This window comes from Uloborus diversus, chromosome 9, assembly GCF_026930045.1.
Source record: "Uloborus diversus isolate 005 chromosome 9, Udiv.v.3.1, whole genome shotgun sequence".
NCBI lineage: Eukaryota > Metazoa > Arthropoda > Arachnida > Araneae > Uloboridae > Uloborus > Uloborus diversus.
Genome location: NC_072739.1, coordinates 128,690,656 through 128,762,744, shown reverse-complemented (window position 1 = coordinate 128,762,744; position 72,089 = coordinate 128,690,656). Strand labels below are relative to the sequence as shown.

The following is a 72,089-nucleotide window of genomic DNA, read 5'->3' as shown; positions in this document are numbered from 1 at the left end:
GAACACGTGCTGCCATCTGAGCCATAACGGTTCAAACAGCCTGCGATAACAAATTGTAAAAAAATTTTCAAAAATAAAAAAATGTTTCTTCAATATCTTATCTTATATATTATTCCCTTCTCATTTTAAAACTTATCAGGCTGGCTAATGAAGAAAAATAGACCTACGGTCGAAAAATCAAGTTTTCGAAAACGCCCCTTGCTGTTTCAAAACCTTGATGCTGCCTGTAGTTCTTATGCATTTTTTAAAAGCAAAGTTCTAATGCAGTTTTCCATTTTTTACGTCGCTTTCGGCAAAAAAAAAAAAAAAAAAAAAAAAAAAAGCCTGTGTGTGTGTTTACATTTTAATAAAGCTAAGAAGCACTGGATTTAGTTGTTCGGTTAAATTGATAAGTTTTTTCGGTAGAGCGTTCGGCTATAAATTATCTGAACTTCGGGCCAGTTCGGGCTGTTTGACATAATAGCAAATTTACAGTAATATTACACATTACATGTACTCATAACATACAACAGATAACGCACGTTATAAAATAAATGCAGTGGGAATGGTATTTGGTGTTTCGTCTCCTATATGCAGGCTACAGTTATCATTCAGATAAGTTGACTGCTAATCGAAGGGTGTTCTTCCCTTTTTTTTAAGCTTTGACTCCGTCCAGACCACTGAGCATTATGTAAGCATAAAAAAGTATTAGATATACCTTAAGGGAATCTGTTTTTGTGCAGAAAAACATTTTCATTGTATGCTGAAATGTAGATTTTTCTAATAGCAGTGTTCAAACTCTTGTACAAATGAAAAAATACTACGCCAAATTAAAACTACGAGTTTCAACCAGTAAATCTTCAATTATTTATTCGAATACGATATAAAACACTAAAATTATTATCAACTTCATTAGTAAGAAGTAATTTTCTACTCCTCTGCTTTTGGCTGAAAAAATAAATAAATGAAAACATTTTGTCTACGTTCGAAAAATTACACTTAAAAAACGGACTCAGTTCAACTGGTTTTGGTTTTGAATTTTAAGTGTTCCATTAAAAGAAAAACAAGTGCGGGCTTTTAAGCCGTACTGGTTAAAGAAGCCTGCTATGGAAGTTGTTGAATATTCAAAAATAAAAACACTTATTTTTTCAACCGAATTTATTACTTCTTTAGAATGTTTGTTTCAATCGTGAGATCTTCCTCATTCTTTAATCAAAATCCATGTTTTACGAATAATTTTAAATCGTATCATGTTGGCTACTGACAAAACATAGACGCATGATCTTATCATATTTTTTTTCGGCGAAAAACTTTTTTACTGTGTTTTATTACACATTCCTTCAATGAATAGCATTCGAAAAGGAAGGCACAGTTGCTAGGTTTGTTGGAGCGTCGTACTGTTAATCAGAATGACGCCAGTTCGAATCCGTGCCACTAAACATCTCTTTAATGTTTCTTTTTTTTTCCGTCAGATGCTCACATGGGCAGGACTGTATTTGCCACAACCTGTTTTTTCACATGCAAAATTACTGATTTTTTACTTGTCACTCAGCCACACTTTTAATGATATTTATATTTGCATTGAAAATACGTACAACCAAAAGGGGAGCGATGATCAAATTATCACAACGTTGTATTTAACGAGGTTTTGTTACTGATGTCTTCAAATTACATCCCTTCTCTTGTGCGCTTACTTTTTTCCGTTTACTTTTTTCGGTTTTTTCTTCATAATATTCTTTCTTTGAAGTTTTTAAAGAGCGAAATGCCTTATGAAACGATTCGAAGTACAGTGCGGAGTTCCGCACGGGTCGACTAGTGATATTTATATTTGCATTGAAAATACGTACAACCAAAAGGGGAGCGATGATCAAATTATCACAACGTTGTATTTAACGAGGTTTTGTTACTGATGTCTTCAAATTACATCCCTTCTCTTGTGCGCTTACTTTTTTCCGTTTACTTTTTTCGGTTTTTCTTCATAATATTCTTTCTTTGAAGTTTTTAAAGAGCGAAATGCCTTATGAAACGATTCGAAGTACAATGCAGAGTTCCGCACGGGTCGACTAGTTTCATGTATTTCTGCTTTAGCCCTGGCTAATGGGCGGTAATTAACTGAATACATTTAGCTTAGTTTGAAGGCTTCAATCGGAAGACCCCTGCCTGCAATTCCACACTAATGAGTCCCATAACAAGCACGAAACTGTAGTCTCTAGATGTCATAACCGGGCTTTCGATATATGCTTGAAAAGCTTTCTATTCTTATTATAGTAGAAAAATGTGGTTTGGGTATGAAATGATGAAAATTTCGAAAGAAATCGGGATAATTCCCCCATAGAATCAATTACAGAAATGTGACACATTTAAAATTTATGAAATAAAATTGTTTGTAGAAATACTAAGTACGTTGTTCTTTACAAAGTGTTTTTCCCTTGGAGGTCAAATTCCTTTCTCCGTCGAAAAAGCTCCTTAAGATTTTCTTTGTTCTCCAATAAACTGTTCTCTGCAAAGTCTTAAAAAAGTGAATGCTCTAATTATTGAGGAGTTAATATATTTCTACTTTCCTATTTTCGTTTGAAGTGGTATTTAAATATGCGGTTAATAAATAAAGATTAATGTGATAACAAGTTTCACTTTGTTTAAATGCAAAACTATTTTTTATTGTAACTTCTTATGTTAAATAATAAAAACATGGTTTTATATTTTTTCCTTAGTTATTTCTGTGCACACTAACAAATGTCTAAAATTGCTACCCCAATAAACGCTTTACTTCACCAAATCTCCGTGCAATATTTGCTCAATTCCATGCTCTATTCCGGCCTTCTTTATAAAACGTTCCATTAAAATTTCATGCCCTGATGTATTTTTCTTCTTCGTAATTCCATATTCTACTCTCATTTATTAGCAAAAATATTCTAACATGTCTTTGAAATTTTATGCCCTCATACACTGTTCCTCCCTGAGTTCAACTCAGACAATATTTATAAAATATTCCATTAAAATTCTTCAAAATTTCATTTCCTAGTACATGCGATTTCATGTTCTTACACGTACTTTATAAAACTCTCCTGGCAAATTTCTCTGACTTTTCCTTTCCAGATTCATTTTTCATTTTGATCCTTATCTTTTTTTTTGTCAAATTTAATGCACTTCTATGCAGGGGCGCATCGGGCGTGCGGACCGATGCGCCCTCCCGCCTATGCGCCATTGCGCCCTCAAGCCTGACACCGTTTTCTTTTAGTTGTTAAATTTTCCCTAGCTTTTAATTTCTCTTTTCTTTCGTTCTTTTTTTAGCAACTATTTTTTTTTCTTTTTGCACCTTTCTTTTCCCAAGGTTGGCGTCCTCTCGAGGAACCCAGTCCACCCCTGCTTCTATGTGTACACCTTTCGTAGTTCTGGAAAGATTTTCAACTTCGCGCCACAGGAAGCTCTCCAAAATTTACCTTCTGTAGGGCGATTATTTTGTCATAACAGTTCTTATAAGGATGAAAGCTGTCATATCACCATTGGAAATAAGTTTTAAAACCAAAGGTTCTGGGAGATTACCCCCTCCCCTCCCTCTCCCCTTGACGCCCCTGGGAGTTTTTTTCTTTCATAGATGCCATTTTTAGTTTTCAATGTTAGCGCCACCATGCCTTTAAATAATATTTTACCTTTGGCCAAAAAACTTGATGAGACAAGGATCAAAATAAAAAAGGATTAATATATAAAGGACTTAAATAGTTTCTCTTAAAAAATGTTTTTCTAAAAACCCTGTATTATCCTTTACGAAATATCCTTTACAATAATTTCCTCCCAAACAAACCCAATTTTCACTTTACTCAAGCCATTTAACACAAGAAGTCATGTCCAAGAAAAGTCCTTTCTTGTGTATTTGGATGATATTTCTGCTTTGTTTTCCTCTTATTACGGACCTCCACTTCCAATTACTAAGTCCTTCCTCCTTTGGCAATGTAAATCCACCATCCTCAAACCATTGAACCGCAGAGGCCAAGGTTGAGATTAAACGGCATCGATTGCTAACTCTAACTCACTTCACCGTGAAAGAACAAAACAGGAATAGATCTTAATGTGAACAACCACTTTCTCCTTTCTTTTCTCCGCTCATTTGAGTTCTGTAGAATTCGCATTTTTTAATTTCTCTGCCACCAGCCAATGAGCGTGGTTTGGTCCTCATTCCGTCATCAGTCTGGTCAAATTGGAAAATGGGGTCTTTTGGCAGAATTCGTAAACCTCTTTCCAGATGACAGTTGTATGTGCCAGAGGGGATGGCTTCCAAGTTGTTTTGTATAATTTAGAAAAGTTTGTGGTGATCATTAATTCGAAAACCTTTTAGATAAATTTTAACAGCTTCTTGAATTGAAAAAGTTACTTGTCTGTGTACTGTGAAAGTGTTAAACTGAATATTTATTTTTTTTTCTGATGGATATAGTGAATTTTTCTTCTTAAATACAGGACACAATGACAAACGACACTCGGTCCTAAGTTCATAAGTTTTATGTTGAAGATTATTAGAATATTATAATGTGAAGCTGTGTCGTCTTCAAAGAAAAGGAAAAGAAAATTATTTGATTGCAATTTGTTCATATTTTTTGTTTCAACGGACACTTTGCAAGTAATCCAACTTTTTTGCCAACAAATGTGAAGTAAATTGAAGATTTTCTTAAAAAGCTGAACTCAAGTTAATCTCGTTACGTTGTATAGAAAATTTCTACTTCTGTTAGTAAGACACATTTATCTTAGAAGTAACAAATTCACTTGCAAGTTTTTTTTTTCTCTGCAAGTAGCAGTTTTTTCATATTTTACTGAACATGTTTTTAAATTAGGGACTTGCTGAAAGATACAATCAACAGAGAAAAGGTCACAATTTTATGGGACTTGTCACAGAATACCTCATAATGATTTTAATCGTTCTAGTCTGGATTTTGTTGGGGTCTTTGAAACCCGTTGCACCGGCAGCAGTGACAGAATCTGTCACCCTTTCTCCGAATGCGTCCACAACCGCTGCGCCAAAAACTATCAAACAAATTGAGAAGGAATTAGAAGCCATGGTTACCTATGTGTCGAAGTTGGCCCTTCCTTATTTTGTTCGTAACTCGGATCTTAAGTTATCTGGCTCCTGCATGTCGACTTTTGTAAAGATTTTCGTGGATCTCAGAAAACTGAAGCTCCCCGCGATAAAACGTGAGTACATGTTCTCAAGTTATTTAGATTTTGATGCACTTTATGTAGTAATTGTTCCAATAGGACTGGTTAAGAACATAATTATTTTGCACGAGATAATTAATCTATTATGATGTCAACCATTTTTTCCCCTCTTTTTTTTTGGGGGGGGGGGGAGTAACAAATAAGGTCTGAGAGAATAAACAAATAACTTGTTGAATGTTTCTCACGAATTAAAGTTCAAAAAAAAAAAAAAAAGAAAGAATTGTATTTAGGTCCCGAAACTATTTATTTGAAACTACAATTTTAAACACTTTTCGTTCCAAGTAGCCGGCTATTCTTGAAGTGAAAAAGTGATACACTTTTCAAGTGGGAATTTATTTAGCATATTTAGAAGCATAATGTCATGCAAATTAATTTAATTCTTGGATCAAATTTAAAAAGAATGTAACATCAACTTTTTATGATTTGTTCATTTGGATTCTGTTGTCCTTTCAAATCTTTTGGTACCCAAAACTGAAAAATTTCTCTTGAAACAACTAAAATAAACAACTTAAGAATATCGAAGCTTTTGAAGATTTCCTAACAGAAAAGCAATCATAATAATAATAACCACTATGATGGTGTGAGTAGAAAGGAGAGCTAAACAAAAAAAACCAATGGGAAAAATTCTGCAACTGTGATTTGAAACAGAAAATATCCAATTTGAATTTTGATTTCTTGAATTCAAATTGTTTCTCGCAATCAAAAATGGGGTCGTTTCCAAAATTTTATAAGCATTTTTTTCTTAAAGAACATGCTTAAAAACATAGGATCTAACTATTTTTTAAATAATTTGTTTAAGTGTAATATTTTTAAAAACTTACTTAAATTGGTGAGCTTTCATTGTTTACATTTCTTGCCGATGACATCACAAATGATGAAATGCCATTCTGTGTTGCCATTCAGAGAGCAAAATACTTAACTCACGTCTATTGGCAACGATATGGTTGATAGCAAGCATAGAGCGCAATTTTAATTCACTTCTTGATTATCATAACGTGGAAACGCGGTACAAAGATGCGCCAAAAAGCATCATTTGTGACGTCAAGATCACGCCTTGTTTGAAAAATCGGACAGTTTAAAAAAATAATTAAAAAATAACTGTTGGGAAAATGAGAAAAGAATTTTCTGGGTCCATGTTATTATTATTATTATTATTATTTATTTTTTTTTGCTTATTCTGTCAATTTCAATGACTAAAAGTACTACTTCTGACTGAATGAAACAACCCCATTGTGATAGGATCCTACTCGTTGGATTTTTTCTATAAATGTCTGCTGTCGCTATCATAATTGCGAAAAACATAATTTGAATTAAAAATACTAAAATTCAAATTGGATGTACTCAATGTGCTATTAGATATAGTCCAAAGCTCATAAACATATTCCAAAGACCATTTGAATGTATAGTATAGCAGTCATTAGATATATAGTTCAGATGCCATTGGAATAACATAAGTACGGAAGAATTCCGGTACATTTTGAACCGGAATTTAACTACGATCAAGTAAAAACAAGCAATTCGTGATTGAAAAAAAAAACCTTGCACCAGGACATTTTAATGTAATTCCGCGCTAAGTGTAAGCTGTATATTTTTAACTTTATCGGCTCACTATTTGAAAACATTTCTGAGAACAAATTAACTAGCTACTGTACATAGAAAGCAAAAAAATGTCCGACCCAAAAATCGTATCTTCTATGTTTCGTTGTAAAGAGACCTATTAAAGCAATTACATGTGCATGTTTTCAAAGGAATAATTTCTTCAATGATTAGTTTAATAAACTAGATAATTTTCTTAAGTATATTCTCAAGCACATTCATGCAATATTTTCTACAATTAATGCACATGGATTTTGAAAAGCGTGATTGAAATTGTACCGGTTCAATCATTTGAAGACATATTCTTTGGAAAAACAAATATTAAATGACCTTCCTTTTCAACTTCTTTTGCCTTAAGTTTAAGCACGCATTGTTTACTAATCACTGTTCAGAACAAAAGCAGAAAAAAAGTCTTCGTCACGCATCAGTTGTCAAACCTTTCACTAGATAACGACAAATGAGCAAAACTAAAAACTTTGTAAACAAGCAATTATTTAGCAAATAGTATTCTATTTTTAATGGCATTTATAAGTGAAGTAGAACCTCGTTTATCCGGCGCTTCTTTTTCCGGATCTCCGGATTATCCGGATCAAAATTCGAAGCCTTTAATATGTGTTCATATACATCATTTTCAACTATGGTAGCTAGAACGTAACTATAAGTACACTATAGTTGGAGCAAACCTAACCTGGCCACATTGTGAAGGCTACGCAGATGCTAATCTCATTAGGTTTGCCTCAACTAAAAATGTCAATGCTCTCCTACCCAGGGGCACCCCAAACTTAAATTTTTGGGAGGGCGGAAACTTAATTTGCGGAACGGAATTTTTGCCGAATGTGGCACCAAGTTTCGCCGAATGATTATACTTTTTCCGAATAGAACTCCAAACTTTGCTAAATGATGATACTTTTGATGAACCGGCAGCCAAAATTTGCCGAATAAGGAAATTTTTAAACGGTCACAGTTCAAGTCACTGTGGTCTCGACCCGTGAGATCACGGGGTGGTGTGGTCCCCGTGACCTCTTATCGGGAAACCCTTGCTCCTTCCAGGGAACCAAACTCACGAATAGTGTAATAGTGTAATAACTTCAAATAAGTAACAATGGAGATGTTTCCATCAGTCAAAAGCTCTACTTTTAGTCTCTGAAATTGATAGAATGAGCAAAAAAAAAAAAAAAAAAAAAAAACATGGAACGAGAAAAATTTTTTATTTTCAAAACGTTTAACTTTTAATTTTTTTAGCAGTTGGATTTTTCAAATAAGGCGTGGTCTTTACGATTTTTGGCGCGCACTCTACTCGCGCGTTGAATGCTTACGCTTGCTGTCTACCGCGTTTCCAGGTTATCATAATTCTGAAACGAATTAAATATTGCGATCTACGCTTGCTATCAACCATCTCGTTACCAGTTAGTTAAGAAGCGAATTAAATACTGTGTGTATGTGTGTGCTCTTCACTAATGGCATCAGTGAACGGCATTTCATCACTCGTGATGTCATATGCAGAAGCGTAAAAAAATGAAATTGAATCTGCGCACCGATTAAAGTAGTCGTTAAAAAATACCAAACTTTGTCAAATATTTTTAAAAAATGGTGAAATCCTATGTTTTTTAGCATGCTCTTCAGAAAAAAATACTTATAAAATTTCGACAACGACTCCATAGTACGGTGCAAATAGACCAAAAAAAGGCCTAACCTCAACATCCAAAGTAAAAGTTTCCCTTCATCTCCAAATTGTTCTATACAGCCCACATATTGTTTGGTAAAAAGTTACACCGTTTTCAGCGTCGGGTTTTGGGAGGAGGGGGGGGGGAAGAAGTTGGTAAATTAGTAGTTTTTATCAGTTTTTCCGAAATATTTAGAAAACTAGGGCGTTTAGCACGAAAAGTGCCATATACAAAATAATCTACACTGAATTTCGAACAAAATGGTCCTAAACATTATTTTATTAAGTGAATGATTGCAGAGTTACAGCAGGTGAAAAATAGAAAATTTTCGTATTTTTTTTTAGATTTTTCGGAAAAAATATTCATTATCACTCAGAAAACTAATTTTTTGTATGAGGAGTGTTTTGTAAAAGCAAATTGCGATCTATAGGACCGGTGGTATGTTTGTGATAAACCCTTGAAGGAACGACAACCTCACCACCTACTCAAGGGGCTCTACTTTTAAGGGAAAAGAAGCATTCATGTACCATGGCTATATGAATCTGCAGCATGGAGAAACAAACTTTCTCTAGACAATGCCGCAATAAAAATGAATATATTTTAAACATAGATGATTTTTTAAATTATAAAAATTCATAACAATTATGATTTATAAAAATGTCATAATTAAAAATGATATAGCTATAAGTGCAGCTTTTGAAGTTTTTTCTGTAGAAAATAGGCATATTTGCCTATATATTACAACCATATTTTATTGTTGTATATTTTTGACGTTCGTAAACTGAGTTCAATACTAATATTTAATAAAAATGTAGAACGTTGAATGCGACAGATTGTGATGTAAACTATTCACCAGTATTTAGTCCTCTTCAAGCATACCACCGTCCTCTTCTAGATCTTCGTCTATGATATTAGTGTCCCTGTTATTACTTCTTAGACCTGAGCAATTGCTGCACATACTTGAGCAGTTTAGACCACTACTTCTGCACTCGCAGCTACGGAAGCATTCGGCTTTGCAAACGCGCACTATGAGGGAAAGTAATTCCGAGGGAACTGGAGAACACATTGTTATAATTGGTCTCAGGTATTCACTAATCTTCTTCCCCCCCCCCCCACTGGAGGTAAATTCTTTTTCTCATCCAGCCGTTGTTGAACCTGGTAATAGGTTCTATAGGGTCTATATGAATGCTGCCCGGTTGCTGCTGAAGTGGGGGTAAGCCAACTTGAACAATGAATGTATGGGCTGCTTTGCAATAGCCTGCAAATAACACTGCTAGCGAAAGCTATCTAGATCTTCAGTATTATTTGCTCTAAACATCGCAAGAAAGAAATACTTCCCTGCGTCAGCCACTGCACTGGGGTCAGCTTTGGAATCATTAAAGACTTAGAAACTTCGTACGAAGAGCGTTGTTGGCTTACACTTTCCTATACGGTGAAATGTTTCTCTTCTTGTAGAAAGATGGTACATTGTCACATCCTGTGAAGGTGTATATTGCAAAGAGTACACGCTTCATATCTCCGAAGCTTCGCTGAATGTCGAAACAGTGCATACCTTCTCCTGCTGATTGCCTTTCTTTGGTACCACTATTTTCAATTTGTTTTCTGATGGTGTGTGAACATTCAACAAGAATAGTAAGTCCATGTCATCACCGATCACACAAGCTTCAACTCCATTCTTAGCTTTATCAATCGCTGTTAAAACTATTAATAAGACAGCATCACCTGATGCTTGATGAACTGTGCATCCACCTCTTTGCAAGTACATTGTCAGGAGAGAAATAAGGCTCATTTTGTTCTTAGTGTTAGCTAGAAATTCACTTTAGTTGATAGTTACATCGATTGAGTCTTCAACTTTGACTCAATGTTAGTCGTAGAATGTGATCTACGTAATTGTTCTTCATCTTTTGTGGTTCCTTGCTCGTATTCATCAAAAACAAGTTGCTGGCCTATAATGAGCAATTACGTAATTTATGTATTGCTCGCAAATCCGTCTGAAAGCAGCTGGGAAACCTCAGAAAACACAATAAAGAAGGTGATCATCATCAATGATGTAGGACACTTTTTCTAAATCTGGGGTGACCGATGGTTCATTTGAATCTGGAACCAAAACAGACACCATTGAAGATTTGCACCTCATCCTTATCAAGCCAGATTCGTCGAACAAGGATGGAGGATATGCACATAATTCAAATTAAATGCAGTTGAGCCCGCTTATTAGAATATCGGTTAAAAGAATATCCCGCTTAATATAATACATTTTCAATGTACCAAACCAATATAATGTGGTATTTTTATCCAGGTTTTCGGAGTATCCCGCTTATTAAAATATTTTCTCGTGGCAAAATGGCTATTCACTTAAGCGGGTTCGACAGTATTTCTTCCAATCTCTCATATTTTTATGCAGTGCACAACATCCGGTGTAAGAGAGTATTAGGCAGGGGCGCACGTGGACTCAATTAAAATTTTCTGAAGGCAATGTGAAATTTTCTGAAACTATGAGGAAGCTCGACCCTTCCCCCTCCCCAGTAAACTCTTCAAATATGCATACAAAAATCAATTAATCATTGATAAAAATTATTTTAAAAGTTTTTTTAATTTTTTTAAATAATTTTTCAGTTTTAAAATGTGTTGTTAACCCAAAATTTTCGAAAATTTCTGAAATTTCGGATTAAAAACACCCCCGGTATTAGGGTTCATACATACAGTGGTGTTGTTAATTGTCATAGACTTGGTAATAGAGGCTAGAGACTGAACAGCTGACTTTCTTTTCAAGTGTATCTCTGAATGTTTTGTTCTCAGTCTTTTTTTAGCTAGTAGTCTAACTTCAAGTGCTTTATCACAGTTCACGCAAATTGCAGTAAACTGGTTCCCGTTCCCAGTATTTCTACGTTTCTAGAAAGAGGTAGAAATTCTTACTTTCACGTTTTACCACTTTTGCTCTTCATCTATGGTAACAATTTTAGGAAATTCGATGAGGGTAGGCCAAACCTAGTGGGATCCCATGTAATGCCTGTTAGCTTCTTTTAGACTAGAATACGACTATACAATATTACTTTTTAATAAAATTGTTTAGTTATTTCTGTTTACGTAGTAGTTAGAATTTCATTTTCCAAAAAAATCTGAAAAATGTGAAAATTTTCTACTTTTACACCCGCCGTAACTCTGGAACCGTTCACTTAACAAAATAATGCTTAGGACCATTTTGTTCGTAATTTAGTGTAGATTATTTTGCATATTGCACTTTTTGCGCTAAACCCCATAGTTTTTTAAATATTTCCAAAAAAACTGATAAAAACTACTAATTTACCAACTTCTTCCCCCCCTCCCCCCAAACCCGACGCTGAAAACGGTGTAACTTTTTACCAAACAATATTTGGACAGTATACAACGATTTGGAGTTGACGGAAAACTTTTACTTTGGATGTTGAGGTTTATGTCTAATTGCACTGTACTACCATTGAAAGAGCATATCGAGACATTTTTTGACGCAAAAAATTATTTGCTCTCGTCCCCATCGCCAAACTTAAAGACTTAGCGAGAAATTGAAGGTACTACGCGACTTTACTGTCTGCATCTGCCTGCAAAGCGTGTGGAAAATGTCTTCCAATTCTCACCGAAACTCGCTGAATTTGATGTCTTTTCTTAAAATTTCGGCAGACTTTAAGACCTCAAATATCGATAACAGGGACAGGAGTGCAAATAATTTATGCGCCTAAAAATATGTTTTACTGTACTTTTTTATTGCTACTTATTTAGATTTTTTTCATTATTAAACTACTATGCTTATACATCGTGAGCAGTAGCGTAACTATGGGGTCTAGCACTTCTGGCGAACTAAAGAAATTGCATTCACCCAGGGAGCCCCCCCCCCCCCCCCAGAAATTGCGCCCCACATGGGAAGTTACCGAAGGTCATAGCAGTGACCTTCAAAAAATTTTTTTGGAACATTTTGATTAATTGATTCGACGAATAGGAGGCAGCATTGTAATTTGTTTACTTATTTTCTTTTTTTTTAATTGTTTTCAATGATGCCCAATGTTCCTTCTCAATAGATGTTATATATGTGTGCGTATATATATATATATATATATATATATATATATATATATATATATATATATATATATATATATATATATATATATATATATATATATATATATATATATATATATATATATATATATATATATATATATATATATATATATTTTATGTATACCCTCTATCTATTTTTCTTACGAGTCTTTTTAAAAATATTTTAAAGCCTTTTTCAAATTCTATGATCAAAAAAAAAAAAAAACTGTTGGATGAAAAACACGTCACGAATTATTACACAAAGAGGATTTCACAATTCTGCATTCATAATTTCAATAATGATGTTCCCTGATGCCAACTTATTTTTTTTTTCAAAGAAGATGGGGGGGGGGGGGAGGTGATAGGAGTCACTGGGCTCAATCTCTGTAGGGAGACGATGGGCTCAAAAAGGTTGGGAATTACTGTCTTAGATCTTTGACTTCTTTTTGATTACTTATGGCCTCTGAGTCCAAAAATAATTTGGATCCATTAAAAAAAATCATTTGTTTTTTCATTTTAAGGAAATAAACATCGTTGTTATTCATTTTTCTACTGTTACAATCCCCATACTTTTATTTATACATCTACCTTTCAAATACCTTGAAACTCAATTTTCACCCATTTCCTGTGATTGATTCTTTTGAAATTTAGAATGCGACCCCAGACCCGATGATGATGCAATGTTCTATTCTATATTCAAATTACTTAATTAACCATTAATTATGAGTTTATTCCAATTTTAATCTACATTTTTGCATAAATCTTAAGTAGGAGTTAACTTTTTTTCTTTAAAATTAATTTACTGTCTCTCACCAACCCCCGAAAATTGCTTCGCAATCTCATTTGCTCTCCGTCCCTTAGAACATAGAATTCAAGTATAGAGTTCATAATTAGAACACAATTCTACTCTCACCCAAAGACAAAAAAAAAAAAAAAAAACCTTGGCAGAAGTAAGCATAACCGTGACATTAAAAAAAAACTTTCAAGAGCACTCCTTTTCTGGGTTCCAAATGAACTTTTGTTCCAACTTGCACAGCTATAGGTGGTAAGGGGCTCCTGAGCATTGCAAAACGGCCGTTTTGTACGTTTCTAAAGTCGTTTTCAAATGTGTGGTATCTAGAAAAATATTTTGCTCTTGATCTCCGGGCTTGAATTGAGTTGAGTCTAAAGTAGACACCTTTATATTTGCTGTTCTAACTAATTGATAAATTTGGAACAATTTACGTGAAACTTCAGTTTAAGAGATTAATTACAGAAAAAACTAATTCGAAATTTAAAATAAAAAACCCCAGGGTCTCGAAGTAATTTTGAAAAAAAATTCAAGGTTGTAGGCACTATGGGGTCTCCTGGACACAGGCCCACCACAGATATTCTTTCACAATATCTTCGACCTTATTATTATTTTTTAATGTATAGAGATTACTTGTTTCTAAACGAACATCATGAATCATGTTCAACAAATGAGTCGAATGTCACGCAACAAAAGATAATTCGAGTATTTTCTCATTTGAACTGCACTTGAAAACAAATCAATTTAAACAATATAATTTGTTACTCACATTCTGTTTGAATGTTCAATTTAACGGTTTTCTTCATAATTAGAATATTATTTTCAAATCTTTCAAATTTTGAAAACATTTCAATTGATAATTTATAAAAATAAACGAACCAAATAATGGATATCGTAATTACCACAAAAATAATGTTTACCTTTTGTGTGATCTTTTTATGCATGATTTATTATTAGATCAAAAAGTACATCAATTATACCAAAACTACGAAAGACTTCTTTTACTCTCATATGTTAGTTACATATCAACCCTTTTTGCTTCACTTTTTACATCCTTTTACAAAAAAGGAAGTATTGTATTCGCGAAAAAACTTTCACTCAAAAATCGGCCTTAATTTCCATTTTGCTCACCCCCGAATGAATGTTGAGGTTTTTTTTTTTCGACCCGACCACACGTACATATGTACCTAAGAACGTATAGACGCCCGAAATATCCATTTTGATGTTTCCCGAGTTAATTACAACGAGTTTTCTCGTGACGTCTGTATGTACGTATGTATGTGCGCATGTATGTCGCATAACTTAAGAAAGGTATGTCCTAGAAAGTTGAAATTGGTACATAGACTCCTAATGGGGTCTAGTTGTGCACCTCCCCTTTTGATTGCATTCGGGTGTTTCTAAAGGGTCTTTTGCACCTTTTAGGGGGTCATTGTTAATTTCGATGGAAACTCAAGTGGTGTTATAATTTGGCGGTCATTTAGCGATATATCGTCAATCTTTTGGTCGCCAAGTTTTGTCGCTAACTTGGCGACAAATTTGACGATTTTTTTTTTAAAATCTGGTTTTAATTTGGTCATTTTGGTGATATTTAGAGAGTATACTATTGAATCACATTAAAATTACCAATAATGGGAAAATGAAATTAAATTGGAGTAAAAGGAAGTCATGTGAGGCACACATCAGCTCGTTTAATGTTCATATAATCGGCGTTCGGGTAAAAGTCATTAAGACCACAGAGAAGAAAAAAAGATTAACTATTGCAATGAATAATACTTTACTTTACAGTTCGTTATTTTATGATGTAAACTAATTGAAGGGCTCGAGGCAAGAATGATATGCCACATGGTGTGAATTTTTCAGTAGGCCAATTTCCAACTTATAAAAAATATTTGTAGAACTTTTTAAAGGTATTATACATTCTATATTCTACAATACAAAAAAAAGCGTTTTTCTCCAAATGACCTATTCTATTGTCATGTTTATTTCAATTTTAATTATCGAGAAACAAAATTTTAGATCGAAGAGTTACTCCTTGAGGCTTGTCACATTTCTGCCCCGAGCCCTTCTATTATACAACTAGTGGTACCCGCACGGCTTTGCCCGTAGAAAATGAAAAGGTCTTTTGGTTCGCCTGTATATTTACAAATAATGTATGGTGAATTTTCTCGCCAGTTGGCTTGTGCCCATGCTACGGTTCCACGTTATGATAATTTCGTAATTTACTTGTCCATCTTATGATAATTTTGTTCTTAAAATTGGAATAGAAAAAGAACCACATCGAATTTTCGAAAAATCGCTTCGAGGTGCACACCCCCATGCTACAAACTAACTTTGTGCGAAATTTCATGAAAATCGGCCGAACGGTTTAGGCGCTATACGCGTCACAGAGATCCTGACAGACAGAGATCCGGAGAGAGATCCTGACAGACAGAGAGACTTTCAGCTTTATTATTAGTAAAGATTTAAGGTTTGCTTGAATGAACTTTCAGATGTGCTGTAGTTGGAAGGAGGATAGACAGGAAGGGCACCGTCCCCCGAAATATTTAATATTTTTAATTACAAAAATAATGCAAATATAATGTAAATTATATTTCCATTTTTCTACTTTTTCTTTTGGTGAGTAATGCCCCCCGCTCACCCAAATCCCAAGTTGAGTTCTCCGAGCATTTTTTGAAGACAATTTCTTAACTTACTTTCTCCGTCATAATACCAGCGCTTCGCTTACGGTTTTGAATTGTTACCAAAAACAATGAAAAAAAAAAGAAAAATCATTTGAATTGTGACGTCTTTAATTCAAATTATGGTTTGAGGAGGAACGAGGACCCTACTTGTTGAGTATCTTGTTTTTACAAATGGACTGAAATGGAAATGGAGAAGAAATTCACATCCGTCATAAATTATGACTGATGATTTTCTAGATTAGGTAACAGAAGGTACATTAATAAAAAATGGTCATGAGGATGCGGTGATAGAGTTCTGTTTTTTTTTTTGGAAAATATGCACCCGTATACTTATTATAAAGATTAAATTTACAGTGTATATTTTTACAGTATATATATTTTTTAAATTCTGATCAATCTTAAATGAGACGAATTAGTAATCTGGAAATTTCGTACTTGGATGAAATTTTGCTTTTCAATTTCATCTATGTTGATGTTTTTCCTGAAACAACGTAATATTACACCCCCCTCCTTTTTTTAAAGTGAAATATGCTTAAGTTAAGCCTTGAATGAACGCAAACGGTTTGTAACAATGACGACGAAAATTTGTTCTCTTAGTTAAGTATTAAAACATTGAACTTGACTTATTCTCGTCGCCATGGTAATCTAAAAAATCAGAGCAAATGTTTACGCTTTGCTGTCAACTGCGTTTCCAAGTTATGATAATTTGCGCTGTGCGAAAATGGCATCGGTGAATGGCATTTTATCACTTGTGATGTCATGTGCAGAAGCGTAGAAAATGAATTTCAATCTGCTCACCAATTTAAAAAAATGTTTAAAAAATATTAAACTAAGTCAAATTATTTAAAAAACTGGTTAAATCCCATGTTTTTAAGCATGCTCATTCAGGAAAAAAAAAAAACTTTTAAAATTTCGGAAACACCCCCATTAGTATAACTGAGAGTGGATATGAGTTTCTTACTTTTAACAGAGATCAATGGCTCGATTCTTAAGCATTGGAGAAAAATGGAGTTCTAGACACAGACATATCCTACATTCTATTCAAATGAGGAAGTTTTTAAATGTTCTTAAAAAGTCACAAACGATCTAATTTTTGATTACCTACAGCTCTCAGCTGCAAATATTTTATTTTAATTCTTATTTTCAATTTTGATCATACATCTATTTATTTTACAACAATAAAAAAGAAAATGACTTAAATCAATCAGTTAATAATCAATCAATGCGTTCCATTTTGTCGCTACTGTTCTCAAAACGCATTTGAGACCATTAGATTTCCGGTAAAATTTCTGTTTTTACTTCCTTATACGAAATAAAGGAAATGGGATCGTTTCCAAAATTTTAAAAGTATTTTCTTCTGAAAGAGCATGCTTAAAAACATAGGATCTGACCATTTTTAAATAATTTGTTTAAGTTTAATGTTTAAAAAAAATTACTTAAATCGGTGCGTTTTCAGTGTTTATGTCTTCTGCTGATGACATCACAAATGATGAAATGCCATTCAGTGTTGCCATTCACAGCTCAAAATATTTAAATCGCATCTTTACTCACGTGCATTGGCAACGATATGGTGGATAGCAAGCGTAGAGCGCAATTTTAATTCGTTTATTGATTATCATAACGTGGAAACGCAGTAAAAAATGCGCCAAAGGACATCATTTGTGACGTCATGAAGACCACGACTTGTTTTCAAAATCAGATATTTTAAAAAATTAATTAAAAAATGACTGTTGGGAAAATGAAAGTATTTTCTGGGTCCATTTAAATTTTTTTTAAACTTATTCTATCAATTTCAGTGAGTAAAAGTAGTACTTTTGACTGAAGGAAACAACCCCATTGCAAAAAACGTTTTATATAATTTGAACTTCTGCAACCAGTGCCGACTTGCGCGTGGAAGAGAACCAGTACTATGTTTTAGGTTGAATCGGAAAAAAACTTTTTTTTTTTTTGGAAATTTGAAATTTCATGTTGATAAAACATTGCCCCTATATCTCCACATGTACCGCAAGAACATGTATTCAAATTAAAAAATATTTAGACATCCCGCAACTAGGCCTGAAATTTATAATTTTTACCAAAAATTGATTTTTTTCCATAAATTGTTTTAAAATGTAAGATGAATTTTATGAATTTATCAAGTTCAAAAATACAAAAAAAAAAAAAAAATAAAAAAAAATAAAAAAAAAATAAAGTAGGTATTTAGTGTTAAACTGAAGTTTTTGCTTTTATGCAATATTTAAGTCCCTCACATAGTACTCACAAATATAGAATTTTTCAAGTTCACAAGTTCAATTTTTCATTTTGAATACATTGTTTTTCTATTATTCATTTGCAAATAATGATTTAAAAATGTGTTCGTTAATATTTTTTGAGCTTGATATTTTATTTAAATTTATATGTAATCCTTCTTTGTATTCCTACTGCAATCGATGTCCTTTCGATGGGTTTTCGTGAATAGTTTTAAATTCCAAAGAGACTTTAATAATATTTTTTTTTAATTTGAAAATGTGAGTACGCACACTGACAATAATTAAATATGTTAAATACAAAATGTGACTTTTACAAATTTAAAGATTTTCAATGTTCTGAAGGAAAAAAGCAGTATTTTGTAAGAAATGATATTCGCAAATATCTACGTGTAAAATAAAATAAAGAAATAAATAAATGCTATAGGTACGACATTGATTTGCACAATTTTATAATAATAAAAATTTCATTTTTCAAAAAAGAAATTGAAAACGAAATTGAATTGAAAAATTTTTCAAAATTAATTGGTACTTCATTCAGCGAAATAAATAAAATAAATAATAATAATAAATAAAAGAAAAGAAATGCATGATGAAAAACACTTTTTGGGATGCTTTTGAAGTATTTCGGAGGCAGTTTGAACTCTAAAAACCCACCCCTTGCAGACGACCCTAAGTGTGCTACGCATGTAAATTGTTTTTAAGTTATCTTTACCATGTGGCATCAAACAAACTTTGTGAGAGAATTACTTCTAACTCCCTTTTGCATCAAATATATTGTTTTCGTAAACAATTATGAGTTATTTTTATCAATACTATTAATATAAAGCTGAAGAGTTTGATTGTTTTTTTGAACGTGCTTATCTTGGGAACTATTGGTTCGAATTGAAAAATTATTTTTGTGTTGAATAGTCCGTTTATTGAGAAAGGCTAGAGTCTATTTTTTCCAAATCAGATTGAACGAAACATTTGTAATTACAAATTAAATGTTTCATGAATTCTTTGGTACTATGAATTCCTATAATAGATGGCGGGGTAAGTTAACTTATCGAGAGGGCGCTGGCCGACAGTGTCGATAACTGCGAGGAGCCATGCCGCGCGGCTCAGACGTGCGGTCGGCAGCGTTGTTGTGGTCAGCAAATTTAATTTTTGAATGCGTTTTTTTTATATTTTTTTGATATTCAGGTACACAATTATTCAGGTTATCCTTATTTCCAAAGTTTGTTTTTGTTCTTACAGTTGAAGATTACTTATCTAAGTAAATAATTTTATTTATCGTATTTCAATTGTGATTGTTCTTTATGACGTTTTATTATAGTATTGTTTATAAGGCGAAACATTTTAGATTGCGGGGAAAAAACCCCACTTTACTTGCTAAAGGACTGGGTTACGGTAGAGTGATTGCTTGACGCCTTAAGTGATGAACTATACAGTTGAAGGATTATTTTGAGTTTTAAAACTACCGTTAATCTTTTTATGTGTTGTGGCGAATAGTTTTAGAAATTTCAAAGAGACTTTAACAGGTTTTTCGAAATCCTAAGTACGCATTTTAATTGAAGAAAAATGATAATTTCACATTAAAAGGGAGAAAGGGGGGGGGGGTGTTTTTTTATTCAACGGACTTCCTTTAAATTATTAGCACGGGCATCGGCATGCGGGTACTGCTAGTACGTAATATAAAGCCCAGATTCAAAGATATACTTCCCTAGGACAAACAGTTTTTTGGTGGCCCCCTACAGTTAAACTTACAATTTCAGGCCCTCCCATAGTAATTTAATCAATTTAGGGACACCTAAAGCTTGGGGCCATTAGGGCATTGCCTAGTTGGCCTAATCAGTAATCAGGCCCTGTGCAATATTCATAAATATAAAGGTATGTTGAGGAAATGGTAACTTGTGCTAGTCCCTAACGGTGACCTTTGATTACTTATAATTAGTTATATTAAAGATTTTTTTAGAATTTTTTTTCTCCTTCCTGCAATGGTATGCCATGTGTAACCACAATTCGACTAACTATTTAAAGTTTTTTTAAAGCAGCAAGGTTAGTTTCCCTTCTGTGACTGTAAGTCTGTTATGACGGAATTGTCCGTTTGTAACATTTTCTTTATCGTTCAAAACTTTACTTTTTACATTCTTCTATATCTAATATTTCAGAAGAAAGTATTGGACTTGTGAGAATTTTCAACTTTCGAATTTTGACGAATTCGAAACGTCATTTTGCATTACACGTATTGTCGTGTGCTGAGTCCATTTTGACCATTTTTGGAAAATGTGTGTCTGTATGCGTGTAGCCACTTTACAGCAAAAAATACTGCATCAAATCGAACGAAATTTGTTACACCTATCGTCTTCTCAGAGCAACAGCAGGATATCTTAGTGTTATTTCTGGGATTAAACGCCTAAGTGTTGCTCTGAGGCGACGCTATGTGCCTCCAAGTGAATTGGTGCCCCTTAGTTTTTGGTGAATATTCCTCCAAGGGGATGAAGGGGTGAAGCAATCGAACGTTTTTTCTATGATGCTACCTGCTGTATGTCAGGAAGTAATGGGCGGAATCCAAATAAATTTAGTCCGTATGTCGGCCCTATAGGCCGGCTGATTCAATTCTGGTGCCAATAGCTCAAAAGCAGGTTGAGCTATCAAACGTTCTTTCTCGTTACTTGTGCATATAAGAAACTTTCGTGATGGTCACAGTATATACTAGTTTTGTTTTCAATCGCTCTGCGTTAGTACTGTATGTGTTTACAAATTCAAAATATTTCTATTTTGTTTCAGTTTTGGATGCCATGGCGAAGCCACCTTATGGTTTGTTGCACGGAACCTTCAGTGTAATGGGCGATTATGACCAGTGCCTGGAAGTCAGTTCAACCAAGAAAGGTGATGTGCCCAAAAATAAAAAGGATGAGTACTACCACGGACAGTACTGTACAGTGGAGGTGGAATTTCCTCCCAAGATACTAGAGGCTATCAAGGATTACAATAACAAAAAAATAAACCTCACAGATTTCGGGAAACTTGGCAGTGTAAGTGTGTTAAATTATCATCATCATTAATAATAGATATTATATCATTCTTTATCAAAATTATTATTATTATTGTTATTACAGTAGTAATGTTTTCGGCAGAATGTCAACTTATGTATTGTTGTCAGGGTTGTATTTCAATTTTATACGATTCTCCACTTCAGTTCACTAAGTGTGAGCCAAAATATTGAAAATTCATACATTCTTAAGCGAAAATTCTAAAAAGATGCCTTTTTTCATCCATGTTAAATGTTCAAAATTTTAACCTTTTCAGGAATATTTTTCTTGAGGCTTCGAACACCTTAATTTCTTAATTTTTCAGCTCGTCTTTTAACATAAACAAGTAGTTCAAAGTGTCATGAAGAATACCTTATAACACTTATCATCAATTTCCTTTTTTTTAACGTTTAATGCTCTGTATTAATCCTAAATGTAGCCACTTTGAAAATGTGTAAATATATGAGACGAAATAATGTATTCATATTTATTCTGAAGTTTGGTCATAATATTTTCATTAGCATTAAAGTTATGGTGTATTATGTGTGTCTAAGTTATTTCTTATCACCCTGTATTATCATTAAAAGTCACTTCCCTAATATTTTGCTTATCACTATAGTTTAAGTAGTTTTCTTTTCTAGTTTATTGGAGAGTTCCCTGGCACTAATTTTGCTGGAAAGTATTTCAAATACGGCATTGGAATCTGTCTACCATCGACGTGCTCATTGCAAGATTTGAAGGAAATACTAAAACTCAGTAACGTGCTACTATATGTTTCTTTCTATCTCTGTACTATAAATAATATACAGGGTGTCCGAAAGGTCCTTGGCACATCAAAAAAATTCATAGAAAAGCAACTAATTGTGGTAGGAATGAAGGTTTGTGTCATAATACTTCACAGGTTCGAGAATTTTGTTATGACTTCATAAAAAATTAAAAAGGAAAAAAAGAAAGGAAAAAGTGTAATTATTGGTAATTGATGTGTCTTCACAGTAAGAAAAACAAACGTCCTTTGAGGTGTTTAATAATTGTATTGATAATAGAGCACAATATCTTTCATTACCAGAATTCAATGTGTGCACCGTATGGTGTTTGAACCACATCTTCACGGTAGGGGAGAATGTTGTACCTAGGAACGTTTGTACCTTGGAACACTGCTAATTTCTAAGAATCTATTTTTAGCAGCCATGTTTTTGTAATCTCTAATAGTAACCTTCACTATTAAATAGTGTTTCAGTAAAAATCAGCATCAAATGAGTAAAATTGTAGATTTTGTGAGAGAAAGAAAATTTCATGACTCAAAAAAGTAAATACTTTCTTCATTTTCATTTCATTTTCTGTCTTTATATTTGTAAATTTAATCAATTGAATTTTATTTTGTTATAAAAGAGAAGTACTTTAAATAGTTTGCTTAAGAGAAAATAATGATAGTGCATCTAGATTGACCATTATTTTGGTTTTTCTTAAACCACGTGGTGATTGTACCTTGGGGCAGCCAAATATTTTGTACCTTACAAAACGTTCCAAGGTACAACAGGTGCATGGATCATAATAATTAAGATACGTTTAGGAACATGGAACAGTGTTCTAATCTTATAGTCTTTCAAACACATTTAATGTTAGATAATATATTAATATAATGTTAGATTCACTACCATGAAAAATTTTTTTACCATTTCTACCATTTTTTTTCTGGTGCAAAATTGGTTTAAGTATATGGCTGCTTCCTGAATCATGAAGACTTTCCCATAGTACAACAGGATGTGTCTCGAGGTACAATAGGATATTGTACCTTGGGACAGCTTGGAGCTTTTACTTTAAAAATGGCTGGTAACATTTTATTTGCAAACTGTCTGAATTTTTAAAAGTATATCGCATAGAAGTATGTTGGGGTATTTTAATTTTTAGATTAGATACTTTTAGATTTTAAATTTGATTCAAATAATTGACATTAAAAATTAGAATACGAAATGTGTCTCAAGGTACAACACTCTTCCCTACTCAAGTTATATCCACTAAAGGTACGAACATAGAACTCCAGCAATAAAAGGTATTAACTGTTTAACAAAATTCTGTTTAATAAAATGATAAACGCCTGACATGACGTTTGTTTTTCTTACTGTGACGATACAGCAATTACTTATAACTATATTTTTTTCTTTTTCTTTTTCCCCTTTTTCATTTTTTACAATGCCATAAAAAATTCTTGAATCTTTGACTTATTATGGTCCAAACTGCGTATTCATTCATACGGTAATTAGTTTGCTTTTCTCTGAATTTTCAAAATATGTCAAGGATCTTTCAGACGCCCTGTTTTATGTGTGTGTGTGTTGTATGACACTGCTTACAGCTCATTTTCTAAATCTGTTTTGATATTCTTCAAATGATTTTCAGGTTTGGATCATTTCATATCAAAACATCTATAGTTCCGTACTTTAATATCTTAGGCAGGGATGCTTTAGCCATCTTAAATTGAATTGATACATTAATGTTACACTAGAGGAAGTAAATTGAATTTTATAAAAGGGTCCAAACGCAAATGATGTCACGCATTAGGGGAAGGCATCGTGAAATTGTGAGAGATTGGGACGAAGAGGAGGGAGAGAGTAACAAGAAGTGTGACGTCACGGATTTTTAAAAATAAAAAGATGCTGATGAAAAACAGTGTGACATTTCATCTTTTCCACGAAAGCAATGTGATTGACAGTTGAAAAAACTTCGATTGCAATTTACGAGTTGAACCGCACTATGTCTGCGGACTCTCGCTGGCGAGCTAAATTTACTTTATCTACCAGTTTGTTGGCACTCTCAGCTTCAATGAGATGGCATCTTCCTCCAACTTGGTCATTTATTATTCCTGACTGATGAGCAGGGGCGTGCACTCGGAAGGAGGGGTGGGGAGAAGGGACACCTGTTGACACGGGCCAGAGCCTGAAGGGGGCTCAATCTTTTTAAAGCTAGGGGTGAAGTATAGGGGTAAACAATACGGAAGGGGGCCCGAAAATGTCATTTGTGACTGGCCCTGAAGTTTCTGTGTACGCCCCTGCTGATGAGTATGTAACAAGGACGGAAAAGCGGTCTTTAGATGTGATAACCGGGCTGTCGGCATATTGCATGTAGTTCCATCTTTGACCTGGCTTAGGGGCTATAACGTTCTGCCTAAATTTTCCTAGATGTTCACCTCATTATAAAAAATCCTATAGAAGCTCAAGTATCACGTGGTTTAAAGCAGGGCTGCGGAGTCGGAGGGAAAATGACAGACTCCGGCTCTGACTTCAACTCCGGGAATTTTACAGCCTTTGACTCCGTTTCTGACTCAGACTCCTTTACCCCAAAATCAGTCCAACTCCGACTCCGATTCTGCAACACTGGAGAGGTGCAGACTCAGAGGGAAAATGACAAACTCCGGCTCTGGCTTTAACTCCGGGAATTTTAGAGCTTTTGACTCGGACTCTGACACCTTAACAACAAAATCAGCCCGACTCTGACTCCGATACCCTGATAGATTTGCAGACTCTGAGGGAAAGTGTCCGACTTCAACTCTTTGAACTTTGAAGCCTTCGAATCTCGACTCCGACTCCTTTGATTTAAAATCAATCCGACTCCGACTCCGCAGCTCTGGTTTTAAGAGAACAAAAAATCAAAGTCGTAGATAGTTCTATTTTATCGCATTGTTTCATCCTTTCCCTTTGAGACGTTTCCGTTATCTAAAATTTTATGCTATCTACAACAATAAAAAATATCTCTACAGAAAATCGAAGATGAAGATAATTTTAAGAAGACAGGAAAAAGCACTGATAGCATGAGTTAAACTAAGATTTGAAACAAAAATGTAAATAGCATAAATGACATTTAAAAATGTTTCCAAGGTCATTGTTTATAGATAGTCTGCTTTAAAGAAATGGCATTGAGTACAAGACGACGCAAAAGAATATTTACATTCAAAAGAACGATTACTAACTCATGTATGGTTTCATGTTCTTTTCAAGTAAATATTTCACTCAAACTATCAGCAATGAGTTTTAACTATCAAATAGTTTAAATAATAATAGTTCAAATAATAACAAAATAAAAATCTTGATTGTGATTTTTTTTTATTATTACGTTAACTGATAGAGCAAGAACCCATGAGTGCCAGCCCTACGTCATAGTATAAAAGCCCAACATTTTTCTGTGTAAGCACATCACGGGGGGTAAGAATAATTCGCTGTTATTTAAGCTGAATTGCGCTGGCTTTATCGCGAAACAGGTAGCAAAGGAGTGTAAAAAACTGAGTCATTCCATCTCAAGTGACCTCGCCGTCTCCACCCGACCATCTCCGATTCGATAGAATTTTTATAAAGGTGCAGACATGCCTTTGAAATTAACTTATACACATTTTCAGCTTCCAAGACCCATATCCTGAGGATCTAGGGTCAATAAAAGAGAAGGGCTCCAAAATGGCGGATCTGCTTTGTGAAACGAATTGTCATGTTTTGCACGGTTACCCCATTTTAGGCCATTTTGGAGTCCACTTTTTTTTTTCTTTTTGGGGTATTCTAGATTCTTATGATTTGTATCTTGGAACTTTGCATAGGTTAATTTCAAAGGCATATCTGCACCTCTCTAGAACGTCCTCCAAATCGGAGGCAGTTGGATGGGGACCACCAAGTCATGTGCCATTAGAATGAATGTATGATGTTTAGTTTTTGCAGCAATTTGACGCTCTTTTGCTACCTGTTTCCTACCAAAGCCAGCGCCACTCAGCTTAGCTAATAGCGAACCTTTTTTACCTGCTGTGATATGCTTCCGCAAAAAAAAAAAAAAAAAAATGAGGGAGGGGGGGGGGGCGTTATACTATGATGTAGGTCTGGCACTCGTGGGCTCTTGGATTATAACCTTTTAGGCATATCAGATTCATATCCCAAATGACATAAACTCTAAAATCACAAACGCTTTAGTTCTTTTGTAAAACTAAAGTAATTTATAGCTTAAAACAGCAGTGCCCAACCTACGGCCCGTGGGCCACATCAGGGCCGCGAAGCTGATCCGTGTGGCCCGTTGCTTTATTGTTTAATCTTACAAATCGAAAAGCATGATTAAGGACAATGTAACCAATTTGGAGCTAAATATTGAGAAATTGGTTTTTGAAAAACGGATGCAATTAATGAAAGAAGCATCAAGTAATGATAACAACAATTATTGGTTTTTCATTTTCATTCCTGTCCCATATTTTCCCATTTATTAATTTTTTTTTCAATATTTTGAAATTTCATATGTGTTCTGGCCTGCGAGAATCATTTTAGTACCAGATGAGACCCCCAAGTAAAAAAATGTTGGGTGTTTAAAAACCCTACGAGTCCCCCCCCCCCTACTTATAAAAATCACATTTAGTAGCCCCATAGTATTTTTTTTCTCTCCTCAAAACGGTTGATAAATTTAATTAACTGTTTTAATGATTAATTTAACTTAAACATCAGATGCATAAAAATACATCTGATTTTTAACAGTAAAATCTAATTTAAAAGATGAATGTTATGATATATTTTCACTTTTTCTCTCAAGCATTTCCATTCTAGAAACGGTTGCTTCTCATCATGTACAGTTATGTGTTCCACTTTAGTATTTGTAACAATGAGAACAATTAATGTGTTTATTTTATTTCTTAGCTGTTTTTTATTGCTTTATGACCGATATAAGTTGAAAGTTGTTTATAACAAGAAACTCATTGCAATGAAAACTTTCCTGGAGTTTGGGAGTTTTCATTTTATAGGATTCTCAGTATGCTTAATAAACAAAATTATTTCATTTTGTATTTTGAACGTTGATGAGTTTTCAAACAAGATATTATTTCATTTTGCAAATTTTTTATATTTTTTTACAGTACCAGTAAATTTTCTTCCGATGGATGCAAAGCGATGCGATGATGGTAGCAGAAAACCACTAAACACTGATCAAATGGTATTTTTGTAAGTATTGTTTAATGTTGATAATATAATCGATTTGCAACAAATTGACCACGCGGTTTTTATAGTTACAAACGCTTAGAGCAAGAAATTTTCTCCAAATTTATTGCTATCTTTTCATGCATTGAAAAAAAAAAAAACCCTTCTTCAGTGCACTTGCCTATCTGAAACAAATGAAAAGAGCATCATATCACCCGAGAGCATCATAGCTAAAAAACCCTGTATATTTAAAACAAGTGCAAGGAGCATCTTATCACCTGAGAGCATCATCCGAAACAAGTACAAAGATCATCTTATCACCAGAGAGCATCATCTTTATCTTTACTAATAATAAAGCTCAAAGTCTCTCTGTCAGGATGCCTGGATGTCTAGATGTCTGGATGTCTTTATCTCTTTGACGCGCATAGCGCCTAGACCGTTCGGCCGATTTTCATGAAATTTGGCACGAAGTTAGTTTGTAGCATGGGGGTGTGCACCTCGAAGCAATTTTTGGAAAATTCGATTTTGTTCTTTTTCCATTTCAATTTTAAGAACATTTTCTGAAGAAAAAATTATCATAAGATGGACGAGTAAATTACGAAATTATCATGACGTGGAATGGGAAAGCGAATGAACATAGCCTATTGGCGAGAAATTCATCATCCATTATTTGTAAATATACAGGCGAACCAAATGACCTTTTAATTTTCTACTACGGGCAAAGCCGTGCGGGTACCACTAGTATATAATAAAAGCTCATGTATATCCAAAACAAGTGCAAAGAGCATCTTATCCCCGAGGGCATCATATCCAAATGCTCTTGTATATCCGAAACAAATGCAGGCAGATGTCGTTGAAAATTTGTTCAAAATAACGTCATATTTGTCAATGTGTTTAATTTCATTAAAAGTAATCATTTAAATTTTCAGTATGCATTATTGAATAAAAGACTCGATATATTAAGCATCGTGTTGGATACTTAAGCGATTTTACTCAAAAATTTTTAATCAGTTTTAAAACGAATACCTATGCCTGTAGAACACAAAATAAGCTTTCTGAAAAGCTTCAGTTTGATTTATGTCATTGTTTGATTCAAAATACAATTTGATTTGCTTAAGTAATCTTGTTCTTTGTCTTGCATTAACCAAGTAATTTCAAAAGCAATCTAACCACGAAATTAGCTAGTTTTTCTTTTTTTCCTGTTAAAATTCAGAACATGTTTTTATAAGTATCATTGACTTCAAACAATATCAAGCATTAATTTACATGATTTCCTTGTAGGCGCCAGTACATATTTTTTTCCTCTTTACGAATTGATTCATTTATGTTCTTTTTAAATAGATCCTTAATTATTAAAGTACGTCAAAAAACAGTTTGAGAAGCTACTTATAAAATTGATTGAAACAATACTGATGACTTTTGATATAGATGTTGATCAGGGGCAGACTGGCCAGCCGGATCATCGGCCCGTTGCCCAATACGCCCTCGAGCGCCGTCTGTGCACCTTCATATATATATATATATATATATATATATATATAAATATATATGGAACAATATTTACATGTACTTATTATTGGCTAAGAATTTTATTAGAAAGTCTTTTTGGTTTTAATCATCTTGTTAAAATCCACACAAGCTAATATTAATTCTACATGCCAATGTTACGAATGTGACACAGTAATTATCCTAAGTAATCCTTCTCAGTTAACAATTTTTAGACTTTTTTGGTCACCTAATATCAAATGTATCTTTTAATGGGACGTGAAATAAACCGGCTGGGACACCGGAATTTTGTCTGAAAACCGGAACTGTCCCGGTCAAACCGGGACGTCTGGCAAACCTAACTATGAAAGGTAAAAGAGGATTAAACACCTGGTACATAAACACGGATTAAGAATTGTTTTAAAGAAAAACATCACAAATTGTGCATTTTTTAAAAATATATTTAGTTTAAAAAATGGAAGGTCGATTTTCCAAGCCTCCAAGCTAGCGTCACAACTGATTTTTTTTATTTTGTTCTTCACCACGAAACACATTTAGTGCTTGCCACGAGGTGCATTGATCGCAACGTACCTATATTTCTCCATGTTTGTCTTAATAAAAATGTTTTTGGTCCATAGGATGCTATGCATCAACGTTTTTTCTCCTATCTTGGTAGGGGACGAAAGTAAAGACATCATATTCGCCAATACGGCGGTTTTCTGCTCTACGCGAAATGAACCTAAACGTAGCAAAGAGTTTAAATCATTCAGTTTATAGCTTACATTAAACGAATATGTCAAATACAGCTAAATAAACTCATTTTAATGCATCCAAAAAAACATTTACGAATAGTATAACGTTATATCAAGTTTTCAAAAATCAGAAAAAGCGCTCTAAAACGTCAGCGTTGCGGCCTAGACTCATGAAACTTCCACAAATGAATAGTGTTTCTGACTGCAACCAGAAAAAATATCATCGGTGGCGACACGTAGCGTCAGACCAGAGAAACTTAGGGGGATGAATATAGCTACTTTGCCCTTTATCTGCCGTGCAAATTTCGTGGTAAGAATATAATTCAATTTACATGATTTATTTTCTTAGAACTTTGAGTTAAGATATGTTTTCAATTCACTTAAACCCTAATAAATTTATCAGATTAATAATTTTACATCGTAGAAATGTTGATCATATGCATATTCTCAAGGCTGCTCCCTTAAGAAAAAATTATGTAAATCAATGCAGTAAAGTCATTTTCGAGGCTTCTCGTTATTGTAGTTATTTTTTAACATAATACATTGTTCTGTAATCATTTTTTTTTTTTTTTTTTTTGAATTTCTCAAACCAGGTGAAGACATATCACTGTTGTATCGAAAACGTTTTTCTTGTGATTGTTTTCTTCGCAAATTTTCTGTAACTAATTATTTTTTCTTCAAATTTAATATTATATCGTTTTTCTAGAAGTAAAAACAGTTTGCCAATAATTTTTTTTTCGTATTTTAAAACTAATTTCAACACATGGGTCACCTTTGGAACACTATGCTCCATTGTAGGCCCACAAAAGGCAATTTTGAAATTGTATGACAAAAACAATTTATCTTAGTCAAATTTTACCTTAAAAAAATAAATTGCTCTTGATATGAGTTACAGAGAGAGAGAGAGAAAGACATTTGAATTTTGAGTTCTTGAATTCAAACTATGTTTTTCGCAATCATGAACAGCAACAGGACCTTACACGCCGTGTTTTTGTTTCTACAAATGGAATAGAACGGAAATGGAGAAGAAATTCGCACTCGTCATGTTATGACTGGTAGTTTTCTAGGTAATACAAGGCATATCCATTAAAAAAGAAATGTTAATTAGGACGCGGTAATAAAGATGTTTTGGTTATTATGGCCAATTTGCATCCGTTCACTAATTATAAAGACTATAATTACAGCGTATGGCGCTTATCATTTTTTAATGTTTGGCATTACTAATCTGAAAATTTTGTATTTAAATGAAGTTTTGCTATTAAGTTCATATGTATAAATGCTTTTCCTGAAAAAAAGGGGATTTTGCAGATCCCCTCCCCCCGTTTTTTAATGTAAAGTCTGCTTGAGTTAAGCCTTGAATGAACGCAGATGATTTGTAACCTTGACGACAACAATTAATCTCTCTAAATAAACATTCAAAAAAAAAAAAAAAAAAAAAATGAGCTGGACTAATCCTCATCATCATGGTATTTTGAAAATCTGACCAACATCAACGACAGTCAAGTGAGGATAACAAGCATTTCGTGATTGCTCAATAAGTGTAATATTCAACATAAAAAAAATTCAACCAAGTACACCTAAACAGAAAATTTTGGAAAAAATTTCAAAGGTTAACTATGTCCATCTTTGGCTCACATACCTTGTAAACTATAAGTAAAATATGAAAATAAAAGCGCAAACAGTTATAAACTCTTTTCGAAACAAGAAGTTCCGTCTAGAACTAGACGAGCCTACTTTCCCGTATACCCATACTACTTTCTAGTACCTGATCAATATTCTCAAAAATAGCTAAAATCGCAAATGTTTTCAAACATATTTTTAAAATACTTTAAGCTGATTTCTAGGAATAAAATATATTCCTCACTCATCCAAAAAAATTAAATGCTTAAAAAAAATAGCAGCAACTTTTAAACAAAGCAGCTAATACACTTTTTTACATTAAAAAAATCTTTAACAGCTTTCAAAACGAAAAAATAATATTTAAAATTAATAAACTCATTAAAATAAATACATCATATCAAAAAAAATCGTTTCTTTTTCCCCTGTTGCCAAAAACAATTTTTTAAATGAATTAATGCACTTACTAAAATAAATAAAAACAATAAAATTTCAACTTAAAGAAATAATTTTCATTGTCAAAAAAAAAATCGTCTGCGCATATCTTTATGTAGAAACATAAATGACTTCGAGTTTATTCGCCGAAAACTGAATACCTAAATTAAAACTTTAGCGTAAAAATAAAAACAAGTCAGATCAACAGTAATTATTTCACAGTCAAAACCATAGCTGTGGAGTCGGAGTCGGAGTCAGTCTCATTTTGGGGTAAAGGAGTCGGAGTCGAATATCTAAGAATCGGAGTCAGTCATTTGTCCTCCGTGTATAAATTTTCGCCAAAGCTACGAAGTCAGAGTCAAGTCGGGGAGTCGGAGTCCGATTAATTGTCGGGCATAGGAGTCGGAGTCGGAGTCAACTGCTCCTAAATTCTCGGAGTCGAAGTCTGGAGTTTGGCTATTTCCAACAAAATTTGTTTGAAAAAAATCCGCCTTCAGTACGGAATCTACATTGACTTTCAGTTTCCCCGTAGGCGCTAATGTTAAGGGATTTGAACTGTTCAAAATTGAACAGAAAATTGTTCAAATCAAAAAGATATTTTATATACAAGTTTTTCATCAAAAGCTTTTTCCTACATAATTTGTTTGAAGCAAATTCGCCTCACAGTTCGGAATTGCCTTGAATTTCCCCGCTGGCGCTAATGTTAAGTTTTTTTGAACTGTTCAAAATTGAACAAAAAATAGTTCAAATCAAAAAGTAAAATATGGGAATGAGGTGTCCCCGCCGAGATCTTTCGAACAAAAAAAAAAGTTTGTTCGAATCGGACTATTCATTCAAAAGTTATTAAGGGGGGGGGGCAGACAGACCGACAGACATTTTTCCCCATCTCAATACCCTACTTTCGAATTTTTGATTTTTCAATATTTATTTAATTATTTTATTTATGTTTGACTTTTTTTTGTTTTTTGCGATATTTTCAAGATGCATTAAGCCTTCTTTCATGCTTTTTTCTTCTTTTTCTGACTTTTACTGGGAAAGTAGGCTAAAAAGAGGAGGGGGAATATGAACTTTTGCATAAAAAATTTGGTAAGAATCGGTACTGCAAAATTGTACTATCGAATTCATCATTGTACTCTTCTTTCCAATACAGGATCGTTCTGTTGCTGATAGCATCCTTCGTTGTCCTCGGCACTGTACTGGATGCATATTTTTACATCAGAATACCTCACTATTCCGGAAGCCACAAAAGTGAGTTTCATTCATCTTTCATAAGTAACGACTTAAAGGGTTTAGTTTTCCAGTTTCACATTTAAGTATATTTGAGGAAAAAACTCCGTAGTGGTTTCCCTATCTCTCGGTGGGAAAATGTTCAAAGAGAATTATTGATTACAATACAAAAAAAAAAAAAAAAAAAAAAAAATCCTGCTGCTGAGCATTATACATAAGTGCTTAATATCAAGTAACAAAACACTGACTGTGCATAATTATGCGGAACTTGTGTGTTTCCCGTACCAAAAAATGCTTTTTTTTTTTTTTTTTTACAGCATATGTGTCACAATTCTCTCTGGGATTTGGAAGGTTTATTGAAACAAACATTGCCAACAACGTTGACTTCCCTAAATAAAAAAAATCTACAAGTTTTGTTTCACAAATGTTCGATACGTGAACCTTTCGTGATCGTGACGTAGCAAATAACAAGTACTGTCCAACCACGGATTGTATGGAATTGGCAAACGTCCAGTTAGGACTAGTCTATCTGAATGAGGGGGAAAAGTCAAAATATTTGATGCGCGTGTTCTGCTCATTTGAATATGACTCAGCTTAATTTCGAGGCTAACATACATCTGCAAAAGCTGGCATCCATTAAAAGTAATAGATGCTTCCATTTCCGCCTGTAAACCGGATGTTTGCCTTTCCATACAATCTGTGGACGGACAGTATAAAATCTAATTCGTGTTCGCTGTAAATGTCATGATCAATCGTGCCAAATACGGTTGTGATACTTTAGCGTAAATCTTGTAAAACACGTCGCATAGGAGGCACGAACACGCGATTTTTGATGCAACCACTTCAAAAAAAAAAAAAAAAAAAAAATCACATGGAGTTAGGTCCGGAGAGCGCAGTGGCTACAGTAGAATGTCGTCGTCAGAACCACGCCCAATCCATCGACCAGGAAGCTCGTTATTGATGAAATGGGTGAACTTCTGTCAGATAATGGAGGACTGCCTCATATTGTTGGAAAATGAACGCTGATTGATCGTGACATGTTACATCGAATAAACCAAGAATTACATTTTAGACTTGATATGTGCAGCATCACGAAAGGTGCACCTATCGAACATTTGGGAAGCGAAACTTGTAGAATTTCTTTTTCCAGTAAAGTCAACGTTGTTGCTGAGTTTTTAATATGTTTGTTTTAATAAGCCTTTAAAATCCCGGAGGATATTGCGACACACCCTGTATTATTTTTGATCTTCGTTTGGAACCATGCGAGTTCATAATGTTTCTAAAGCTCCTTAATGAGTTCGTGTGTATCACATTTCTGTACCTCAGAGCCAGACTGACGAAAGTTACATAATCTTTACTTTACAGGAAAGAGAGAAAATCTTTGTCTGACGCATGCATCGAATGGGACGACTCTTTTAACACTGGTACATTATTATGCGATTTTTTTTTTAATTTTTAGAATTACGTTAGCGTGGTTCGATGCGGAATAAGATTCTGCATACAATGCACTGTAACGTTTTCATCTCTTGCGTAAAGACAACAAGAGAGTGCATATAGAATCTAAGAGACGTTTAATGCATCGAATATTTACAGCTATTTTACAATACTTTTATGTTACAAGATATTTGTGAACATCGAGAGCCCATCGTCCGTGGCCCTCAGTTCTTTGCTCAGTCATGTCTCTCCCTTTGACCTATTAGTCTGTTATTGTTTACGTCAGCCTCGCGGTGGAATTTCTGTGCTATCTGGGATTTGAAATCTCGATGACAGTGGTCTGAAGAATGTTCGCTATAATGTCACAGACATCATCTCGCACCAAACTGAGAAGGTTTATTAGGGTGGTCCTTATTTATATGGGAAAAAAAAATTCGGAATTCAACAAGTGACGCCCCCTAGTTTTGTGACACTATAATAAAAAGTAATCGGTGCAAAATTTGAACTCGATCGGTCAATAATAACACGTGCCCCTAGGCCGTTGAACTTTAACACTTTTGATAATTTTCTCACAAATCTCGAGTTTTTACTTCAAACTCAGTAAATCGTTTCTCCTAGGTTTGCGAAATATATTTACAATGAGGTAGCACTAAAATTATTCTTTATAATTACTTTATATCATCTAACGATTTTACGTTGAATAAGAATGAAATAATGCTTTAGAAACTTTCCTTAATCGTACGCTTTTCTCAATGTATCTCGATACTGTGTATTTTTTTCTGATAGTCTTGGATGGTCTGTAAAATAAATTGTTTTTGTGACTCATATTCGGTAAACTAGTAGCGAAATTCTTCGATTAATTGTGGTCCTCTTTCAGTTGTATCATTCACAATTTTCAGTATTTTAACGATCTTTCTTCCCTTTAAAAAGTTTCCTTCATTTTGCCTTAAATCAGGATCAAATAAAAAAATTCTTTTAGTATTTAACTTATCAAACAATTTTATTGACTCGTAATTGACTCTATGTAGAGGAAGATCTTTACCAAGAAAGTATTCCAAATCATCTACAGTTATCTGAAATTTGTTAAACAGTCATCAGACACGTCGTCCTTACTACAAGCATTTTTTGAACTAGTGTTTTCCTATCTTCCAAGTTAATTCCTTCATCCAATCCGGAAAAAACTACTAGTTTATCCCCTAAATACCATAAGTGATTTATAAATTTTCCAATCACTGCTTCTGCTGCATGTTTGTCGTCATTTTGTGCGCTGCTGTTTTTTCAGACATATTATATTATTCAAAAGAGCCTCGATTGGGTTGCTGCAAAAAAACCATATCTTCATACAGCATTTAATTGCAAAACAACTTTGTAAAACAGCATTGAAGGGCTTTCTTTTCATGTAAGGGCAATTTAAATTGTTTCCTAAATATAAAAATTTTCAAACAAAAATTCCTTTTGCCACCTACGTAGCTCAGGGATAAGCTCCAGGTTGCCAAAAACATATCCCTGTAGAAGGAAATTCACCAGGAAATATTACTACAAGTTATGAAAATTATCTGCAATCTTTCTCAATTCCGCTTTTTACGAACAATAAATAATATGTCATCAACTTCGTCTTTTAGAATTGAAGTGGTATGTGTACTTGATTGAAATGTTATAAGTTTTGAATGATGGAGATCTTTCCACAAAATTTTCAAGAGCTTAAATAATTGAATATCTGATCTAGAACTAAGAAAGGCAAGAACTTCTTTAAGGACACACTCTGCAGTACGATTTCAAGTGCAATGATGATGGCAATCCTAATGTAATATATCACCGTTCAGTTTTTGCTCTACAAAATTGCATGCACAATGTATTGGTATTGCAAGTCGTTGTGTCAAACACTACAGCTAGAACAGTTAGTGATAAAGATCTATCATATAAGATATCATAAGCAACTGAAGAAATATCTAAGGAATTCCGTGTAGCTGTTCAATATTAGGAATTGAAGCGATCACGGTAATCCTGTCGGCGTTTCTTTTCCAGTTACATCTGGATGTAGTTTTGTATCCCAGTGAATAAATACAAAATCTAAAATTAAATTCATGAAATTTAATTTTACATCTCGAAGATTTTTTTTTTTGCTCTCTTAAGGAATGTACCACTGATCACTAGGTCATTTGGATTCAAATTTACTGCATCTATATAGGCTGTAAATAAATGAACAACATCTTTATCCATAATATGGTATGTGTCTGACAGTGATGAAAGGCTAGCAGATATCAATAGTTGGCAAGATTTTTTGCATTGAGGTAAACCAGCTGTAGAAAACAAAAGTTTAACAGTTTAGGACAGATATCCATTTCGGTTTCTAAATCTTGTGAATCGCAAAAATTTGATGATAATAAAGGACTATGTACTGAAGTAGAAGAAAATTAGTTTAAAGTATAGATTTCTACATCGTTCTGATCTGAATATTTTTTTTTTTAATTTATATTTTAGCTATGGAAACTACAGTATATTTTTATGTTAGGAGTATTTGACGATTTTTCGAAATGTATATTTTAAAAATTAAAATTGTATAAGCATTTAGGTATGTTTATAACTAAAGAACAGCGAATTAAAATATAATTGCAATTGCTTATATTTATAGCATTGAAACCTTGCGACTCTATTTGCCACACCTATTACATACACAGGAAATTTCGTAAATCAACACCCCCAAAGCCTGGAGGAGGCAATTTGTTGCTGTCAAAGATCATTCATTAATAGTCTAGGCCATTCATTAATGGCCTATAGAATCCTTTGCTTGGTTGGAACAAGCGCAGAAGAGCGGTACGCTTGACCCAAGGCCATTGGTGTACATGTACCCTCTGTAACATGTTAAATTTTACAGAATGAAGGTGAGAGAATGGTCGATCTGGAAGTAGCAGCACCTATAATTATGTTTACATAAAAATGAGAAAATCCGCAATTTTTTCTTCGAAACTCAAAAAGGGGGCCCTAGGGGCACGTGTTAATATTCACGGATTGACTTAAAATTTTGCAGGGATCATTTATTTGTATAATGGAACAAATTGAGGGGGCGTCGCGTAAAATATCTGCAACTTCAAAAATAAGAACCACCCTAAGGTTTATACAAATGTCCAGCTCCGGATAGAATTCAGCTATTTTGAAGATCATATTGCCAGCATTTTGCAGAAAAGGGAAAGCTAAAGCCGTATTTACGTGTGGTCCTAGACTTATCCAGCTTCCATTCTGATGATAGATATAAAACACAAGCGTAACGTGTTTTTCTCACGATGAGTGTGGTCTGAGAAAGAATTTCTCGATCGAACCCACACATTGAATCGAAATAGCAAACAACTGGAGGAATGGCATCGGTATCGCACTAATAAACGGAAAATCGCAATTTTCGGACTTAAGTTAGTTTGGTTCTGAGGTACAGATTTTATTTCGGCATAAATGCAGCTGTCCACCCCTCCCGATTTTCTACTACTTTTACTCACAACTACAAGAGCAGAAAATCTTCCATGCCTACAGCCTAATCAATTTAAAAAACATTACTAAGTTTTTAAAGCAATATATTGTTTGATTTATTAAAAGCATTTTGGTTTATTAGTTATTTTATCAGCTTTGTCGTTATGAGTTGCTGTAATTGGGTTGCTTCCAAAATTTTAAAAGTATTTTTTTTCTGAGAGAACATGCTTAAAAACATAGGATTTAACATTTTTTTTAAATAATTTGACAAAGATTAATATTTTTTAACAATTATTTTATTCGGTGCGCAGTTTCTATTTCATTTTTTACGCTTCTGCCCATGACATCACAAGTGCTGAACTGCCATTCACTGACCCATTAGCACAGAGCGCTATATTTCATTCACTTCTTTACTCATGCGTAGTGGCAACGATATAAGTTCCCTACGTGGGCAAGCTACCTCAGTGGCAGGCGCAAGGACCCTCGGAGAGTGATATGGTTGATAGCAAGCGTAGAGCACAACATTTAATTTGCTCCTTAATTATCATAATCTTAAAACACGGTAGGCAGCATGCAAAAGCATTCAACGCTCCAGTGGAGTAGCGCGCCAAAGTACATCACTTGAGACGTCATAAAGACCATGCCTTATTTCCAAAATATGACAGTTAAAAAAAATAATTAAAAATTAAACGATGGGAAAATGAAAGTTTTTTCTCGCTCCATGTTAATTTTGTTTGCTTATTCTATCAATTTCAGTGACTAAAAGTACACTGTAACAAATTTCGGAAACGTTTCTGGATATATCGGAAACGTTTCCGAAATAGTAGGAATCCTTCATCCAATAGCGAACTCCTCATTATTCAGAAAGCTTTTTGTTATTTCAAGAAATCTAGAAGCGGAAGTGATGACGCAACGCTTCGAAACGTATTTCATCTTTCCAACACGAGCGCCAATGAGTCGGGAAATATTTTTTTCTTATCTATGATTGCTGCAGTCAGCAACTGTTTAGTATTGGAATGCTTGTTATTTCATGTCTAGAGAGTAGCAAAATGTGTCGAAACTAATTTTAAGCCTTTGCATTTTGGACTGCCCTTGATTTTTTAGACGATGTACGCAGCTATTAAGTTAGTTAATAACCATTTGCTTCTTTACAATTTCCAGTGCTACTATAATTAGATATATATTGTGTGTTCAAGAGTGAATAGTTTCAACACGTTTATACTTAATGAAACGAAACCCTTTGGATTACTTATTCAGTTGTAATGGAGGTACTTAGATTTTCTTCCGCTCATGTTCACTTGTAAGTATTAATGAATATTTTAAAACATGTTGTTATATACATTTATATTTTTGTTGATTTGCATTTGATGAGGCTCCAATCGTAACTGTTTTTGGGTTTATCGAATTAATTTAAAGTTATCCTACATACCTATGTGCGCGGTGTACTATTTGTTGTAACCAACCGAAACTGATTAATTACGCAAAAGAAAAAAGATTTATATTTGAGAAGCAATCACAGAAAAGTTATTTCGAAATACTTGGATATACATACATTTTGGTTCAAAAAGAAAAAAAAAAATCAATTGTTTAATTCATTAAAAATATGGTAATGCAAATGTTTTCTAGTATTGTAATATGCTTCACAAAAAATGTGCCAGTATTACACATTTTTTTTTTAAATTATAATTTATTCGTTCATTTAAAAAATATTTATACCATTAGAAAATGATCTAGTTATCTATTAGTAAGCAACATAGTTATGCAATTAATTCATGTGCTTATTCATTTTGTTAAATCTGGTTGACAATAAAAAATTCCTTGACATTAGTTTACCTCACCAATTTCTCTGTTGGCACTTTTCGGTACTCTTTGTACGTCAGAGAAATTGACTTGAGGTGAACGAATTCCGGAACGCGAAGGGTAGGTAAGTTCTGTCAAATTTTATTCAAAAATAAAAGCTATCAAGTTTGATACAAGATATGTTTTTAAGTTTTGCATTAAAAATACAATATGTTGATAATTTTGTCTTGAAAATATTGAGAGAAAAACTGAAGTTTAAGATTATTTAACAAACAATCCCACTTTTGAAAAAGCACCCCCTCCCCTCCCCTGACGTTTTTGTGATTAGGAATGAAACTACTATATTATTTCAGAAATTTTCAAAAATTTATAAATTCGCATATGTTATGCTGTTAACCATGCTATTTGTCATTAGAAATTCAGAAAAAAAAAATCCACGAATGATTCTAAAATTGCTTGTTTCATTGCTCTTATATATGAAAGAATTGAAACTGATGCGGTATGCAATAATATAGTAAAGGATTATATTTTAGAAAAAATCACGGAAAAAGGATTCCGAAATTCTCGGAAATGTTTTTGAAAATTGTTTTCAGAATTCCGAAATACTCGGAAACGTTTTCGAAACTTTCATGAACCACAGCTGCACAGAATACTCAGAAACATTTCTGGAAATTACGGAAAGAGGATTCCGAAATACTCAGAAACGTTTCTGAAAGTTACAGAAAGAGTATTCCAAAATACTCAGAAACATTAAAAGAGGATTCCGGAATACTCAGACACGTTTCTGGACATAACAGAAAGAGAATTCCGAAATACTCAGAAACGTTTTTGAAAATTTCATGAACCGCAGCTGCACGATATACTCAGAAACGTTTCCGGATTTTTTTTACAGTGTAGACTGAAAGAAACAACCCCATTGAGCAAGGATAAGAAGCGTTTTGCTTCTTATCCGTTAATTTACTTCCGATTGTTAATATGTTAAATATTGTAACTAGTAAATGTTTCTTGTTTTGCAGATAAATTTTTGCAGATAATCCTTGCCTTTTCCGTGTACAGTAACACGAAGAAGCTATTTCGAACGGAAAAGAACCCAAACGGAGATATTTCAGTCATCAATGGAATGTATGTTGTTGGGACCTTTCTCGTCGTTATCTACCACACATATTTCCTACCATTCTTCCTTCTATTTTCTAGTAAGTTTTACCATTATCATTATTATTATTGCTTAATTTTGTTTATTTAAAACTATGAAAGCAATTGGTGCTCAAACCTTTTATACGCAAGGTCCGTACGTATAAAAATGGTTCTAGCGAGCTAAAAAAATATAAAATGCCAAAAAAAAAAAAAAAATTCTGCAAATTGTGAAAAACATAAAAAACGACAGAAAGTGGCAAGCCAAGAATTATTGTTATTATTACTTGATGATATCTTATTAATGAAAAGTTTGCGTTTGAAACCAATTTCTGGATATTTGACTCTAAATGTGGGCATTGTGACTAATCGGGGTTTGCGATTTTATCATAGAACAAAGCAACGGATCAGCTTTGCGGGCTTCGTGTGGCTTTTGGGCAGTATGTTGGGCACCACGCACTACTGGGATGTACTATTCTATGGATGAGGCCAAAAGCAATGTCATTCGCCAGTTAAATAACAGTTTCAACATTCGATTAAAAATTTGCACTTAAATCCTCATGACAGGTTCAGTTAATCAGAATCAACTTCAAACTGACGCCGCACTTTCATGTTGAGTCAACAGTTGCTATGGCAAATTTACATACGATCGAAAGTCTCTAGTGTTAAATATGGTTTTTATCTAGTTGTTAATGCCTGAATCCAGAAAAATATTGTAAACGTCCGTGTACCTGAAATTCCTCATGAAAAAATATCTTCATTAAAAAATTGTATATAATTTCGTGGATGAATTTTTTTTTTAAACTTGGTAATGATAAATCGTCTTTATTCGAAGGAAGCTCTTAGTAAAACTAAAATGAAGTTTTCCTGAAATGATGTTCGTATATCGTCGCCTCAGAGCAACAGTAAGACATCTGATACCAGGAATAACACTTAGATATCCTACTGTTGCTCTGAGGCGACATGATGACATGTGCTAGAGATTCCCACTGTATAGATTTCAACGGTTGCAAAAACTATGTTTTTTATGCTGAAGATTTTTTGAAGTGGATTTTTTTTTACAATTTAAAGCAAAGTCAGATGATAATATTTTTTTTATCCCTGGGAGGAGGGGGGAGGGGGTAAAAGTATCAAGTACTTTTGAAAATTCATGAAAAATCAGAAGAATCAAACCTTATTCAATTGGTGGACATTATTATAACTAGCTGATCCGTGCGAAGCATGCGTGCTCGAAATTTGCACCCATGCTGCAAAGATATCATGTAAGATCACCCTATGCAAAAACTCACATATTTACTCGGTGAATATGTTTTTAAATTAACTGATTCAACAACTCACGAAATACATTTCAGTTACGACTTAAAATTGCACAAACTCTCGTAGTTCAGTATGCTTACTGAAGGTTGCATCAAAGAGTCACACAAGCAAAGAGCTCTCCCGCTGCATAATTTTAACGTTTAAGATCTTATAGACAAAATGCATACTTTATAAATGCTCTAACGGCAGTCCACTCGAACAGAGACTCGACCCCAGGACCATTCGGCTGAAGGCGGAATGCTTTACCGACTGAGCTACCCCGCTCTTCCCCATTTGACAATTCAAGTGGAAATTTGTAATCCGTTAAAGGACACATCCAATAAAGGACTTCTTCTTAGATGACTTTCAATCTCAAGTTTAAGAGAAGCTGTACAGTTTTAGATCGTGGGTCTAATTTTCGTCATTAGCCGGCACGATAAACTTTAAAATGAAGAGCATATCCTGAAATTTGATAAAGGAATAAGGAAGATTTCCCGGACCGACAGAAAAACAGGATAGAGAAATAATATATATATATATATATATATATATATATATATATATATATATATATATAAGCCCCGTGGAAGGCTAATTATCGGAACTTGTTTTCCTAATTAGTCGAGGCGAAACCCCCTGCTTTTAGTTTTAGGTTTGAGCTCTAGTTTATTGTTTTTAGTTTAGCAAGTGGCGCTTTTGCCCAATGTTACTCTATATTGCATGTACTGGAGCTTAAACATTCTCTTTTAGTTCATAGTTAAATTTTTGGTCTTTTGACCATAATTAATGAATCCTCCACGGCTGATTTGCTCTGGATTCATACTTTATCTTTTCCTATTTAATAGCTGTTTGCAATTTTCCTTTTTATCATCATTAATTATATATAATTTGTTTAATATTTGAAATTCTGTTTGCTTAATTTTATATTTACTTGGCTTTTTAGTTTTGCTGCGTTGCGCATCTATGGGCTCTTGGTGTGGTCTTTTCAATATTTTTCACTTTTATTATATATATATATATATATATATATATATATATATATATATATATATATATATATATATATATATATATTAACAAATTTCAACATCTCGGACATGATTTGTACCATTTTTGCAAGGGTTTAGAGAAACATAAAACCTGAAAACAAGTAAAGAATTAAAAAGGTCAATCGGTCTAGGGCTCTTGACGTTTGCCTCTGGCCTTCCAGTATCAGTCGTATACATTTTCCAGACACTTCCAGGCATTCTTTAAGATGCGAAGAGTCCAAAATAGTGTCACCCGTACAATACGCGATTTGGGGATGCAAAGATGTTAAGTCTAAATAAGTGTTCAGCAAGGTAATTATTCCCGGTCTCTAGACGAAAACCTGCGACAGCATACCTTTTAGTGGCAACTGGGGCATTACTCTGGATCTCTCTAGAATGAAGCCGGTAGAGAGAAAACCAGTTTTTTCTCCCGCGTGACGTCACTACTCGTGAGCTAGAATTTTGCACTACGCTCTAAAGCACGTTTACGCGTCGGTACCTTGTTTGACTAGCGTGTAGTTCTAGACTGGTAAAAAGCCAGTGAGTTCGCCTTTTCGGTAGAGAGAATTGTTTGTTTACGCTGATTTCTCGCTTTGACTGACTCGCTTTTGATGAAAATTATTAAGGAAAGTACTCTGCGCCATGATTTTAAAAGCTTTTTAAAACTTGAACTTCAGTCTATAATTCCAAATAGTCAGTTATTTATAATTGACTTTTAACCCACAATACTTTTCTTTAGCTTTATATACCAAATATAAACAAATAGCTAAATAAAATACTATCAAATTCAAACCTTAATGGAAATAAAATTGGGTACCTTTTAAGCACTTTTACCACCTAAGTTATGTAATTGTAAATAGATTGAAAGCCACTGTTGTTCGTCTATAAAGTAGTTTAATAAATATATCCTGACTTAAGCTACAAATTTAAAACTGATAACATTAATTGACTCTTAGAAAAACGGTGCATTCAAAAACGGTAGTAATATTAAAAAATTTATCTTTTGCAAGGATTTCACTTTTTTTTTTTTAAACACCTCCTGCAGCGTTTAGTTTTTCAACTAATTGTGCCTAGTTTCTCTGTCGATCTAATGCTTAATATTTTGCAGTTAATTTATTCGCATTTAAGTAGTGGTTGTTTTCCATTTCTGACTATAATAACTTTAAACTGATGTTTCTTGATTCCCATGTCCGTAATTAAGCAGCGGGTTTTAGGGTTCCAGCCCCCTAAAAAAATTTCAAAACAAAGCAAAAATATGGTTTTTATAAAACTGTTTTGCTGAAAACTTCTTTTTATTGTTTTATTTTTTATTATTATTATTTTTTAAATTCCATTTAAAAAAATAAAAATATTTTTTAACGATACAAACTAAGTGCTTTTTCTGCAGTCTTTATTTTTATTATTATCATTGTGAATATCATTTCTTTTAAAACATTAGTTCTCTTCAGGTTTGAATACCTGACGCTAACAAAAACGTCAAAGCTTTTTTAATTTACAAGAGCCAAACTCTACATTTTACATTTTTTAAAAGTGTCAAACAGTATGAATTTAAGAAATATCAGTTTGAGTGCGTATACAGGAGTACACGAATCTATTTCATTTCTCCCCCCCCCTTTTTGAGTTTTTAAATAGACATCGAACATTTAATGGGGGTGGTTACATAATTTTTTTTCATTTCATGGAAAAGTCCCCTTTTATATTTGCTTATACTGGTACCCTTACCCTCATTTAAATAACACATTGTAACAAAAACCAATATAATATGCGAACAAAATCAAATTTTATAAGTCTAGTATAGGTTTCACGAGAAATGTGTTGGTAAAACCCTCCCTGATACAAAAATCTGGTGACGGCATTGTTGATTCTGACATTTCTTTCAGTCCCTTTTTATGATAAAAGTGTAGCTGATTCACTGGGAGAGGTGATATACGAACATTTTTTTGAAGGGGCCCCCGGAAGTTGAAAAGTGCCTCCCCTCCCCCTCGTCCTTACACTGTTTCACTAACAAGTTTTCATGACTTTACTTTTTAGATGATTTTGAAGATCCCCTTAAGACCGATTAATATACTACATAAATATTATTATTCACAGGCTTATTCACCCCCTGTTCAAAATATATTTTTGAACAGGGGCGTAAAATATCTTCAACATTTCGAAAAAATTAAATGCTAAACCCTGGATACTTTCGCCGAGATGCTATAAAATGAGCGGTTTTAATAAAGAACATTGTTTTAATGATTATAACATAAGGGCATGGTTATTAAATAGGCTTGCTAGACCTCCCGGTTTGCCCGGGACGGTTCCGGTTTTCAGACAAAATTCCGGCATTCCGGTCGGTTTACTTCACGTCCTGATAAAAGATAAATTTGTTTATAAATCACCAAAAAGGTTTAAAAATAATTGAGTGTGAAGGATTATTTAGAAAGATTACTTTATCATTTGTAACATTGACTTATAAAATTAGAGCCGGATTAGTTTGTGAAAATTTTTACAACATGATGTAAACCAAAAAAGTCTTATAAAATAAAAGTATATCTAAATAATGTTCAATTTTTTATTTCTCATTCAAAGTGTTTTTCTAGCTCAAATAAATTGCAAATATTTACATCTCGGAAATGAAATGTTCAAAGTTTATCTGCTTATGTCATTTTTTATTACATCTGTTTTATGTTCATAGTTAGTAACCATTTATTCATAGCATTGAGAATAAAATGCCGTACACTCCGAAAATAATCCACAGGTGTGTACCCTTTTGAATACTTGACACGGGGGGGGGGGGGGGACCATCCATTTCGGTGTCCCGGTTGAACATTTCAGAAATCTGGAAAGATTATTATTAAATAAACTCATACCTCATTTGAGTTTTTTAAATTAGTTTATATTTCAACTATAAAATATTATGAAATTGTAAAAATCATAAGCTGTATAACATATAAGCTTAACTGAAGAATTCAGAAACTATTTGTTTGCAAATTTCAAAGCAGTTGCTGATTTGTTCTTAAAGCCATGATACAGTTGAGATATTTTGATACTACATACCGTTTGCATTAACATTATGGTTTTTCCAAGAAATTACCATGTGATTTCTTTCATTTTGCATTTTTTATAAGCTGAGAAATAAATCAAGCATTTCGCAAATAGCTTCGGATTAATATGGCTCTTCTAGGTACTTCTACACATATTTTTAAAAATGTAAATTTTTGATCCCATCAACAAAAAATTACTGGACAAACCGCGATGTTACCTTTCCTTGAGTTCGCAAACGGTGAATTAAGTATGTATTTTATTATTCCTAACGACTCCAGGATTACTTCTTTAGCAAAGAAAAATGCTTTCATGCAAATATGCTTTGTTTAGTGTGCTCTTTGTAAAAAACTAAAAAAAATGTTGCATGTCACAAAGGAGTCAACTAAAAAATAGTAAATGAAAAATTAATTTATCCCTGTGTAAGGGGTTATGCCCCCCCCCCCCCCCCGCTTTCTTACTAAAATGCGCCTTTGTGATTCACCCATTACAGAGAAATAAAGTCGAGTTAAACTAATAAAACACGTGTAACTGTTTGGATAAACGCTAGTGAGGTGAGATATGGAGTCATTTGATTGGTCAATCGTTTCCCCGTCTCTAGTTGCAGAGCGAAGGGGAGAAATTCCTCACTAGAAGGTTTGAGCGTAGCACGAAATGTGGCAACCGACTATTTTCTCACCGATCCTCCCTTGTCGTGAGGGAGAAATAGACGTCACTTGAAGTTCTAGAGACATCCAGAGTAACGCTCCTGGTCTTAAAGTGAACAAATATAAATAATATTGTTTAAGCAAGGACAAATATAAGGGAGATCGCCCCTCCCTTCAGGACTCTAAACTGGTAATTTTTCGATATTGAAGTTTTAAAAACGCAGTTTTAGACGACTTTGACAATGTTAAAAATACCATAAGAGAAGTTTAAGGCCCCCCGGAATGTTTCAGAATTAAAGTCCGAAACATTTGCGAACCAGGATACGTAGTAAAGAGTATGTAAAAAATTCAATTGCTCCTCTCTTGAAAAGTTTCTGGATCCGCCCGTGCCCTTAAGTAAACTGCAAATAATCTGTTCTGTTTTAGAATAATCTGAAACTATTTGTTGCTTTTAAGTTCAAAAATTTTTATTGTTTTTGTTTTATTCCAGGTCATGGTTCAAATCTCGGTCATTATTTGAAAGATTTTGATTTCACGTTGATCGTCAATATGGGAATCAGTATTGAAGCCTACTTTCTATTCTCGTAAGCCTAAAATTAATCTCACTACTATTATAAACGCGAAAGTTTGTATGTATGGATGTTTGTTACTCTTTCATGCAAAAACTACGGAATAGATTTTAATGAAAATTTACAATAATATAGCCCATACATCAGAATAACGCAGAGGCTGTAATTTATAAAAAATGCTGTGTGAATTGTCCAAAATATATACGATAAGTGTCCAGTAAGTAGAAAAAAAATCTGCGATTTGTGAGCTATTCTGGCGTGCCAATCCTTGTATTAAAAAAATACCGCTTCTGGTTTCATATAAATTGCGTTGCATATTTGAGGTAAATTCTTTTTTCTGTGCGGGAGCATAATTTTTCTTTTTTATTTGCAATGCGGATTTTAATTTAAAACATTTTTTTCTTAGGTGGAGCGTAATGATGATTTTATGTAAATTGCGTTGTGTATGTATTTGAGTTAAATTCTTTTATTTACGGGGGACAGGATTTTCCATTTGTTTTAGATATAACTTTTTTTTAATTACGTTTTTTCTTCGAAGGAAAGGGGAGAGAGCGGGGTTTTTGTTTAACCGTTTCAGTTAAAAATATCGGGTCGCTAATTGATTGCAGTTCGTTTCGCTCGCTAATCAGCTGGGTTTCGGTAGGTTGGTCGCTTAGCGAGATAAGCGATAAACAATGACGTTGATGGATTACTTAACATTTTGAAGCAACTGTTAATGTAATTTAATGCTTTTTATTTCTTTGCAAAATATTTTTAATTGCAAAGGGAACTTTTACTATTTTTTTTTAATGGTGTGTGCGGGTAGGGTGGATTTTCATGTATTCAAGGGAAATTCTTTAAATTCTTATCACAGGCATTGCCGTGCGGGTACAGCTAGTATTCTTTTTAGGTAATTGATTCCATATTTTAAATATCGCTGTTGAACTTAGCTGTAGCATCAAGAGATGCAATCAGGCAGAGGTGGGTTGGGGTTTATACTGCTGCGACGGAACTCTTGGCTTTAAGACATACAGGCTATCCCCGAATACCATGTACAAACTTGGAGTAGAAATGGAGAGCATAATGACAAGCAAAAATTATGTACAAGGACATATGGCCGCAAGCTCAAAGCTGACGTGCTACATGCACAGGCAGAAACAGACATGCGAAACAGGCTACAAATTTATTACAAACACAGTTTCACACATTATTTTGGTTTCCAAGAAAGATTTAAAACCGCTGATAAAAATTACAGACCACAGCCTTATTACATGGGTCGCAATGACAACACACCCAATGACGAGCCTTTCTCACAAGGTTTTATCGATCGCTGCGTTGTTGTTGTGACGCTTGTATTAACAGCCACAAGCCGCCAATTTTATCAACAGCTTTAAACCTATCTTTAAAATAAAAATGTCATGTGAAATCATTTTAGTGTAATAAATTTGTAACTTGTTTCATAACCACCAATTTTGAGCTTTGTGTGCACGTAGTGCATCAGCATGCGTTTGCAGCCATATGTTCCAAAATAATTTTTGTAGTTTATTGTTTTCTCTGCGTTATCTTCAAGTTTGTACACAGCCTTCTGGGACATCCTGTACTTTGGCAATCCTAGTAAGTTTATATATATTGTAATATATATTGTTGATATGCTATAGGAGGAGTCGAAAAGATTGGCGGGGTTTCAGAAGCGAAATTAACAAAAATTTATACTATTGCTTTGCCACAAAACTGAATTGATTGTGTTATTATTTTTAAAAGTTCTTTGTTTTTCGGAAAAACGTGTTAGAGCAAGAGCCTGAGAGCGCCAGACTTACGTCATAGTATAAGGCCCAAAATTGTTATGCGTAAACATGTCATAGCAGGAAAGAAAGGTTAACTGTTATTTAAGCTGAGTCGTGCAGACTTTGGCAGGAAACAGGTAGCAAAAGGTGCGTCAAAAAATAAACATCATTGAACCATTTCATGTCAAGTGACTACATCATCTCCAATTTAAGCGAATTTTTTTAGAGATGCAGACAGGTCTTTGAAACTAACCTACACAAATTTTCAGCTTCCAAGACCCAAATCCTGAGGATTTAGGATTTAAAAAAAAGATGGGCTCCAAAATGGTGGATCAGCTTTGTGAAACGAATTGCCATGTTTTGGTTGATTCCCCTTGAAGGTCTTTTTTGGAGCAAACTTCTGTTTTCTTTTTAAGGTATTCTAGATCTCCATGATCGTCCTCCAAATGGGAGATGGTTGGAAGGGACCACCAGGTCACGTGACATGGAATTAATCACTGATGTTTAGTTTTTGCAGCGATTCTACGCACCTTTGCTACCTGTTTCCTGCCAAAGCTTTAACTCAGCTTTAAATAATAGCGATTCATTTTTAAATAATAGCGAACCTTTCTTACCTGCTGTGGTGTGCTTACGCAGAAAATTTTTGGGTCTTTATACTATGGCGTAGGCCTGGCACTCATGGGCTCTTGGACTATGTATATTATGTTCTATCAACAAAATCCATCAAATAATAATTCACGAAAAAAAAATTAAAGTTTTTATAACTGAAAACACTTTGTTTCAAAATCATTTCTTATTTCTTTTTCAGGGGAATTTTGTTAGCGTATCCCAGATTTCGCAGACAAGAAAAGAAAGTCAACATACGTATCATCAAGCTCATAGTCCGACGCTACATCAGGTAAATAAATACAGAAATTATATGAGGGCTGTCTATAAATGATGTCACACTTTTCTTCAACAAATTTTACTCCCTCCTCCCCCCCCCGGTCACGAAGTGTCAAGCTTCATCATATTCCCGCCCCTCCCAACCCTTCGTGGATTAGTTTACTGCACCGGGAGTTTATTGTTTCTGGAGATTATTAATAATTACATTTTCTCATTAGTTTATAGAAATTTAATCATTAATCTCCTAAGACAAGTTTCAGAAATTGTCTCAAATAATAGGCGTCCATTTTCAGGTTATGTCCCTCTTTGCTTCTAATCCTGGGGATCATAGTCGCTCTGCCGCTGCTCGGATCTGGACCAGTTTATGCAGATATCTTCGAAGCTGCGGCTGACAACACCAGGAAATGGTGGTGGACATACGCATTGATGTTCAACAACTTCTTGCCTGTCAAAGATCAGGTAAGGAAACTTAATTAATTCCCGAAGCTTTGCGATGCAAAGGTTGAGAAAGTTTTCTAACTCTGAATCGATTAGCAATAGGGTTTATCAAGAAATAGGTCCCTGCTTTTTTGAAAACTTTTCAAGACAAAGTAAAAGTACCTGTGTCTTCATGATAGAGACACTAGAACGGGACGAGGTTAACCTTACTATGAATCTTAGGCTTTGAAACATTTTCATATGAAATTTTTCAATATCAGATCTTTGTTGGGAGAATTGTCGTTTTTAATAATTCTTTTTCGAAAATGTAGGCCTCTTTCGTGTAGCGAATAGTAATAAAGCACAAAGCTGCTCCAATGAAGGTTATACGCCGCCCCCCCCCCTAGAGAGCAGAAGCCCGATTTGGTCTTGACCGATAGATGGCAGCTCTATCTATCCTAACCTGCGTAATTTTGGCATAGCTCGGGGATGGAAAATCGAGTAATTAAATTAGTATAATTACCGAAGAATTACGTACTTATTTTTTACCGATCATAAAAATGTCACTTAAAAGTTTACCGTGGGAAACACGCACATATACACACCGAAGTACACTGCCGAAGTCGGTGTACACCAACCCGCAACAGGTGGATTTCACGGGCCGCCGTTGACAGTCATGACGAAGTGGCCGCCGAAGACGGAAAATCTTGCCGGCCTGGCAGTTAGTCCTCTTGAAATTCCAGAGCACGCCGAAATATATGCTCTTTGATTGAACTAATTTTCGCTAGTTGTATTCCAGATATCGCCAGTTGATAAAATGCCTCTGAGAGCACGGTTTGTAACAGTCTTGAGCTATACTCCGTTGGCGGGAAATGAAAGAGCTACGTAAAAAACTTACTATTTTCAACGTTTTTCAAACTACACTTTGCATTGCTCAAAATTTTGCTGGACACTCTCTTAAGTAGCAGTTTAATGTGTTTGTTAATGGAAGGTATAAAAATGTTAAACTAACCACGCATAAATAGCGAATATCAACCTTTACATGCATAATTATCTATCAATACAGTTAAAGGGTATGTGCTCAATCAATGAATAAAATGTAGTCAATGTACAGGATATGATACATACAGTCAATTTTTGTAACGTGAATTTAAAATTCTTTTAACTTAAAATTAACTGCGTAGGTTCTTACAGTTTAGATATTGTGTCATGTTTAATTAAATATACTAGTGCATTTTGTATACGCGATTCCATGTTTTTAGAAATCGAGTTATGGATGTCAGTCGTCGAAATTTCGCGTTGTGGAAAGGGTATGGGTACAAATTTTTCATAAACATACCCAAATATTTTGGTTTCTTGTAAACACACCTCAATCTGTTTTAAACAATTTCTTAATTATATCTTGCCATTTCTTACATAAAGAAGTGAGTTTTTAACGTATTTTAAAAAAGCTGTATTATTCGACATAAAATATTGTTACAATGCGCAAAATCAGAGATCAATGAGAGAAAAAGAGACATAAAATAAAACAGTACAGTACGTACAATACAAAGTAATAAAAAATTGCAGCACTATTCTAGTACTGTTCAATATATACAGTAATTATATTTATAACTTAAAAATGGAAATGATGATGATAATGATTTATGCTGCCCGATCAAAGAGTGATGAATTGATCCTTCTGCTTTCTGCCGAAAACTTTCATGTTGTAGGCGAGGAATTCACAGGGGATTCGCGAGGAATTTGTCAGCTCAAAAATTCGTTGCTCGAGAAAAACTCGCGTTACAGCGATTTCGCGTAAGTCGAATTGCGTTGGTGCGTGAGTCCACGGTATTCTATTTTATATGCTGCAAAGATAAATTTCGTATTCAAAAACTACACTATTTTTTAATCTACAGGATGACCGGCAATTAATGCACTGATGTTAAAAATTAGTTTCTCCAAAACTACTAATTCAAAAAATTCGATTTTAATTCTAAAACAAAGTACAGTATATGGGAATTTGCTTGATGCATCTTCGATTTGTCTTTCATCTCTATCTATAGCATGGCACAAACGAATTGTGAAATTCTGCATCACTCGCTGAAAGGTCGAAGTTTCAATGCTTTTAATAACAGTCTGAATCGCAGTTTTCAGCTCTTCAGGTTTCCAGCGTAAACTTCGTCTTTGATATAACCCCACAAAAATGAACCGCAGGGGTTCAAGTCAGGAGAATAGGATGCCCAATTAATTCCCATATTTTTAGATTTCGGGAACCCTAGAGTCAAGATCCGTTCATTAAAGCGCTCTTCAAGCAGAGAGTACTTCATTCGAACGATCAGGTGGTGCGCGGTCTTGCATTAGCCACGTGCTTTCGAAATCCAGCTCACTTTAAATTGCTAGAATGAATTGATTTCTCAAAACTTCCACATCACATCTCCTTCAGAAGTCAGTCTGTTTGCTGTCTTATGCTTAAACTCAGTAGCAAACGTTCTTTGAGTCACAATTGGGCTGTTGTTGTTCGAATAATGGGTTCGAATCATGGAAATGCGCCCAGAGGCGCTTTAATCTCGACATTTTCACTGAAAAAGAAACAACAAAAGCCAACTCAAAGAAACAGCAAAAAAAAAAAAAAAAATCCACCAATGCGCTGAATCTAACCGCCAAATTGAGATTTCTCATCAACGCGTTAATTACTGGTCACCCTGTATAATGAAGAAATTCCAATACGTAGGTCTTCAAATATAAGCCTGCAAGTTCTCATCGAATAAAAAATGAAATAAAATACGATTCTGGCACTTGAGAATATCTACAATTTTTTTGATGTTTTTCTTCCACAGAATTTCTTGTACCTTTGGTTCATTCCATGCCTGATGCAAATAACGATTGTTGGTGCTTTATTTTTGTGGCTGATAGCAAAGTAAGTGAAAGTTTTTATGAAAAAAACTCATACCTACTATAAAACTTTGAAAAACAAAAAACGAGCTGATGTGTGCCTCACATGACTTCCTTTTACTCCAATTTAATGTCATTTTCCTATTATTGGTTATTTCAATGTGATTCAATAGTTTACTCTCTAAATATCACCAACAGTGTCCAAATTGAAACCAGATTAAAAAAAAATTAATTTGAACTAGCTGCGTCGCCCGGCTTTGCCCGGTCCACCTTGAAAATAAAAATTGTGTCAAGTGACGTATATTCAACAACCAGGTGTAAAATATAAATAAGAAAAACATCATGATTTCCCTTCCAAACAATGACGACAGCTATTAAAATACTTTTAAGAAATTAAATCGAGAAAGATGGATTTAAAATGCGTAATCATGGAAACAAAATAAAATTAGCTTAAGGAATTAAAATGCGAAAGAAAATGGTTCACAATTTGAATGAAATCGAGATTTCTTAAACTTGATTTGAAAAAGTCTTGTAACTTTTTTTCCTTTCGAGATAAAAGCTTATTTTTTCGACCATAGGTCGAGTTAGATCTGGAGTTAAAAAGGTCGCTTTTTCCAATGGCGTCAAAAAGAAAGCTGTGGGACAATTCCTTCACGTTTTATTGAGTTATTTAATGAAGAAAGTAGTGCCTAAATTTCAGCTAAGCCTAAAAAAATTCGAGCTGAAAACGCAAATAACTCCCGCCGTAATAAAGTTAGAGCATTGGAACAAATTGCGTAGACCGCAGAAAATTCTTCCCTTTCCAACGATATATAATGTTACTATTTGCGAGTAATTTTTCACCCCCATATTCGGAAATTTTTGTAAAAATTGGGCCTAAATTGGAATAAAAAAGAACTATTCATTGAATTGTTTTCGAACTGGTCTGCAAACCTTCTCAAGACTTAAAGGAACAAACTGTGAAAATTTCAGCGCAATCGGCCTGGTAGTTCTCGAGTTTTGCGAGTTCAAACACACAGACGCTTTTTAGAGACTTCATTTTATACTATGTAGAGATTCTGAAATTTTGAATTCAAATTATGTGTTTTGCAATCCGCAATCACGAGTTGTGACAGGACTCAACTCATTGGAGTTATTGTTTCTAGAAACGGCTCCAGTCCCCCCAAGCCTGTCCCACCTCCTGGGCGGTTATGTGTGTGTGTGTGTGTGTGTGTTTGGTGTGTGTGTAGGTGCGCTTCTGTGCATGTGTGGACTTGTGTGTGTGCGTAGACCTGTCTGTTTGCACGTAGGCGTGTGTGTACGTGTGTGTATGAGCGTGTGTGTTTGTGTCTGTGCGCAGGCATGAGTGTGTGTGTGTGTGTGTGTGTAGAATATGGACGCAACCTGGAGACTGTGATTGCGACAGGCTTGTGAAATCAACGAAAATAAGTGCTTTTACAGTATCTAAATGAAAAAAATTTAGAATATGTTTTACAATTAATTTTGTCTGCTTTAAAAATATGTTTTTAAAATTAATGTTCCGAAATATTAAGTTTTAATGGTATCTTTGAGCACATTTCTAGCTGCATAGATAATTGATTTTTTGATAATTTCTTCATAGCTTATTGTATGATTTCGAAAATATTACAATTCATTAGAATTTATTATACTATTATTATTTTGTGGTATTTGTAAGAAAAAAAAACTGAAAAGAGAAATCTAAATTTATAGAAAATTTAAATATTTTAATGGTTTAAAACCTATCTGTAATGCTCAACTGAAAAAAATGATTTTTCGAAGAAAGAAATCAACTTCTAACTCTATTTATTATAATTTATTTTTTTGGACTAAAGAAGGAGGGGGCGAGCACGTTTGGTATTTTACATTTGAAGCAGAATAAAAGATCGCGTTACTTTTTGTTTTTCTTTGCATTATTTTCCCAAAGCAGTTGTACTATTTCCATGGAACGTTTTGCAAAATATTTTCTTTTATTCTTTCAGGTTTCCGAAATTTGGAATCTTTGTTACTATAGCAGCTGGAATTATATGCAACATAATCGTAGGAGTACAAACTGCATTAAAGCATTTTCCACCAACGTACTCCATTTATTACTACCACGATAGAGAGTAAGAATGAAATATTCTTTACATTTGATAATTCTAATTTTAACGATTATAAATTAATGGTGTTTGACTGTTTGAGAAGCCTAATTTAAAGCGTAAGTAAAATTACCTGCTAATATATGAATGTTTCAAAGCTTTAATTTGATAACATTATGACACATAATACTATTAAACGCACGATTTTAACTACTTTTAAATTTAAGAACCTATGTAAAATCATCAGACTGAGTTATGCATGTGTCAGGTGACTAATTATACAACATAATGTAACATTCTTATGAAATACTTCATATTTTTATGCTCCTCTGATTTTAACGATGTATTTTTCCCAAGGTACTTCGAAGAGCCAATTTACACTGCCCCACTTAATCACGTGCTTACTTATGGAATTGGAATGATATTGGGATATTATATGGCAAAAAATCCCGTCCTCAAGTGGTCTAAGGTAAGTCGCCTTAGATTCCATTTAAATACAGTATATGAAGCGTGTAGCAGCCAATGTTAGTATAATAATCCGACCGCGTAAAAATGACCCTTGTCAATCATTTGATAAAACGAAACTTTTCTTTCAATCAGGTGGAGAAGGAAGAAAGGACGTGTGCCATATTTTTGAGTTCAGCAACATTTTGGCGATATGAAAAAAAAAATATTCCTAGTATATTTTCGTTGTGTGATTATTTAGATCTGAAATGTTTAAATTGCAGCAGTAACTGTATTGAGTTGGTGAGAAAGTAACAATTGAACCCAAGATTTTCGGAAACTTCGGATCACAAACACCCTGCCAACAACCTTAGATCGGCAGAAAGTTTTAAAATAATCCCTTAAATGGTTTAAACAGAACAGAAAAAGTTATTGTAACTCATATCTTTTTGTGAAGACAGAAATATGTATTTTTCTTTTTTAAAAAAAGTTTTTTTTTGAAGACAACCTTTTTTTCCAGCCATATACGCTTCATATAATCGGGCACGGGTCGATCCTCTAACTTCTAAAGCGGATCGATGGAAAAAAATTAAAAAATCTTGAGTAAATTGAATCAAATTACCGAATTTTCAATAAATAGTTTTATAAATGCTAACTTTAAAATTTCACCAATGTTTTTCAGTGATAAATGTCAAATGAAAAAAAAAAATGTTTTCTGGGCTCCGTAGAGTAGTATTTGCTTTCTTTAAATAACTTAAACATCGATGTTTTACTAAACAACATTTTTGTTCACTAAAGTGTATTATTAAACTCCCTCTTTTCAGCATACAATATTTGGAAAACATACTCCAACTTCTATACGGATATATGCAGTCTTAACGTAATTAATTTCTGTTTAAAGTTAGCTATTTTCCGAAGAAAACTTTTTGGTAAAACCAAAAGATAGAGTTTCCGACAAAATAAACACATGAATTAATACGATCGTAAAAGTATCACAGCCCCCGACAACTCTTATGTAGATACTGATTTATTCGGTCGTTAATGAAACAGAATACAGGGCAGTGTTGTTTTCTTTGCGGTAACACTATGCTCGCAAAGAAACAACTTTTACGGAGTTAATCTAGTGAGAACTTGCTATAGAATATGGCATGTTTAAAACTGCCACTGAGTTTTTGTCCTAAAAACAGTCGTTTTAATACCCTCTTAAATGAAAAATAGTCTGAAAATCAGTCGCCAAACAAGAAAAATTGTATCTCAAATAATCTTCCATCATATTTTAAACGGTATTGTAATTAAATCATGCCACATATACTTTGATGAATAGACAACTTCAAATGCATGGATTACATGGATATGCGGAGCTCTCTCCAGAAATGGTGTTCCCGACGTCATCATCCCGAAATCATGCTACATATACTCTGATTAAAAGTTTTCTTTTTTTTTCATTTATTTTTCGCTCCGATGAAGAGGGTCCTCAAAAATCGAAGGGCCGCCTCACGTGACCGGCCAATAAGTTTTAGGGAGTCGATGTCATGCCGCTGACGGCTTTCGCTCAACTCACCGCCTTAATTGTTTCGAATTTTTTTCAAAAACTTTCTTTTTTTTTCTTTCAAACAGTATTTTTCGCATAGTTTGGCAGACCTGAGCAAGTTCGAAATTAGAAAAGTTCGGCTGATAATATTTGAAGCTGAAGCTTTTTTTTTTACATTTCTATTTCTTACATCTGTCGTATATTTTTGCATTACATTATAGTCCCTTTTAGCCTGAAATAGCGGCAGTTTTTTTTTAAATAGTCGTTTTTGTCTTGATTTAGGCTAAAATAGTCTTCAACTCTTCAAAATAGTTGCCTTTTTAGTCGGCAGTAGCAGCCCTTCATGTTGTTTTCTTTGCAGTAATACTATTCGCTGAAAGAAACAACTTTTACGAAGTTTATCTTTTGAACTTGCGACAGAATATGGTATGTTGTTTTCCTTACGGTAATACTACGCTGCAAAGAAACATCTTTTACGGGTATTGTGTCGCAAAGTGAAATTGCCAAGATAAGTTATATTTTCCAGAATGAGCAAGCAAATTGAAAATGGAATTTAATTATTTTCAAGAGAGAGGGAGAATATTTTCGGAAGTTCCGAGTATATTGCTCCATGGTAACTCAAACTCAAGTTAATGTAGTCGGAAGTGGCATTCAACAATTTGCATTGGCGTCAACAAAGATGTAATTTTCAAATGCTTCTCTACTCTATAAGTTAAAAAAAAAAAAAGAAGACATAAAAAAAAAGGAAGACATCACTTGTTCTAAGGGAATTTCACCAACCACGGTAGCAAATTTTGTTTTCACTAGTCTGCGCTGCAGATTCAAAATTAAAAAAATGTAGTTTGAAAGATTTAAAAAAAAAAAAAAAAAAAAAACATTAAATTAATTGTAAAACCTGCATCGGCACCGAGAAATGCTTAAAAATAAGGTGCTAATGCAAAAACATTCTACAGTATGGGACCCCAATTTCGGAATCACGAACTTTTTATCTTAAATATATTTAATTTTTTTAAAAATTTATTTGTTTGTTTTTATTTTTTTAATAGTTTAAAATCGGGAATTACTTGTTCAAAGAACAGTTTTCTCTGTTAAGCTTTTTTTTAAAAACATTTTTTTCGATGCCACGTGTTATAAGTAAATATGCGTTTTACTATCATTGTACCGGAATCTTTTAACATACACTTTCTGTTAACGATAACACATTTTTCTCTTCTCATAAGTATGCAATACAAAGCCTATTAAACAAGAGTGCAAAATCATTTTTAGTAAAAATATGATTTATTTATTGTTTAGATGGGCACGTCGCATAATAAGAAAAAGGAACATACGCGGACAATACGCAGTTGCAAATTATTTCAGACTTTTGATTTAGCAGAATTTACTTTCGTTCAGATTGATCAAAAAATAAAAGAAATTTTGCTGGAACATTAGCAAAACCAAGGAAAACGTGACAAATACCGCACGACAGGAGAGTTTTCACTATTTTTTGAGTCAGAACTCGAAATTAGGAAAGGTTGCCAGTCCCAAGCATTTCGGATTTGGGGTCCTGTACTGTACCTGTGTATTTGGATTATGTCCCAGAAAATACGGGGAAAATCTTTTTTAGCCGAAATTTTAAATGCTTTTCTTCAAAAATTGTAGGTTTTTTTTCCTCCCAATACTTTGCAGACTTTCTCAAGAATCTACGTCGCACATCGCGTTGTTTCTGCTACCAGGGTACCTAAAGCCCTGAATTGTAGAATAAGTGGCGATACGTCCGCCATCTTGGGGTTTAAACGACTTTTTTCCTATGTTTTCTAAGGTGAAGTAGCGTATTTTGCTTCTACTTTCTTATTAACTCCATATTAATCCACAATCAGGAAGCAAAACACGTTGTTACGAAGAAAGCGGATTTTAGCCCCAAGATGGCGGACGTGTCGCTACTTCTTACATGATGTAGAGCTATAGGGGTACCAATCAAGGCTTTCCGATTTCTTCGCTAAAACCGGGTTCTTGTTCAATCAGGGCTCGTTATCAGAAGCAAGTTCCACTGTCATTCAGAATCCTAAAAGTTGCTTTTCGAGCGTGCCATCTCAAAATTACATGAGATTAAAAACTCGTAATAAATCCCATTTCTTGTTAAATTTGAATGATGTTTTTTCCTTTTATCAGAAACATGTAGTCTTTGGATGGATCGTTTCCTTGTTGTTGACTGTAGGAGTACAGTTAGTGTGTTATGTTTGGCATGAGGGCCTTCAGCCTGACCCAGTGGCAGCCGCCATTTACGCAGCAACACATCGCACAGCCTTCACACTCGGACTGGCATGGATCATTCTTGCCTGTACACATGGGTATGGAGGTGAGTGAAATTCATAAAAGTAATATGTAATGAAAATCCTTGTTAAAAATATTTTTGAGAAGATAGCATTTTTAAAGATAAAAATATGTTTTTAAACATGTCAATAGCGCAGCTAGAAACTTGCTTCACCCCACCCAGAAAGAAATTTCTCGCTACGCTACTGGTATATATAATTCGATCAAACCGAACACAGTCGTATTGACTGAGCCTATAAGTCGCTATTGACTTGATGCTCTTAACGCCTAGTGGCGCATGAGGCCGCTAGCGTGGCATTCCATCCCGACTGGTTTAATGCCGCCTTACTGGCACGCCCCCAGCTTGACCAACCAAAGGCATTTCTTTCTTGTATGGCCATCTGACGCCATGTTAGTTTTGGACGCCCGCGCTTCTTCTTGCCATCAGGGGTCCACGTGAGAGCAGTTCTTGTAGGGTCTATTGCCTGCATTCTGAGAACATAAGTCGCTATAAAGGTGGAAAATTGTGTCTCAAATGATCAGTTGGGGCCGTGGTAGACCGATCGGTAGAGTGTCGGATTCGGGGCCAGAGGGTCCTGAGTTCGAAAACCGATGGTCGAAGACCCACCGTCGTCATTAAAGGGGACTGGGCGACGTTAAATATGCTCGTGGTCTCAATGTCCTCCAAGTGAAACGATACCTCTGGGGGTGCTAGCACCAGGTAGTTATTAGCTCCTGGTCTAGTTCTAAATTCTCATTAACTGTTCGATCCGGTGATGGTGCTGCCATCTATCGGTATAAAAAATAATGGAGGCAAGGCACTTAGTATGCAGTCCTCGACATAAATACAGTTGCAGTCAGTTGTGACTCGTAATCGAAATGATCAGTTGCTACATTAGAACACTTTCGCCTTAAATATTAAAACTGATGCTTTTAAGATTTTATTCAAACATTTTTAAGAAATTTCAGATTGCTATGCTATCAAACACCAAAAGTTTACTTACCAAACATTATCGTCTTAAATCAGTACCAGTCCGGTTATGACATCCAGAGACTGCAGTTTCAATTTTGTTATGGTCTCATCAGTCAGGTACTGTCAATAACCGAGCAATAGGCCGATGCTAGCTCATTGAAGCTGAGATTGCCAACAAACTGTTAGATAAAGTAAATTAAGCACACCTGCGAATCAGCAAGCAATGGTGCAGTTCAACTCGTAAAATAAAGGTAAAGGCTTAGGTAATAAGCTCTAAATTACCGTCGTGGGCCAGCTTAATGGGGGTAACTTACAGATCAGTAATAAATTTGTTTTAAAAGACTTAGGGTTTGCACACTCTTGAGCCACGCCTCATTTTGTAAGGACTTTTCCACCAGCGATTGCATAAAATTATCTTCTAACTAATGTAGCATGAACTTATTACAAAGCAAACTGATCTTTCTGGCACACTGGTGATAAAGTCCTAATAAAAGGGATGGGTTAGGTTCAATAATGGATCTTTGAAACTAATTTGGAACTGAATCAAAGAGGGAATGCTTGATAACTTCTAGCAAATGAATTGTGAATTCAAAAGAAATCAATATAGATCTTTCTTCTACACTGGTGGTTTGGGTAGAGTTTTTACAAAATGGGGCGTGGCTTAAGAGTGTGTGGACTCTGGATTTTTGAAACTAATTTGGTGCTGATTTAAGAAGAAAATGCTTAATAACTTCTAGGTAATGATTTGTGAATTAATTCATTAGAACGCAAAATAATCTTTCTGGTATTCTGGTGGTTCGAATACTTACAAAACGGGGCGTGGCTAAGAGAACGCGAATTCTGGATTTTTAAAACTAATTTAGCATTGATTTAAGGAGGAAATGCTTGCGAATTATTAGCTCACAAATTGTGAATTCATTTGAAAGCAAAATGATCTTTCTGGTGTACTGGTGGTATAAAATGGGACGTGGCATAGGAGTGTGCAAACACTGGATTTTTGAAACTAATTTGGTACTGAATTAAGGAGGATTTGCTTGACAAGTAAATGTTATTAATTGATAGCATAGCACCTTAGATCGATAAAAAATGATCAAACGAAATTTTAAAATCATCAAAATTGATATTTATTAATACAAAAGTATGTAGCAACTAATGTGTTTCAAAGGGAGTATAAGTAATTGGCATACTGTTGAAATTTAACCATTTCAACTGAATATGGGCAGAATTTTGTTAATGAACGATTTTTGCGAGAATGAATGGACTTGTTTACTTCTTAACTCGCTTTCTACACAGAGTAATATCGTCTCTCGTATAAGTCTGGCAGTTATAAGATGAAACCTGATTATAGGGGAGTTAGTTCATTTCTTCTTCTTAAGAGAGAGAACAAGCAGCAAGAAGTGAAATTGCTCGTATTGACGAGGAAACTTTACATTTCTTGTTATATTTGTCATTTGAATCTTGTATTCTACGCGCAATTTATTTCTCGTTGTTCACTTTGTCCAGAAACGGAAAGATGATTTTAACTAGAGAGTGCATTATAATTCTAAACGCACTAAATGTACTTGAAAAGGAATGGAAATGAGTACTTATGAGTGTATTCCAAATCCAAGAACCAGATATTGTCCGTTACAGATAAAGACTTTAATTCTTTCTCAAACCAGTTTTTTTCGCCCTTATTCTATAATTCAGAGCTAGAAGAGCGTAATAAGCCACATAATCGCTACTTTACAGGAGAGAGGGAAAATGTTTTTCTGGAGCATGCAAAGGATGGGACGCGCGCTCTTTGGAAAACACTGGGGAAAAATTACAAAGGATTTTTTTTAGAAGCGCATGGCTTGATGCAGAATAGGATTCTACATATAATGCAGTAATAAAAGGAAAACCGCAATTTTTGGATTTACGCTAGTCTGGCTCTGAGGTTCATTGGTGTTCATCTTACTAGTGCCAAATTATAGCCACTATGGCTGGTCATCAAAGGCACATAAAGTACTAAATATGGCGCGAAGTTCTACAGTTGCCATGTTATCCCGAAGGTGTGGATGTGTGGGTAGTGGTAGGACTTAATATTTAGTGCAATTATGCCGTGAGCACTTAAGTAATTTCTACTGTTTGTGAAATCTTAAATATAAATGGAACTGCTGATGTTGGATGATAACTCTGACAAGCAACAATGGGCAACAGAACATGTTTACAAGTAACTAAAATTAAAAATTAAAAAAAAAAAAAAACGACTGAGTTGCAACTGTAGAATCAAGAGGGAAAATTAAAAATCTTTTTGAAAGCCTTATACAGTCGGAACCTGTTTAAACGAACCTCTATTTAACGAATTTCACGATGTAGCGAATTTTTCTTTTTCCCCCAACCAAAATGAAGACAAAACCCCCTATTTGCCGAATATTAAATCCCGATTTAAAAAATTGTTTTAACAGCCGAATTTTTTTTTTTTTTTTTTTTTTGTTAATTTGAGTTAGGAAATGTTGGATTGGGATCTATAAAATTGTTTGCAATTGCGGACTCGGATACATCGGACAGACCCGCCGTTCTTTGAAATTTCGGTTAAAAGAACATCAAAGCAATGTGAGAAAACAACAGCTGAATAAATCCAGTATTGCCCAACACTGTTGGGAATCGAATCACTCTTTTGATTTTAACTCTTATCAAATTATCCAAAAATGCCCCAATTCGTTGGATCTTGATTTTTGGGAATCTTTCCACATCCCGAGGAACCGTTCTAATTTAGTTAACGATCTTACTGCATTTCCCTATTTTTCTTCTGTGTGGACTCCTTTGTTAAAATCGGTTTAGTTTTTCTATTATTTTTATGTAAACGTCGTACATTTCGTACTTTTATTTTTTTCATTTTTTGCTTTCTTATTTCGTTTTGTGATTAACTAATTCCAATACGTTTATCCTTCACTTTGTTTTTTCCTGCATTTCTCCATTTGATACATTGCTTCCAGACATAGTTTTTCCCACTGGTAAATTTATTGCTAATTTATTCAGAGTGGTTTCATTTTTGGACTTTCTGCATTGTTTATGGGTTTTCTCGGAAAATTTATTACTTAACGGTTTTTTTCCTGATAGTATTATATAATAAATTTTGCCTCCAGGTGTCATTTTATCTTTTTTGTTTTGTTTAATTTCTATTTTTTGATATTTATACTATCTCCTGTTCCACCGTGTTGCTTTTCTCGGATGACTTTTCATCCAGAAGCTCACACTTCTTTGCATTGAAAAAGGTGTTCCTTGTAACACCGAAACACGTGTCTGCAATATTTTGCAATTTTTGTGCTTTATAACGTTGGATTACTGATTTTTTGAATCAAGGAAGTTATCAAATAGCTATTACATAGTACTTCAAAATCTCGAAAGTAACTAGTGTAGTCACAGAATGCTGAGTAAAAAGTCTATACACTTTCTAATTATGGATATTTTTGCGCAGTTGCTTATTAAGAATTTTAGATAAGCTAAGTGTTTTTTTTTCTTTTTTTAAATTTTTCTCACACCTCGATATTACGAATAACCCTGATTTAACGTAAAAGGTTTCGGTCCCGATGAATTCGTTAAATCGGGGTCCAACTGTACTATTAAAAATCAATTTCAAGTATTTTATTTGCTAACAAAGAGAAACAGGCAACAGATAAAAATTTTAAATTATTGCGTTTACTTTCCTTGTCGGCCAAAAATGAATTCGGTTACCAATCGCGTGAGGCTTAGCAAAGGCTTAGCCGTTATTAAAATCGGCTTTAAAAAACGATATACAGTAAAACCTGTCCACAACGATACTGTTGAGACCTAAAAAAATATCGTAATAGACAGGTTATCGTTATAGACGATTTGATTATTCATGCTGACATTTTGCTGGGGCAAAAAAAAAAAAAAAAATGTTATAGACAGGTTATCGTTGTAGACAGTATCGTTATACACAGGTTTCACTGTAATTCGAATTCTATGTAACATGGAAGTTCTAAACACATTCTATGAGAAACGGAAAATAATTCTCTTGATTTTGGTGATAAATTTAAAAATTTTTAAATATGTTTTCACTGCAAAAATCGCGAAAAACTTTTTAGAGGTTTTTTATTAATATCTTCGTCAATTAATGGCATCCGAAGACGCAACCTAGCTAAGAATACTCTCGATCAACTCTCCTTTCGAACAAAATTTTTTTTTTTTCAAAATTGGTCCACCCGTTTCGGCGCTAGAGTGCCACAGACAGATACACACTGTCTGTGGGACTCTAGCGTCAGACACGACAAACTTATTATAACCCCCATCCTTTGTGTGTCTGGGGTTAATAAAATGATGTTTGCTTTGTCGCACAGTGGGGCGAAAACGCCCATAAGCGCTTTAAAACCTCTCTCGTTTATTTGTTTACACAGGCATGTTACTATGGAGTTTTTTCGATTTGATTGGACTCAGGCCTCAGGGTCCTAAGTTTGCAGGTTTACGCAGCTAATTTCTTTTCAGGGTCTTTCTACAGACCATTTATGACTAATTAATACTAATTTCTAAGAGGACATAAGAGGAAATTTTTTGTCGAGTGTTTTGAAAAAAATAACCTTGAATTCCCAAAGTTTCGGTGCTGATCCAAACCGATTTTCGCTTTGAGAATTCGATTACTCATTTTTTTTTTCGTCCTATTACTATCGTTGGACACGAGAGAAATTCAATATACCCACCTTCAATAATAAAAAGAATTATAGACTGCTTAAAAGCAATTTTTGTAAATTTCCGCACTCATGCTTCTTTAACTTTCTAAAGGCTCCATTTAGCCAGAGCCTGATTACCGCAGGGGCATGGGGGACACAGGCCCCTCCTCTTAGATTTCAGGGGGCCCAAAATCCCTTAAATTTATCATGCTAATTAAAAATAAATAATGATTTCACTCAGAATCTAAAGTACAATGATGTCATTGATATTTTTGCAAAAGCAAAGACAAGGAAAAAATCTCTTTATTTATTGATAAAAATTCCCCTTAAAATCTTGATCTCTTTGCAAATCCTAAAACCACTCCAAGTTCAGTCTGTATTTACTATTAAAAGTTATATCATAGATAACATTGATATTTACAGTTCGCTGCAACAGGCAAAGTTTAACCACATCATATATAATTATCGTATACTATATCTCTTCTACTTTTTAAATGTATGATGCTATATTCTAATATGAGGTGCCACCAAATTTAGCAAAGTTGTGTTAATGTGCAAGTATCCAAATATTTTTTGCTTCATTTCATAAAATAAGTGGGAATGGGGGGGGGGGACACAAAATTAATTTCATGCCCAGTGTCTTCAAACATCTTAGTCGGGCACAAGGAGGGTCCTGAAATAGAATTGTGCCCCATATCCAATGTCAGAATGATCGGGCTCTGCATTGTAGTGGACGAAGGGCTCTAAAATTCCAGTTCTGATTGCCTAAAAGGTAGGCCTGTGCAAATTTATTAATCCTCACTTGGTTTAACATAGGGGGAAACAAATTATAAGCGCTTTTTGGCGTTTTCGTCCCACTGCGTCGTCGCCTTAAACTACAAGATCCTCCTGAAAACCAATACAAGGGATCAGGAAAAGAGCCAATTTTGATCATGGAAATTTTTAATTTTTGAAGATACTTAGAAAATAAAATTAATTGGCTGTCTTCACTACGCATCAGTGACTTTTTTTTAAATATTATGGGCAAAATCAAGGTGAGCATCAACCACCATTTGGGGGGGGGGGATGTATTTTTCGACTGTAGGAGAAAAAATAATTTTTTGAAGCATATTTTAAGAAATTAAACTAATTTTAAAACATGAAATAGTCTGACAGGGAAAGCGATGCATTTCAACTGGTCTTTGTACCACAAAAATCAATTCAACAAACTCATTACATGAAAAAAAAATTGTAAAAACATCGAGAACGCACGCGTCAGTTCGGTAACAAATGGTTTCGACTTCAATGTCACAGACATGACGAATTTTTTGCAGTATGGTAGCTGAACATCGCTAATATGTTTATGGCAGTAAATTCAGTTTGTATTGTGCAAAAATAGAATGGAAAATTAATTTATTTTACGTTACCGACAATCTTTCCTGATCTTTCATTTGGTAGAGACAGAAAAGAAAAGATTGAAAAAATCTTATTTGTAATACTATGCATCAGAAGTGGAAAATTTCAATCAAAACTTATACATCACTTAAAAGGGCTTCTACCCACACAATCCTTTGGCACCAAATAAATGTTTTGACTAGAAATAAAAATCTGCGCTACCAACATAATAGGATGCTTGGGACAAGCATTACTTAATAATTGATGTAAATTCATTTTTTCTGAAACACAAGAGTCAATTCTCATAGATGAACATCAAGCACATTATTTGCTTTGGTATTTGTTATTGCAGCAACGTTTTATAATGCAGAGGCTTTTTTCTTTTTTTTTTTAAGATTACGATTTAAATGCTGTACACAATCTAATTTTGAAGCAATAAAAAGAGTTCCAGTGTCATAGTTTAAAGTAAAACCTGAAAAATGTGTCATGAACTGAATTTAAGACGAAGTTTACTATATGAAAAAATATGTATATATATATTTTGGTTTTTAATTGGAAGTGTTTGGGAAATTTATCTGGGCTTTAAATCAGCACTTTTTGTGACAAATGTAACCTTAGTTCAGTTACAACGCAAAGAAGCATAAGAAGCGATTACTTTTTTAACGATAAGCACATTTAAATAGAAACATTAAAATATTTGTAAAGTGTATTATCTAGAATCAAATATTTCTTGCAAATAATTCAATTGGCACATTTTCATATTCTCACCCTATTACTCTCCCTTTAGGTGCTTTTGCAAAGATTTTAAGTTGGAAAGGATTCGTACCACTCAGCAAATTAGGATACTTTGGGTACCTAATTCACTATATCGTCATCACTCACCACGTATCTATGGCACGAGTACCCCTCATGTACTCACATTATGAAGTGGTAAGTAATTATTTGCTTATTGAAATAAAGTCTTTTTGCTTCAAAAAAAAAGAAAAAGAAAAATTTTTGAGGTTGTTCTCCAGTATCTGTTTTAGTTGTAAAGATAGGATTTCGGTCCTTTTAGATGCCATTGCTCAAAAGGCAATTAATTTTCAATTTTCAGAATCAACGAAATTTACCGCCGATTCCGCAGTAAAAACTAAATGGAAATATTGCCGAATAAAAATGCTTATTAATGCAGGGATTGGTGAGTGAATAAATGGGGGTATCAAATCATCTAACAAAGGGAAATACCGCAATAAACTAATGCAAAGTTAAGAGATTGGTTCCCAAATCAGTACTAAACATTAAAATCAAAGTTAGAAAAAATAAATTTATTTAGAACAACAATTTTTTAAAAAAATCAGAAGAAATAAAATATGAAGCGGGAGTTTTCATGTAAAGTCTGAAGAGTTGGTTGTTCTGGGAAAAGATAAAGCAAGAAAAAATACAAATGGGTCAGTCTAAAGAAAATGTTAACTTTTGAACACAAATATTTTTTAATATTGCAAGCTTTTGTTTTCTTTTTTTTTAAATTCTTACATTCAAGTGTTACCTACTAGAAGCAACCATAAACAATGACCCAGCTCAGTTTCAATTATTTTACTCATAAATTAAAAAATAATAATAAAATAAAATAATGACTTGTTCACAGGGAAAAGAAAAACTTTTAATGTTTAAAAATTGAGGCGAAGTTAATATAAAAGTAGAAATTTTGTTAATTGTGCAAACAATGAGCTATTTTAATGATTAGTAGGAATCTAATATTAAGCTCTCCTTATGAAAAGTACGGCTTAATTAGTAGTTATCCTTTTAATTCAAATGTGTGTTAAAAAATAATATTTAGTAAATTTGAGAATATACAGGCAATTGATAATTTTGGTAGATTGCTTAAATTGATGTATTTCCTCTCCATCAGTTATTTTCACTTCAGAAATAATGACATTGATAAGGTCTGTCACAGAGGTGAGGAATTTTCCATTAATATAGGCCTAATGGATACATTTCCCAGGGAAATGTTTTTTTTTTCTTCGTTACTACAACCTGTACATGATAAACACATGAAAACATGTTCACTTCTTTTTTTTTTACATTAATTTACATCTCTGAAATTCCAGTTCACAATAAACACACTTAGTTTTTTAAATAAAATCTATGCTTTGCGATAAAACTCTCACAACTTCTTTATGGCTGAAAGTAAACAAGGGAGCTCGTATCATGGAAAATAAAATTTGATGTCATTACTGCCACGTGTTAATGAGGACGGCATTTTGTGTTTAGGTAACGGTAACGGAGGTGAGAATTTATTGTATGACATGACTCCTTATCTTACTAAAACAAACTAAAACACATTAAAACATTAAATCTACTTAAACAATTAGTATTTGACACACTTGTGAAAAGATTAATAAATAAGTATATACTTTTCATTAAAGAATTTATTAAACAACATAAACAGTCCCACAAGGTGTGTGACATACCACGGAGGTGAGAATTCACATGTTGTGAACCAAAAATATACTAAAATAAAAATTGTTATTAAAAATTTGTTGGCAGGTTTAAATAGATATATTTTTGATAAAATAAAAAAGCACTGTGAAATGAATTGTTCTTTAAAGTTTTATCTGTAAAAGGCATGTGACAGAAAAGTTACACTGTTTGAAGAATGACCTAAATGTGAGGACCAGCAGCAGGTTTAGGGCCCCGCTACGCTAGTCCTAGTCAGTTTATTTAGCAAAACTGAAGCACCACTAAATGGCGTCCATCATTACTTCAAAAATCCAAAAAGGGACAAAAATGTACTTCTACCCACTTAAAGTAACACCATTTAACTAAACAAAACTTTTGACAACAAAAATTTAAAATATATTTTAAGTTAGATTTTAATGGATTGATGTGTATGCTTCCCTTTAGCCAGAAAAGAAGCTTTTGCAACAAAAAATGGCTGATTTGACACAAGCCACAATTGTTTCTCTTTCCTATGCACTGCTACCATTTAGTAACATGAATTGAAGTTATAATCTTCCAAGTAAATGTACATTCAGTTGGTATATAGCCTTCTACTTTTAAAAGATTGGATATGAATCTTATTTTAGGACATTTTTGTTGGAAGTGCCAATCACTGGTGACCTGCCAATTACTGGGGGCATTTCCCTACATGTAATTGATTTCAGTATATAAGCATGGCTAAAAAGAGTTTAATGTATTCTCGTCAATTGTCATTTTGTTTTGCAACAAGCAAAATGTCATATTCTTAATTATCTTTCCTTTACCATCTTTCCTAGAACAAATTTAAATTTAAAAATAATATGTATGAACGTTTAATTGACAAAAATGGCTGATTACTGTTTTAGCATTTTTGGATGTCTTTTCATCCATAGGCTCAATTATTGTGCATTGAAAAAGGAGTCATTTGAAGCCCCAAAACACGAGCATGCCAGGGGTGTTTGTGATCCAAAAGTTCAGGAAATTCCGAAAATTTTGTTTTGCCGTTTTCGAAAATTTTGAGCTGACAACACATTCTGAAACTGAAACATTATTTAAAAAAAAAAAAAAAAAAACTTTTTGCATGATTTCAATGATTTTTGTGTGTATATTTGAAGAGTTTTTAGGCGGAGGGGGGCGGGGGTTGAGCTTTCTTCTAGTTTCTGAAAATTTCAGTCTTCAAAAAATTTTACTTGAGTCCATTTGCCTAGAGTATGCATTAATCTGTGATTTTTATACAATTAAACCTTGTTATATCTTATTTTACTTCTGTTGTTGTTGTCGTGTCTGATGACGTGCAGAGTGCGAAAGGTTTATATGGCTCCAAAAGTCTTGATAACAAGATCTGCTAATTCTGGAGCCTGATGGCTGTATAGGATTTCAATTGGTGGTGCTCCAAGTTTTAGAAGGGAGCGAATAATGGCCTGACAATTATATAAAAACATGATCCTGGGTGAGTTGTAAATGGGGACAGTGCTTGCAGATGGGATAGGATCTGTTATTAGTTGGTAATATCTTCATGTCCTTGAAATGTCCAGTGCGTAGCCTAGCTATTGTAGAAGAGAGGTTTCTTCGGCAGTGAAGGTCGGGGATTGTTGCCTTGCTGAAAAGCTGATCGTAGATCCTTCGCATGGCAACAGCATTCACGTCTGTGAAAGTGGCTGTTAGAGGTTGATCTTGGTCACGTGCTTCCTTTGCTAGGGCATCTGCACACTCATTTCCCTCGATTCCGACATGAGCGGGGATCCACTGGAGAACACAAGTTATGTTGAGTGAGTGGAGAAGAATATTAATTTCTTGCGTCAGTCTTGTCACACCGTTTTACATATGGCCTCGAGTGCTGATTTTGAGTCATTACTTACATTTTACTCTTAAATTTAGTTAAATACCTTTATGCTTGAAATGTATTTTGACCCGCAGGATTCAGCTTACTATAAAGTGTGGCCCTTAATTTTTTTTTTATTTTAAATTTTTAATGTTTAAAAATATCAGTTCTTGTTTGCTTGCATTGCTTGAATCATTACAAAATACAAAGTACTAATCCTACTAAAATTATTTCTTTTCAGTGGATGCGATTCTGTGGCTATTCATTCTTAACATTCCTATCTGCTTTTGTACTTTATATCACATTTGAGCAACCTCTGGTGTCCATAGAATCATTATTTTGGCCACGCAGACCGGATGATTCGGCAAGCCAGATTCATTTACCACGGAACATTAAAGTCAGTGACCTTGTTGTTGTGAAGCACAGTGACAATGAAGCAGAAAATAGCATGAGGCCATCTTCAAACGGATCATCCTTATCACGAAGAGAAGCAACTGACGAACATTCAAGGCTTTGAAAAGAACTTAACACATTATACAAACAGTACAGTGATTGGTTGCGTTTATTTAGAGCAACTGGTCAACTGCGGTTAACCAGTGACTTACCATGAGCATTCTAATAGTGCTACTGGTTAACTGTTAGTTGCCAAAGTTGTTCTAATAGCTTCACTGGTCATCCGCAATTTAAGCTGTTTGATAGAACCACGAGACATTTTCAACCAATGCATATTAACCAAAAGCGTGCGATGGAGCATCGGCTTGTCTGGTAATCAATCAGTTAATAACCACCAACACATTAGCTGTCGCCCGGTTGCTCTATATGAACGCAAGCAAAATCATACCTGAAAAGTCATGTTAATGTTCAGTTGAGACTTAATGATGATAGTTTACTCATTCCCATAAAGACCACCATTTTGAGCACACAACAAACACACTGGGGAACAATTTTTAACAATTTCTGTTGAATTAAAATTTTTGAGTTGCTTTAGAGTTGAATAGGCTTGCTGATTTCATTGCTAAATTTATTCCACCATGTCAGGAGTTTTCTCTGCATCTTATGTAAATGAGAATGCGATTAATTACAGTGGGAGAGCATGTATCACAGAAATTCTTACTGCTCTCCTATTAGCTGAAATAAATCTTTTCAGGTTGATATTAAGTGATCCCTTTCTGAAATAATATTACTATGTGTCAGTGGCGCAGTCACGGTGGGGGGGGGGGGGGGTTAAACCTCCCCCCCCCCCAGAACGCCCGGCACATATTTTTTTTCTTCACATAATTTTTTTTTTTCAAAACGGTATCGGTTTTTTAAAAAAATTACTGAACGGATGATACTGAAATTTACTGAATTGACTAAGGTCACATGACTATTTTACCTGCCATGTGTGCCGCCTTTGTAAAAGGATAACGTGATTTTGTCACGTGATCGTTTTCTGTGACGTCAT

The 72,089-nt window shown here is 34.1% G+C and overlaps 1 protein-coding gene across 1 annotated transcript; it reads left to right on the top strand.

The window, feature by feature from the left end:
- Positions 1 to 32,649: 32,649 nt before the first annotated feature.
- LOC129229956 (O-acyltransferase like protein-like) lies at positions 32,650 to 71,830 on the top strand. The gene is made up of 11 exons (XM_054864338.1): positions 32,650 to 32,716; positions 40,405 to 40,581; positions 47,005 to 47,098; positions 49,655 to 49,744; positions 50,025 to 50,190; positions 52,968 to 53,047; positions 55,002 to 55,127; positions 55,458 to 55,569; positions 59,227 to 59,413; positions 67,154 to 67,296; positions 70,887 to 71,830. Exons 2-11 carry the CDS (start codon positions 40,509 to 40,511, stop codon positions 71,160 to 71,162), a joined length of 1,347 nt encoding a protein of 448 aa, XP_054720313.1. The 5' UTR covers positions 32,650 to 32,716; positions 40,405 to 40,508; the 3' UTR covers positions 71,163 to 71,830.
- The last annotated feature ends 259 nt before the right edge of the window (positions 71,831 to 72,089 follow it).

What these genes read in the sequence shown, in the direction of transcription:
- LOC129229956 (XM_054864338.1), top strand. Translation starts at nt 40,509, where the DNA reads ATGTATGTTGTTGGGACCTTTCTCGTCGTTATCTACCACACATATTTC. An exon ending in GAAGCCTACTTTCTATTCTC is followed by an intron (nt 47,099 to 49,654) that starts GTAAGCCTAAAA and finishes TTTCTTTTTCAG; the next exon opens with GGGAATTTTGTTAGCGTATC. An exon ending in CTGTACACATGGGTATGGAG is followed by an intron (nt 59,414 to 67,153) that starts GTGAGTGAAATT and finishes CTCTCCCTTTAG; the next exon opens with GTGCTTTTGCAAAGATTTTA.